Below are 67,431 nucleotides of genomic sequence, written 5' to 3'. Positions count from 1 at the left end.
GTCTGCGATTTCGGTTGTCTGAGTGTTTGGTGTTGCTGCCAGTTGTCGGTAGTTGGTTGTTGCTGGTTGCTGGTTGCTTTTGCACTTTGGCTGCTGGGTTTATCGAGTGCGGAGTTCAAGTACACCCGCAGTTGAGTCGTTTCTCGGTCCTGACAAATATTTGGCAATTGTGTAATCAACTTACCGGATCAAATCGTTCTTTTTGTCTTACTGTCTCTCGCTTTTCTGGGAAAATTATTAAAGTTTAAGGATACTTATTTCGGTTTCATTGGGCAACAAAGGGAAGTAAATTCCCCTCTTACTGTAATTCAAGTATTTTAACTGTCTTTAATTTATGAAACATTTTATTCAAACCTTTTGTAGATTTGTTCCTTTTCGTATAAACATTTTATAGTCGTAATCTTGCCCCAAATGCCAGCAGATTTATCTACGCTCTTGTTATATTAGCTTTGTGTTTATTATACAGATATGCTCAAATTCAGGACCAGTTAATTATTTATGACCCCGAGGCGAAAATAAACTTGCCTGGCAAGCCCTTTTTGGAGCTCCTTGGCCAGATCTGTAAGCCTCGTGGCTCTCGGCCCATCGGCAACATATTTCTGCAGCTCTTGGCCCGTTTTGCATAATTACGACTTGGCTGGCTTAATAAACAAGAAAAGTTCACCATTTCCATTGGGCCACGCAGGCGTTGCTCTAACAAGCATAAAAACGCATTTGCATATGCATTTGTGCGTGCGTGGGCGTTGCATTTGCAGCATTTGCTGTTGCCCCAATGCGGCCGATGAATCACGCGTGATATTCCGCAGTTGCAGTTGCAGTTGCAGTCTGTGAACTATTGTCTACCTTTGCTGCCGTATTGTTCTCTTGCCCCCCTCGAAAATAAAGCGGACTTTGCACTCCGCCAACGGTTGACATTTTCATTATGGAAACTCTTTTATTTGCTGTATTTTTCCCTGTAGTGTGGACATGTTTTCGCGCTCTCCCTCGATTGCCACCGGCGTCGACAAGCCACACGGCACTGAAAATATTTATCCTCACTTTTTATTCAAAATGTGTTGGGGTCTTACCCCAATAATAATTGGCTTGTTTCGAGGAATGGAAAAATGTTAAAAAAAAAGCTTGTATCACCTTGAGGGGACTACTTTAAAGGGAATGAAATTAATTTATTATAATTTATCCTTTTTTTTCAGTGCCTTCTGGGAGGGAAAGGGGCGTGGCCACCCATGGCAGTCACTCAGGCGATTTTCAATGCGTTGACAGTTCGGGCTGTCAATCGTTTTGTGTTCTGCAGTGTAGGTGTTGCAGTTGTTGACTTGGCTGTTCCCCGCGATTAAGCTGTGAAGTGCAATTGAAGGCATTTCAATGGCTGATTGTCAAGACCCCGAAGCATTAGCATAGGCCCAACAAATTGTCCATGGGAATGCGCACAACTGTCAGGGGCGACTCCAGATTGGCTAGACAAACAAGGGGCCCCTTGTTTATTACTTATTTATTTTATGCTCGAAAACAAATTAATCGAAGTTTGTATGATACAGAGGTCCTTATCAAGATATTTAATTATTTAAATCTCCCAAGCTATTTTAAGGCTTTGTATTTTTCGAGCCCAAAACTAGTTAGTTGCACTAAAACCCCCACGACATCAGCAGAAATGGCACAGAAAGTGTTAAACATCAAATTTCAATTATCGCAATGGAAAAAGGAAGCCGTCGGAGGGCAACATTCGACGACCCCAGGCAAAAAATCATGAACGGCAAGAGCAACTTAAACAAGTGTCTCAAGCGCGGAGGAGCAGCGGGCTGCAACTGAACACCCAAATGGCCAACTCGCACTGATTTTCACATGGGCAATCAATGTTTCAATAAACGCTATTCTAGCAGCAACAAATTTGTAGCAACAGCAACTGTTGCTGCCGCGAGAGCAGCATCTAATGCGGCCGCTGCCGCCGCTTCATGTTGCAACTGGCAACTTGCAAAACACCCGCGGAAAACACTCGCCGCGAATGGGAAATGTTATTGAAATTGGCTTTTTATGTTTATGAAAACGGCCGCCGCAGCTCGGATTCCCATTTCCATGGCGAATCCGATTTCCACTCTCGTTAATTACTGCCATTTTCCATCGTATTTATGCTCACGCCTCGCTCACGTTTTGGCCATCAGCCGATGTGGCGAACATCGCAAACGCGTGCAGTGCGTGAAAATGTTTGCTAATTGCCCGGTTTATGGCCAATTTTCGCCGCATTTTGCGGGGCTGGAGGTGTCGAAATCGAACACAAATTATGTTATTGTTCCAGTAAAATCCTGTTGCCAAGATTCCCCGGCGGAGGCTTGGAATTCAGGGGAATTTCGTATGGCTTTTCAATGGAAGAGGTGGTTCCGCAGTGAGCTAGTGGGTGTAATATGAGTTAAGATGTGGAAAACTGTGTTTTAAAGTGTTTCATTGAAATTCCAAAATGAAAAGCAGGAGAATGGTATGCAAAATGTATCTGCCTCCGCTCTGCCACCACACACACAGTGGGCCTCATGAGCACTGATTCATTTTTGACCAACTGATAACAACCAACATATGATTTATTTTGGTGCTTCTTTAAATATTCTTAAGCTCTATATATTTTTTATTGGACTTTAAAAACACCAGTCTGTTTGTTAAAAATTAAGCAATTCTTATAAGTCATCAACCAAATTATAATCAATCCATTTTCTGAAGAGTCATGTACTCCATTGTTCCATACTTCATTATAATATATAATTCGACTTAGATTTTTTCCTCTTTTTACCTCCCTTAGATTTTCCCACCTTGCATGTCAAACCTCATATGAAAATGTCAGGTCTTGTGGCCCTGGGAAGCTCACACACTCCGCTGGCAACCCAAATTCCCAATTTCCCTGCTGCACCGGCAGCAGCTTGGCGCTGGATCACAATTAAGTTGTCTGCCCTTCGGAAGGCAACCTGTGTGATGCCGGCAAGGCTGCCGAAAAAGCGCAGCGATCTATAACTATTTATGTGGCTCGCCGCATTCCAAGAGCTGCCAGCTCTCGGCTGCGAGCCCCAGCAGCCTGCCACATGCAAATCCGCAGCGCAATCCCTTTGTGGGCCACAAACCGGCACTTAGCCCGGCTTTGATTTGAAGTTCGTGTCCCTATGCGAACTCTGGCAGACTGACAAACTGACTGGCTAACACCTTGGACCGCTCGAGTCGGTTCCACCAGTTGCAGTTGCACTCAGAGAAAAATAAGCTCTTGGATAATATTAAGCTAATCTTAGAAGAATTCGCGGTTTTTGGGAACTTTTAGATTAGATTAGGTTTTTTTTATGAATATTTTATAATCTTTTAAAGAATTCGCTTTTATATTTTCTTCATGATTATGTATATTAATTTTCAAACGCGAATTCTTTAGAACCATATGAACTTCTTCTCAGTGCATTAAAGCTCTGAACAATTCGCGTTTCCTTTTTTGCAAATTCATATATGATATGTATCTATAGATATTTTCCCGTGCAGATCCCTCGGATTGAGTGAGTGATTACAGTTGCTCGCCGGACGGTCGCTCCAACAGGTTACCCATGGGAAATCTTGCAAGAGTCGGGGAGAGGAGCCCAATTACCTGGCTACAGGTCCAGGTTTTCTGCTGCCGCCGCCGCCGCTGCTGCTGCTGATTTTGATTTTGAAATTTGAACTTGGGGCTAAAGGTAAAAATTGTTTGTCGAGTAATTGCCGCATAACGAGCTGCAGTCGAAGGCAGCTCTGGAGCTTTTTGCAAATGTCGAGAGACGAGCCCGCGGGCGAAAGCAGAGAATCGGGTTGGCGTTGCACTTTGCTCTGGCTCCGGTTGTTGCACTGGCACTGCGATTAAATTGGGGCTAAGAATTCTGAAAGTTAACTTTCTAAAATAAAGGATATGTTAGCTACAAAAAAATATATATTTATATATAAATTATTGGTTTTAATAAAGCTTAATTAAAACAAAAAACCATTTTCCACAAGAAAGGAATATAAATGATTAGATTTTATATTAATATAACAAAATTCCTAGTGGCTATAATAGTTTACAAAATATATACTGATAAATTACAATACTAATAATTAGTTTAACCATAGAAAATTATATTATTATATTATATATTATTATATAATTATTTATAATGTATTCTTATGGTATTCTTTGTACGTTATAAGAATGGATTATGGATTCCCTAATGGTTCATATTTTATTTTAATTTTTAACAGCTTTTTCGAATTAGACGAAATAAAGTTAAAATAATGATGGTGCCCTTCGGATATAACAACAAATATTAAATGTACATTTTTTTCGAGTGCCACTGCTGTGGCAATTGCTGCTGCCCACCACCTTACGTGGCCGCCAGTGCGTTAGAATGGACCGGGTTTCTCGTCCAGGTCGAACTCCGATTCGGTTCGGTTTCGCTTGGTGGCAACCAACGCCCCAGCCGAAGTCGTGCAAATACCACAAGCCGCGGCAAAGAGCCGTGATAGCCAGCGTCAGGTGCATTTCCATCAGCGATAATGGCATGTTGCAGTTGTTGCTGCTGCATCGATTGCGGAAAACTTGCAACAGGCTGCAGCGGCAACAGCAACAACGGCAGCGGCAGATATCGCAGTTGCAAGATCACCAAGACTCGGCTCGGCTGGCCCAACAATTGTCTGAAATTTTCGTTTTCGACTTCAACTGTGTGAGGCATATTATTTGCACTTTATTATCACGTTAGCCAAATGAGCGAAACGTGCAGATCACCAGGGATTGTCGGTTGGGGGACTTGTTTGGGGGCGGGCTCAGGGGAAACCCCCAACTCTGACCTTTCCAGGTGGGTGATAGATAAGCCGGGGCTGCCTCCCCGAGAACTCTCCGCCATCGAATCTCTAATAAAGAGAATGGAGGCGGAGGTGCTGCCACGTGGGCGTGGCCGCTGCGAGGGCGTGTGCCACAATATCCCCACAAAAAATAAATATCAAAAGAAAAACAACTGCATTTGGCAACTGGAAAACGGAATCTGGTTATCTGGCCAAATCTCTTCGAGGCATTTCACATTAGTCTCAGCTCCGTTTCCACCGGCCAGCAGCGCACTCGGACTTTTGGTTTTCATTAATGCCGGTCAGTCGTTTACTATGGTTTCGATTTTATTTCGGCATTTGGCATATAAATTACAATTATGTGGGTCGCTTGGGTCATGTGGGGGCCACTAATCGGTTTCAGATGGCGGGTAGCCAACCGCCCCTGGACAGGGGTTACCTAATCACCTGGCCCACTTGTCGCTTAGGATTAAATCCAGTTGAGAGCAGGGTTCTATATTCCAAGTTATTTTAGTTAATAGGGTATTTCGAACAGATCAATACTTTATAATATTTTAAATAACATATGAGATCAGAAGTCCATAGATATATAATATAATGTAGATACTACTTTCAGGCATTTGGCTACAAACTTAATTCAGGACATCGCTATTTACATAATAATAATATAACCCTCATCATTAAAACATTTTTATTTCATAAAAATACTTCGATCCTATTATATTTAAAGCACTAAAAAAGATTCTTCCATGCATCTTTACTTTTTAAAAACTGACTATCTAGGGGAAAGTAAAATATCCTAAGCAAAAAGCCCATAAGTTTGTCCTTATGTGGAAAATTCCTTCAAATAAAGTGTTTCAACGTAAGAAAGGTAACAACCTGGTTCCTCCCACCTTCAAGGGGATTCCCTGGCTGTCAGCTGGGACCTCGCCTGCCCACCCCTGAGTTTTCCCACCCACCGGACGGGGGTTTTCCGCCCGCATCAGCTGTGCGCTCAGCAGCTCTCCCACACTCACACAGGGAGACACACGAGCGGCACATTCCCGCACGCAATGGGATTTTCGCCATAGCAACCGGGTCCATCAATCATTATATTTGTCCCTGAAATCAAACGCAAAAAGCATCCTGTGGACGCGGCGAACAGCAAAGGACGAAGGCGACGTTTCCGGTTGCGCATTCCGAAGAGCGAGATGGCGAGAGAGCGCCGAACGAGAGTGAAAGCAAGGTCGCCAAAGGACCTCAACGGGAGAGAGAGAGAGAGGGTGAGAGCGCGCAGCTGCTGTTGTTATGGCAACCCTCTCCCGCTCTCCCGCCGCTCTCTCTTAGCCCGCAAAAGGAACGTGGCGCATCCTGTGTCCGCTGCTCGCCTGGTCGACGAAGGCGCCAAAATTCAACATTTTGGCCTGTGTGCGTGTTTCGCAGGCGTTTCGTCCTCCACTCAATATATACAGAAAAGTTTGGTGCTGGTCTCTGCGGTTTGAAGGACACCCTGGTTGAGTGGTGGATTTGAAGTTGCTCACTTGAGCAGCGGCCCTCCCCCAGCCACCCCCTGCCCGCCGGAAACTGACTCCTTTGGATAATCCTATTTGCCGCCTTTTTTACGCTCCTTTTTTGCTTTGCCTCAAATAAATGTTAGCTGGGATTTAAATTTTATATATTTTTATAGAGAAGATTGGCTCAAGTGCACGACATAGCGTAGATTTTACTTCTCAAATGTAATGGGCGATCAGAAACGGGCCAGGCGACGCGTCCATCCGGCGGCACAGCCCTCATTTTTCCGCCAAAACTTTCCCGCCCACTTTCGCGCCAACCCCCATTTCTCTATCGTCCCGCACACCAGCGCAGCACACACCACATTATCACAGCGACACGCATTTTAGGCTAACAGGCAACCAAAGCGGCCAGCAGCATCACGCATACTAAACTAGCGCAGGAATGCGGGCCTCCCAGCATCCCAGCAGCAGCACCCCAATTGAGGTCCGGTGTCCCCGAAAAAGAACTGGGTACACACTTTCTCTATACGCGCACGCGGGAATATTCAACTAATGCCCGAGTGGGGAGTTGATGCGGCGGGGCGTGGCACTCCAGGAGCGCACACAGACGCGCGACAGGGATTCGAGTTGCGGATGGTGTAGAAGGCGGAACAGCAGCCCAGGATCCCGCAGGAGGTGGATCCGCGCAATCCCGATTTTCGATGATTTAGTGGAGGGGGAGGTAGTCGACCCAGGGTTACCACTCTCTGAGGTTGCTGTTAGGGGAGGTTTGGTTAAGGGATAGGAGATTTAAGAACAAACACCATTTATACTATTTTATTCTATAATAGTGCTCACGATAAGAGAAATTTTTCAGAGGTATAATAGATGTGCTATAAAATACCATTTTATTATCCTATTTAATCAAGGACAAATTTATTTTCTAAAATTATGTTTTTAAAGTTTTTTAACATTAATATTCTAGATAAGAACAACTGCATACTATCCGAATGAAATCACTATCATCATCAATGATGATTCTCCATAAATAAATTATTAATCTACCTTAATCTAATTTATTTTAGTAAATAACTTATTCTCTATAAAATTTAAAAATTCGATTATTTTTGGTTTATTTACTTTGATCAATACTTTTAAATTGTTAGAATTTTGTGTTCAGTTTTAATAGGTTTTAATCTTTATCTAAGCTCTACCGAAAGTGCCATAACACCCCGACTTGCTGGAAAACTCTGCGGTACCACCTGTGAGCTGGAACCTCCTGCTGTCATAATTTCTGCTAGGTGGGTGGACGTGCGACACTTGCTGCCAAGGGGAGAGGGGGATGCAGAGATTTCCCCGTGGCGCAGGAGAGGCTCTGCATCTCCGGCTCCTGCTCCGGCTCCTGCTCCGGCTCCGACTCCGCCGGCCAACTATTGGCTAACGGGCACCCAGGAAGCCCGCGGTTCCTGTGCGTTTCCCATTACGTCACGCATTTTCCGCCGGCCAACATCGATTTCCACACGCCTCTTGGGAAATGATAAGAATGCCAAAAGTTCCAGGCCAACATAAGCGTGCGCAGTGCGCTGCCAGCTCACATATCCTCGGAATGCCCGGCATCCTCGGCACACTTGGAATCCTTGGCATCCCGATGCTGGGGTAGGTCATGGCTGGGCTCCGCTCCTGTTCCCTGCATGCCGAACGCCATCGATCGATGGAATTTTCTTTATACGCCCGCGCTGATAAGAGTGCGTGGGAAAGCTGCCAAGGTTATGAGGCGGTTATGGGTGGGTGGGCTGGTGAAAGCTGATAAAAAACGGAAAGAGATTGGGCTTGATAGGGGGCATTGATTAGGTGGAGTGCCACTTGAGATAGGGCACAGTGAGCGTTCAAGATTGGGGATTATTTAACAAGTGGCATTGGTAATGTTATTGTGGGTCTTTTAACGCAAACATGGTGTTGTTAAATGAATTAATTAACTTTAATCATTTTATATATAAATATTTTGTTCATAAACCCAATATTGTGTATCAGAAATCCTACATTTTATTCATATTCATAAAAATTGTTTCAAGTTTTTTTTTCTTTGAAGAGTATTTAAATTAATTTTATTTTTATAGTATAGTATAGGGTCCCAGCCCTTGTATGCACCTTGTCTAGAGCTAGAAATGGCAGATAAACAAGGCGAAACTACCTTTGAACGGGTAACGCAGCCCCAAATCTAGATAGAAGGAGGCCATCCATCCGCGGCGTGGCACTTTCTAAGGCGATCTCCGGATGCCTGGGTGCCTGGATGAACCTGATATGCCCGCTTATGACATTAAATCCGTTACAAACTCGTGAACCGACTGACTGGGGACTGGCACAGAACGGGAGGAAAGTCGGCAACCTGGCCAGGCAGTTCGTGACGTGGCATCAACAGTTTGTCATTAAACATTTCGACAATAATTTGCTTTGTGCTCGCATTTATATATATAAGTGCTTCGCCTTTGATTCGACTTCCCGGCTGCCCGACTACCCGAACTGTAACAGTAGACGACGACCTGGACCCGGGGAGTCGCAGCCTGAAATTGTTATGGCAGGTAATTTACATAAAAGATAAGTGGATCCATGCAGCACACTGCGCAATTATTATGGGACCTGTCTATTGTGCGGATAGTTGGGGACTGGACTGGGACTCCGACTGGGACTCAGCCACGATCTGGCCTACCCTTTGTTATTGTAAACAGATATGTGTTTTCTGTTTGTTTTTCGGCCGGGAATGCGGCGAGTGACTTCCTAAAGGCATTAAAGGCATCAAGACTTGTCGCTGCCCCGAACGCCTTGTTATGCAAATCCCAGGCGAGGCTGCTCAGGTTGCGTATACGACGTGTGCAGCCATAAGAGTATAGGGAGCGTAGAACCCCCAGCTTCTCGATAGACAATAACCCGGCAGCCCTGACCCGCTTAGTCGGCCTTATCGACATCGTCGCTCCTTCGCTCGTCGTCTGGCTGGCCAATAAAACAAATTAAAGTCAACAATTGACGGCGGTTAGGACCTGAAGCTACTCGCCTTGAAAAAGCGCGGCACTTACAATGGGTTTCTGTTTCGGCCCGATACCGATACCGTTCGCCTGACTCTGACTATGACTCTGCGCTGGAAACCCCGACTTGGCGGCTTATCAGCCGCCCGAAATCGATGGCGCGACCATTTGGCAATAATATTTTCGTACTTAGTACCGCAATTGTCGGCCGCAGTTGCACTTTTCCGCCGCATTTGCTGCATTTTCCAGTCGGCCGTTCAGCATTTGCATTCTGCGTTCGCCTGCCTGACAGTGAATAATTTGCCATTTGCCTTCGATTCTGCGTTCCGTTTCTCCTGCTTTTAATTCGGCCTAATGACTCGGAAAGGCGCAAAGTTGAGCCCTTGGCCAAACAAGGCCCGAAAGGAGTTGGCCTAATGAGGGAATGGGTAAACACAACTGATTTATCGAGCAAGTTGCATAACATGAAGGGGTGCCGAGTGGGGTCGGTGATCTCAGGGAACTCAGATACCAGCGCCTGCTCACAATCCAAATCTTAATTAATACAAAGAACTCAATTTATTAAAATGCTCTGGTTTCAAGTCACCTTCACCTGGGTCGCTCCACTTTCGAGTAAATTCCCAGAAATTGTTTGACAATGCAGAACTCTTTCCCTCTTTCACATATGCAAGTCTTATCACCTGAGCCTTTCCGACGGATTTCAAAGAATTTTGATTTGCATTCCCTCTCACGGAGAGTGTAAGATGGCCACTTTAATGGGGATAAGGTCAGATGGGCTGATGATGGATCACGGATTCTAGATCACGTAGCCCGCGATGGATGCAGTTTTCCAGAAAAAGAAGACGGAGTATCTCCGACAGCTGCGCAGGCCGATGATTTCATCAATTTCATCAGCCGAAAACATGCAAATGGATCGCATAGTAAGCGGTAGTTGAAAATTGAAAGCGATTAATGCAAATGGAGTCGCACAGCCCGTAGATCAGGCCACATGAGAAAGAGTCATTGCCTCGCCAACTATTGCAGTTTGCCAGAAATTCCGAGTCGGGATCTGGGTTGTTGGGATCAGTCGGAAAAAGTGAATACCTCTAATATTTTATTATTAAAAAACAAGTCCAATTATTGCAAAACATAGAGAGTTATCGTATAAAAAATAGATAATGAATTATTACATTAATACATTTTTATTATACTCTGATTTTTAGAGATACATGTTTGTTATTGACTTCATAATAATTTACTGTGTAGCACCGTTGAACCCTGTGAACTCAGCCCCAGCCTTGAGCACAATGTATTCCCCTAACATTGCTTTTTAGGAATTATAAAATTTAAATGCATTGGTTGCCTGCAGACTTGTCCCAGTACCCTCAAATGTGTCACATATGCATGAGATTTCGGCGCCTGAAAAATTAGCATTTCGTTCACTCCAGCGAAATGCAAATCCTCTAATGCAGAGAGCTCGAAAGGTGCCGAGAAGTCGGAAAAATGCCTTTATGCGCCTTGACTGCTGTTCAACTTTTGACATTGACATGTGCCAAGGTTTGCTCAAGATTAGTATGGAACTACACAGAGAAAAGTTTATAAAAATATCACTGATAAGAGAAATTTGGGCTTACTTACAAAAACTTGTCAGTATAGGCAGAGCATCATTCCTTGTCACATAATCCTTATTCTTCCAAAAATCTCTGGCAAATGGCTCGCGTTTAGCGCCATGCGGGCGCAGGATGCGAAAAAATCCTCCATTTGGGTTGATTTCTCGCATTGAGGTGTTTTGTTGGCCAACGCCAAACATGTGCTGGCCACATGCCCCGTTTCGGTCCTGTTTTCATTACCAATCTCAAGCCTGTCCAGGCGAAGGTGTGAACTGTTTGAGGACTGGGCCCAGAGCCCTATCTGCACTGAAATATATTTTAGTACAGTTTTAGTTCCCTTTAAATTAATATTGGTTCCTGAAATATATATAAACCTACGAATTGAAAAATGTTCCTATAGAAAAAATATTTTTATAAAATCTATGTGTATTAAAAATGAAAATGTAGTTAACGTTTTTAACTTTAAAATATTTCTTAAGACATGTTACGATATGGTACAGTGTTATACGATATGATTCTATATGATGCGATGTGATCCCATATTATACGAAATGATACGATATGATACAATTTAATACGATATAATTATTATATTATAAGTTTGTATCTAGTATAATAAGATATGTTAGAATATGATTTCATGGGATTTGATAGGATTTTACCAAATATTATATCAATATATCTTGTTTTCCGAAGGTGGAATTCCAATTCCTAAGACATTGTTCTCCGTGTAAGAATGATAACTGTGGAAACTGTGCCGTTCCTGCGAACTCCCACGTACAGTTCCCTCTCACCTCGGCACTACCTTCGACTTCGCTGGGCTCTCCGTTTTCCCATGAGGGAGTTCTCCGGCCATCTCCCACACATGGCTCGCCATGGAACTCCAACTGCGGAGATGGGAAAACAAACAGTACTGGCCTGGGCCTGGCCTGGCCAGTTGGTCACACATGTGCTAGCACTTTGGACCCGAGCACGTACTACGCGTAGGTGCGAGTCCTTGGATTCCCGGCCACGCAGTTCCCACACATCCTGGCCAGGAACACATGATGAGGATGCTGTGCTTTTCCCGTAGCGCCAGGCGTGTCCAAATGTTTTGTTGCGGAATTCCTCAAGGCAAGCAACCTCGCACACATTACGCGGAGAGTCGGCGCTCGCGAAAAAAAGAAGAAAAACACACGAGCCAAAGTTACATATGTTGGCTAGGGACATCTATTCAAGAAATTTCCATGCCGCCCGCAAAGGGATTTCCCGGTAGGCGGCGTTTTCCCACGATTTTATAACTGGGCTCGACTTTCCGCTTACATGTATTCCCAATTCCCACAGAGTCCTTATTTCTCCATGTGTGAGCTGGGAAATCGCCCGTGCCCTCGGTTTTTTGCCTTGCGGGGGAAAACTCTGATTCGAGAATGCTCGATGTGCTGATTTTCCAACTGCGAGCGGACATGTGGCCGGTAGCCAGTGCCACTCAGCACCGGCTAATGCTAATGGCCAGAACACCGCGGTCATCTCGAGTGGACAGGTTGTAAAGAGGCCACACCCCCGACCCCTGAGCCCGGACACTTGACTTTATGCGCCGGCGCAGCGGCGGCAGGTAGTTCGGATACGTACCACCTCGCTAACAGGTAAACATTTGCCAATATCTCACGCTGACCTTTGACACGTGTCAGGTGTTTTTGTCGTGGATTCAGGCAAGTGTGAAGGAAGCCGCCTACTACCTGTTGAGGAATATGAAAGTGCCACAAACCGTGGCAAATGGGAAACGATCAGTAGGCATCTTAAACAAAGATTGGCCAATTACTTAGGATCCGTTTTCTTTGAGGAACATGAAAGGTGCTTCCTGCATTCAGGATGTAATCATCACGGATACCTTAATTATCATTGAATTGTTATTAAATTATATAAAAAAAAACTCCAAAAATACGTCCCATTTACATATGCGATTTTGAAGACTTTTCCAAATATAACTGGAATTTGGATGTTAATTTATTTACTATTTCTTGAATCCTTTTTATACGCCTGGTTCATGGCTGTAATTAAGCAGCAAGTTAATACTAAACATATTTTTGGCCATACAATATGGCTGCAGTTTGAAAATAAGTAAGTTCATAGAAGAGGCTTCATGATCCTTTAGCCAGAAACAAATGAGATGCACTTAGCTAGTGACATTGGCCTGCTGGTCGCCTTGGAATCCAAAACCAGGTGAAGAGTTGGAATCACCGAAGCCCGGGGAGCCTTCAGAAATGTTTGGGGGAACAGGATTCCGGAACTGATCCGCCGAGATGCGGGTGAACAGGATGCCAATGCCCTCGATCATGGAGAGCAGGACGCCCCCGATGATGGCACTGCCTGCCATGGCGGCCACTCCGTTGCGGGAGGCCAGGACTCCCCCGGTCACAGCCCCACTCACAATCGAGTTCCAGGGATCCTCCTTCTTTCGCACGTGAACTAGACTGCAATCCACTATGCTGAACACGGCTCCCCAGGCCGCGAAACTGCCGCCAACCACCGGGGCCCTGGCCTTCATGGCCGCCACACTCCCGGCGAACCTCCGACCGATGCCCTGTGGGGCGTTCCGGAAGCCCTTGAGGCCCTGGAAGACCCCGCCTCCAATGCAGCCCATGGCAAAGGCTCCGCCGCAATCGTCGACAATGCGAAAGGGACACGGCTCCCGAGAATACTCCTCCATCCTCCCGGGTTCTCCTGTATGTGGCCAAATCGAAACGAACTGAAAACCAAATTTGTAGAATTTATAGAGTTTCGTTTGAGCTATACAATTGAGTTAACTTTGACTTGAGGGTGCTAAAATGTGCGTGAAAAAATCTGGAACTTCTGTCTATCCAAAAAGGCAATGTGAATAGTAAGTCATAGCTTTCTATCTATAAGGAACAACAGCTATGCAATTGCAGGTTGTGCGTAAAAGTACCTGGTTTTGTTTGTGCCCCATCCCAAACCCCATTAGCATACGAACCAGAGTCAGGGCAAACAGAGTCGCACGTGGATCGGTAATCTCTGGCCCGAAGCTCGCCGGCACAGAAAGGTTAAACAGCACAAAAGTCGGACCGTAGTTAACCATAAAATTTACTGCCGCAGCTGGACAACCTCGGAGCGATGGGGATGGGTACTGGGCTTGGTATGGGGGTCTTTCCAAGACGCAATTCCTACCAAGGCGGACGGTGGGAAGCGGAAACAATGAGACCGATTGTCGTCCACCGATAAAACCAAACCCAGCCAGAACCAGACCCCATGCCATCCCATACTGCATACTCCAGCGAGGGAAGCTTACGATTACGATTGCATGCATAATTATCACGCGAGCATAATCGAAATTTTGAAACTGCCGCAACTGTGTTTGCTCAGCCCGATGAGGGGCTGTCCCGGGCCCTCGATGGGTATCTCCGCATAACAAGGTGTCGGACAGCAGTGACAAATGAAAGTGAAACCCCGATCGAAGCCGAAATCGATGGGCAGACTTGCCTATAAGCGAGGGGGTGGAGAAGGGCCACCTGGACACACACGAAGCGCCAGGCCATTGTCTTCGATTGCAGGACGACTCGCGTCAACTTGACATGTAAATCGTTAGAACGTGTTGCACTCGATTGATTGCTCTCGCTCCCGAGGATATTATCGCAGATCATTTGTCAGGAAACGGCCACCAGATAGGGCCTCCCTCAATTTGTAATTGTAAGTACAGGGCACATTGTTTGCCACTGCTGCGGGATTTCCAGTGAAATCTTCATTTCCTCGTTAATTGTTGTCGCTTGTAAATGATTGAGCTGGCCTTAGATTGATTCGGTGCTAATGTGGGCACATTATGCGAGTGCCCTTAAAGGATTGGCCGTTCCGGCGAAGGACGCGACCTGGTCAGGGGTTTCCCACGAATTCGGGAGTTTCTCGCAGGATAATTTCCCCGGAAAATCACAGGCCAACTGGTAACTCCAGTGGGAAAATAGTTGGCAGGGGGACTGAGCTCGTGACTTATGTCCCATGACTTATCCCAATATTCAAAGGTGCCATTTATAAATGTACCTATTATTTAAAGACAACCAATATATCATTTCCTTATCATTACTTTTATTTTTAAAACAAGCTCCTTGGGATTTCCAAAAATTAGCTAATAACCCTTGAATCCATTATGAAAGTCTTTAACGTAGATTATGTATATAACGATCTAGTACTTTATGGATGTTAGGTTAATCCCTTCAAACCCTAACAATAATCATTTAATAAACCGTAAAACGGGGATATTATGCTATAGAGCAGATGGGGAATACCATTTGCATCAAAATTATTCCAACTATCTGAAAAACGGTTCCGCTCTCCATCTTCCGATCTTCAGTTGCTCCGTTAGGAGGCCTGTGTTTGGGCAGCTGTGATGCAACCTATAAGTTATGTATATTCAGGAATATGCATCTGCATAGCCCACGACAAAGGAATCGGGAACGGAACTCATTTGCCCGAATCTCGAGGAGAATCCCTGCACATGCCAAAACGCCAGCCAGAACAAAGGGGCGAAACAATTGCGGTTGCATTACCCCAGAAGTCCAATTCAAATTCCGACAGCCTCCAGCCGGGCAATGAAATCCAGAGTTCGGAATCAAAGGGCAGGCCAGGAGTCGACAAAGGATGTGGCTCAGGTAGGACCCCAGGCCTGCCGCCAAAAATGCTGAAAATCTCGAACGGTGCACTATTGTTGTGTCCTGTGCCCCGACTGTGATTACTCGTACTGCGATGACGATCATGAAAGTGCTTCTGCCAGGCACTCAGAAAAATCTGTAGATACTTAAAGTGAATTTTGAAAATGTAATAAAATGTAAGTTGTAAATTATTTATATGCTTAAGGTGTTTATTTCTTTTCATGACGATTTGAAGTTCTATAAAAAATATTTTACACATATATAAAATGTAATACCATACTTTGCAATCTAAAATATATAATATAAATATAAGCCTGCTGTAAAGATCAGAACAAATTAAGATATTGTTGTAGTAAAAGATACTCGTATAGCTACATTAGATTTTTAAAATACCATGTATCTATACAATCCTGTTAGTTTTTCGAATATTTATTTCAATTTCGTAATTGTTCTATATTTTCCCTGGTGTACTTGATGAATACCCCTCCTCACCACTCGCCATTGTGCGCCCGCAGATGCAAGTCAACGTCCGAATCGAGTCCCGATTCCTTTTTTTGGCTGAGGGCAAACAGATGCACGTCTTGCCAAAAACCTACAACTGAAAACGTAAAATCAGAAAACCCAAGCCGAAGGCCCAAGACGACGACGCGCCAAAGGAGAAGAGTCCGGGGCTGAGCTGCAGCTGTCAATGCCAAGCCACCAACGCGCCACCCTCGAGTTGACATTTAGTATTTCCAGCACCGATTTGTGATTCCTGATTTCCGAGTCCTGGATGCTCCTGCCTGCCTGCCTGCAGGCGCAGATGCGGTGTCCTCTGGGTTTCCTTGGCCGCATTGTTGCTGGCCGTTCACCCGCCCGCCCGGTGCAATGTTTTTTCCTTAGCGGCTCCTTGACTGCTCTTCGTTGTGTGGGTTTTTTGCAGGCTCTGTCTAAGGGGCCTCTAAGGTCCTGCCAAAAGGTGTTGGAAATCCTGTTAATAGGGGAGTTTCTTCGGCCTGACCTCGCATAACTTGGTGTGTGGCTGGTTGGGGAGGGGGCGAAGAGTCCATATATCAAGGATTAAAGGAGGATATTAAATGGACTTCCAAAAGAAAGTTTTCATGGCATAAATGGAGTACAGCTTGATCAGGACTTAAGTCTTTCCTTCTTAAGTCTTAATAAAATGAATAAGTTGGACTTTATAATGTGTATTACTCACTTAAGATGTAAGGAACACAACAAAATAACAAATAACAAAATAACCAAAAGATTAGATTCTAAAATGTATGTTATCTTAATTTTCTACAACCAATTATTTTGGTTGTTTCCTTCCTCTTTCGTTAGGAAGTATTTCCAAGGGGAAATCACTATTATTAAAACGATAATCACATTCAACCCCTGTGGTTTCCCGTACACAAAAAACTCTCCCTTTTTACGAGGCCCTAATCACCGCAACAGAGTTAAATAATATTTACACACTTCATTTAGGAGACACGTGTAATAGGCTAAACAGAGTGTTTAGTGTGGCCAACAAGCAGGACACACGCGATGGTCCCTAATCAGCTTAGTCGTCGCAGGATAATGGAAAGTTGGGGGCGACCTGGCTGACAGGACGCTGACAACAAAGTTGGTAGTGCCGGCACCATCCATTGACAGGATAACGAACCGTGAATAGGCGCGAAACCTGCGCAGGACCTAAAAAAGAAGCGAAATCCAGGGGGGAATCGAGCTGGAAGTCAAGGCAGCTGCCGCAAGTGCAGGACTTGCCACAATAGAGCTTGCTGCTCGGATAGGTTTGGGGGTCTGTCTGGAGGATTTTCAGACCCCTCCAGGGGTCGGGGGTCATTCACGATTTGGCGCAGACAATGGGTCACAGGTAGCTGCTGGCTGGAACCCGCACATTATCGCCGACAGATACGGCCAGGTGATCCAACTTTTTGATTTCTTCTGGCTAAGGGACATTGATACGCCGCCGTCGCCGGAGGATTCCGGGAAGCAATTCCTTTCGCTGGCTTCTCAAAACATTTACTCCATTGTGTCGCGAACCTATTGATTGTGCAATGCACCCGGTCCACGTCCACATCCACAAACACACAGCCCGTGGCAGTGATTTTCCCTGCTTCTCCGATCTTCGATTTATGGATCGCAGCTCCTTTGTTTCGTGCCAAAAAGATGGCAGAGAGAGAGCCTGGCCTGGGGGTAGCATAGTAATCAACAATTCATTGTCAACGAGATCACACATCGTATATCTTGGGCCTCAGTTTGTTTTCCTCGGTGGTATCCTTAATGTTCGTTCCTTTCTCTTCCTTTCTCCTCTTCGTTTTTATTTTTTGCAAAGGTGCACCGGGCCAGGTGAGCTGGGGGTACTGTTAGGCTGCGATGGAACCATTGGACTGTGAAGGAGTGGGGTTGAGGTTGAAGGAACTCGGACTTGAAAGCTGGAAAAACAGTTACAGGGTCCTTGGGGAAGAGATAACCCTAAGATCTTGAGATTGTAAAAAAGTGTGTAAAAGAAATTTACTTCCAATAAATATTCTTTTAGAAAATTAAGCAGCATTCATTTTATTTTTAATTACATTATTATCTTATCTCTGAAGGCAACTGTCCAAAAAAGCCTTGGGACCCAGTGATTAAAATTATAAGTACTATAACTTTTATTTATAAACTAATACTTCAAAATAATGCTTAAGAAGCTACTGCCATAATATAATAATGATTTGGAGTACATCAAATAATGTTTATATATTCCATCAATCTCAGTCAGAGTTCCGAAATTTCCTTTGGCATCTAATTTTCTCCATCATTCCTCCATTACCTCTCGACCCAGTTCCTTTTGCAGACCCATTTGGAACTCCGCCTGGCTCCTCTCCGAACAATGCCAATCCGCATTCTGCAGATCCTTGTGTTGCCCCTGTATTGTGAGCTACAACAAATGAGTTCGGGACAAGGTGCAAAAATGGGACGGGCCCATTGTCAGCGAAAATCGACCAGGAATACAACAGGAAAATCGTAAAGCAGCTGATCACCTGCAGAAATCCCAAGCGAGTCGGGGAGAGAAGCAGAATCCCGAAAGGGTTTTCCCCAAAATGCTCAGTTAATGAATGAAGCGGGAAACACTGGCCGCCAATCACTACCTAATGCTAATGAGCGGACCAACCCAACGCGGGATTTCTGCAGGTCAGGTACTTCGGCGGATGTGCGGACGACAAGTGCGGATTTTCCCGCGGAATGAATGAGGTCCGCGGGTTATCCGCGAGGTCCTGCGGGCCATTCCGCGGCCCAGGATCGCGGAGCGGTGATCATTAGGTAGATATGTGAGTGCCTGGATGTGTCATGGCCGCTGGTTGCGCGGAATAACACACGTAATAACCGAGGTATCCGGGATGACCCACCAGGTAGGACGTGGGATGTGGACGCACAGGAAACCCCACGGCCAGTTTTCCCACTCGCCGCCGTTGTTTTGCTTGAGTTTCGCTGACTGCGTAATTGGATAAGCTGGGAAATTACTTTAAATCCAGCTCTGATCCACATCCGGAGAGTCGGCGGAGGGAAATCCGCGGCAGGGAAATACGAAATGGAAACGCGGCTGGGTTATTGGCTCGACATTTCCCATGTTCCCTCACGCCATTGGTCGCAGGAGCGGAAGATCGCGGGGAATTGGAATTCCGCGCTGGAATTTTTTGTCACCTCTTGGGTTTGTCAAAACTTTTGGGTTTGCTACGGATTTTCTCCAATTTTACCACCGCGCCTGGTTTTTTCTCGACGTCCCTGGGAAATCGGACTTGGCTATGCGGGCTCGTCTGTTTTCCCGGACGCGAAGTCCTCCATGCGGGAGTGGGAGTTGAGTTGGGAAACTTTCCCAGCGATAGTTGGAGGGGTGGCGAGAAGTCTGGAGGTGCTGGGTGGGAAAGATGTGTGTGCGCGATGAGGCAACGAGTCAAAGATCAGGGGAGGTGGCAAATGTCCAGGAGAGCCCGTTGGGTGTTCTGTTTGATATTTGGACTACCCTGGGTTATTTGAAAAGCAAATTGAACTAGTCTATGAAAAATAACAATTAAAATGCCTGACTAAAAGATCAGAATAAAATCTTGTCCCTAATCAAGCCTTTCTTAAGTAAATTTTTATCTAAAATATTCTATCAGCCCATGAAGACTAATCATATATGTTAGGAATATATATTTTACATTGAAAGATCGGTTAAATAAATGATGTTCAAGTTAATTATTCCCAAATTATTTTATATACAAAACTCTTACAAACTCATTTCTTAATTTCTAGGATAAACTATGAAGGGAAAATGCGAACATATGTATTAAGTTTATAATATTTTTAAATATATGCACGATGTCTTAAGATGGATACTAAGATACTTGTATCTCACAAAAGGTGTACATTTGATACCTTTAGCTCAGAGCTAGTAATTGCTTTCCCATGTTGACATAAGGAAATCATCAAAATGTTTATAGCTTCAAAAATCGTGGGAACAGGAAGATCCCTGAGACCAAAGGTAAGCTCGCAGGAGACTGGATATTATCCGTCAGATCCTGTCTGGTTAGGTTTCGATGGTTCCTGTATCCCCGGAAAAGTCCCAACGAGCTCCCATCGATCGCCGTCAATGAGCCGCTGAAGATGGTCCATAAGTCAGCGTAGAGTGCACCCCGGAGTCGACACTTGGTGCTCGGAATTCGGCTCATTATCAGTGTTATTTTTGGAACACCTCTCGGCGAAGGTGTCAGTTTTGTCAGGGTCCGTGCTGCCAGGTTCAACTCCCCCCCAAAACTAGGGAACCAACCGGCAGATGCACGCCAAGCACTGGCACTCGCTCTAAGTGCAGAAACCACCCCGTGCGGCACTTGGAGTCCAATTTGACTCGTGCTTAAAATAGAAAATTACTTAGGGTGATGTGGAGGTAGGGAGGCGGTGGTGTAACTTGCTTTCCCGGCATTCCGGACCTGCAGGAGTTATTACGGGTGGGTTGCGAGCAGGCCGGGAAATTGGAGAGTCAGCAGAGCTGTCATAACTTACAGGGGGATCGGGACTCCGGGATCCTTGTGACCAGGAGGGTGCGCCTGCGCCTGCTCTGCCCGGAGAGAGAAATAGAGAGCGCGCAGGTAGAGGGAAGTGAGGGAAACACGCAATAAGGGTATGGGAAATGCGCTGTTGCTGTTGCTGTTGTTGTTGTTGCTAGGTAGCGCGGCACACGTGTGAGTGTGCCTTGTTGTTGTTTTGAAGAAGAACCACCACCAAATGGTGGCAGCGACGCCGGCGGCGGCAGCGGGCGAGTTCCGGGTATAAAAGAGCGTGCTCGGCAGTCGACCTGTCACAGCCACCTCAGCTCTCGTTGAGAACGCAACCACCGCTCTATAACTCGAAACCGAAGTCTAGCACTCGAACCCCATAGCTCGCATCGCCGATCTTGAATCGATCTCTAATCGCAACCGGAAACTAAACCTAATCGCACACTTTACAAAATGGCCGCCAACTACAAGAGCTGCCCGCTGAAGAAGCGCCCCATCGTGTTCGTGGAGGAGCGTCTGCCACAAACGGAGGCCTTGGCCCTGACCAAGGACTCGCAGTTTGCCCAGGACCAGCCCCAGGATCTCTCGCTGAAGCGGGGACGCGAGGAGGAGTCGCAGGATTACCAACAGCCCGAGCCGAAGCGCGACTATGTGCTGAACCTCTCCAAGACACCGGAGAGGATCTCCAGCCTGAGCTCCAACTCCTGCCTGCTGTCGCCGCCGGCGGAGGACCAGGATTACCAGCCCACCAACATCCACATGCGTGGACTCACAGCTGGAACTACTGGTTACACCACCGCCACACCCTCGGTCAATCCCTTCCAGTCCGCCTTTGTGATGGCCGCCGGATGCAACCCCATCTCCGCCCTGTGGAGCAGCTACCAGCCCCACCTGGCCGCCTTTCCCTCGCCAGCCAGCTCGATGGCCTCGCCCCAGTCGGTGTACAGCTACCAGCAGATGACCCCACCCTCCAGCCCGGGATCGGACCTGGAGACTGGCTCCGAGCCAGAGGATCTGTCCGTGAGGAACGACATCCCGCTGCCGGCTCTGTTCCACCTCTTCGACGAGGCCAAGTCCAGCAGCAGCAGCGGCGCCAGTGTGAGCAGCTCCTCGGGATACTCCTCCTACTCCGCCCCGTCCATGAGTGGCTCCGCCTCGTCCGCCAGCGCGGCCGCCAACCATGCCAAGAACTACCGCTTCAAGTGCGACGAGTGCCAGAAGATGTACTCCACCTCGATGGGTCTGTCCAAGCACCGCCAGTTCCACTGCCCCGCGGCCGAGTGCAACCAGGAGAAGAAGACGCACTCCTGCGAGGAGTGTGGCAAGCTGTACACCACCATCGGAGCCCTGAAGATGCACATCCGCACCCACACGCTGCCCTGCAAGTGCCCCATCTGCGGCAAGGCCTTCTCGCGCCCCTGGCTGCTCCAGGGCCACATCCGCACCCACACCGGCGAGAAGCCCTTCCAGTGCCCCGACTGCCCGCGATCCTTTGCCGACCGCTCGAACCTGCGAGCCCACCAGCAGACCCACGTGGACGTCAAGAAGTACGCCTGCCAGGTGTGCCACAAGTCCTTCTCGAGGATGTCGCTCCTGAACAAGCACTCCAGCTCCAGCTGCACCATCACCATTGCGTAGGACTCTCTGCCACTCGGGAGAGTCCCTCAGCAGTACCAAAAACTCACATTCCGCTGGCGAAGACCAAACAAACAGACAATAACCTAGCTTAGATTGTAAGAAGTCGACTCGGTTTTGGTGCTACTATTACTATATTTATTTCAGTTCTAGTATTCCTAGGATAAGTTCATGTATATTGCTACATTGTCCCACGCAGCATTTGACCAAATCTACTCATTTAACTATTATCCTAATTTATGTATTCTCATTACTTCTAAGCAGACTGTTGTTAAGATTATTTCTAGTTCTAAGAGTTTGGATATTTTTATACAAATAAAATATAAAAATACTGAAAGAAGTTTACATGGTTCTAGTTATTTCGAAATATTTCAGGAATGGGTTTTATAAAAAGATATAAGGATGAACTTGAAATATAGTTCCTATTCTTTGAAGTCGAAAAGGATGATTAAATGGTCTTTAGAAGGTTGACAAAAACTACAGCCACTTATAGAAAGACCAATTTTTAGATTACTTTATTAGAAAACGATTTCCCTAGACCAACTATGAAATACATTTCTGTGTTCTTTCTATGGTTTCTATGGGTCTTCTATGCACAATAATTAACAGGAAACCAAACATCCGCATCTTGGGGACTGCTCCTGCTCATATTTTGTGACAATTTCCGCCAACCCTCTCGAAAATCCGAAATCACAACAATAGCAATACCGAGTTCTCGGAGAGAACACCTTTGGCATGTGCAAACAGGGAACCGATTTGTCATACACTTTCCATTTCGGGGACTTCCTTTCTTCCTTTCAACCCGCCCCCAATATAATATATCAATCCGTATCGGTCGGCGTTTTGCACCTTTCGCCAACGCAAATATTTAATTAGCTGACACCACCGCCGCTCCACGTTTCCTTTTCTGCAATCCTTTGCCGGCGTATTTGCCGAGCGGATCTCGGCGCATGCGTCCCGAGTCCCAAAGGGATAGCATGTGATACCAGAGGAAAGGACACCAGGAGACACCAGGACCCGGGAGTGCAGGTGATAAACGTAGCGACGGCTGCTTATCGAGTCCTGATTGACATGGCAGACGGTAGTTCGGGTCCTGATTGGATTGGATTACCGGTGAAGCATGCCCGAGCCGAAAACTGAACTGAGGTTTATCTGAATCTGACTATTTGATTAGAGCCCTGCGGTGATAAGACTTCGGGTTGGACAGGTATGAGGCATGCCTATATAGTAAATCCTAGATATGGCTGGAAACTTAGGCTTAGGCACGTAGTTAAGATACACTTTACGAAATCCACACGACATCCAAATATTTAGATCTGTCTGTGTCTAGAATACTTAATATTCTAAAAGGTACAACTTCAAGATTACGCTTATTAATTGAAAAGCTCACCATTTAGGCATTTAAGTTCGTTTATTGATACCTACGTAGGTGTTCTTTCATAGTCCCAAACACATTGTCCAAACTATTTTATACTTAATCGGAATCCCTTAAAATGTGTGACTGCAATGTGGGACAAACCATTAGCGACAGTTTGCTGCAACAGCAACACCTTTCGGCCATAAATAAGACGGCCCACAAAAAGAGATTCCCAGAAGGCAGCCAGCCAGACAAAGGGCAATCATTGCAGTTCCTCGGTAATCAGAGCGCGTCTCTTGTGCAATTGCAAAAAACTGCAGTCCAGATGGAATTGGTCACATCAGCCGGAGGGAAGAGAAACACCTTGCGGGCCAGACAATGCCGAGGACAGAGTCCTAGGATCGCAGTACCTGTCGCCCGATTGTCTGCCCGAGATTTCTTCACCCAGTGACCTACTGGGACCTCGCCTCCTGTGATGTCTGCCGCCCTTTGTTGCGGCGGCATCCTTTTTTTGCCATTGTCCTGCGGCTAATCACTGCCTAAAGGGAAGCCAGCCAAATCGTAGACCACAAAAGTCAGCCGCTCTTTGCGCTTGGCTGAATGCAAATCGATCCCAGAGCTCGGATCCCCGATCCCAGAGCCACCTGAGATCGGCGACTTACTCCCCATTAGTCCGGCAACGCGATAACAAATTGCAATTGACAAAGCAAACGAGATGCGATCGATGGAAGCCACATATCGGAGACTCCAACGTGGATGCGATTCCGATTTCGATTCCACGGCCCATTCCATGCCATACAAATCGATGGCGGGCCGAGATACAAGCTGCGGCATTTGTAATTGCCAAGGAATCCGAGGGGCAGAAGAGGATCAGGAGGAGCATGAGGAGCAGGAGGAGCTGGCCTGGCAATCAGCGAGCGGCGCATGTCACAGAGCGCCAACAAAAACGAGAAAATGTAATTTAGTTTTTGAAAGCGAAGAGTGGGGTACCCTTTCCTAAAAATACAAATTATACAAGAAAGATATTATTATCCTGTTTCAAGGCATAAAATATAACAATTCATTTTTGTTATATTGAATCGTGAAGTTTTAAGGTGCAATTTAAACATCTGCTGAAACTCGAAGTACCCCCAGTGAGGGTATCCAAAAAATAAAAAGAAATGCCAGCGGGAAGGCAAGACAAAAAGCTCATGCAAAACAAACATTAGGAAATGCAATCCGAGCTCGGGCATCCAGCATCCAGCGTACAGCATCCAGCACCCAACATTCAGCAGCCAGCAGCCACTTAGGCAGTCAGTCAGTGGAAAAGCCAGCGGTGGAGGAGCCTCAGCCACGGAGGAGCCGAGGAGTCGAGGAGTCGCCAGGTCGAGGAGTGTGGAGCTTGGCTGTGGAGCAGGAATCGTGGACCCAGTCGTCGTTTAGGACGTCTGAGATTACGAGCGATTACGTTTTACTCCAAATTTGTATGCTGCCAGAGTTGTAATTGAAAAAGCATCAACATTAATCTTGGTACTCGCACACACATCGCCGGCCGAGTGGGCCAGCGATTTTCGATTTCGATTGGGAATCGGATTTCGTAAGCGGCCGGGAGATGCCAGATAAGCGGGTGTAAGTGTGGGTTAGTCTGCTCCGAAAAAGCATATTGCTTAATCGCTGCGCTGATGTGGAGCACCAGATATGATCGGCAGATCTCTGCCAGCCCCCCTCCCAGGGGTCCCCCGAAAACCAACTCCGACAAGTGAGCGATGTGCGATCGCATGGCATAAATCAAATCCCGGAGAGAAATTGCGCCGCCGGCTGACAGCCCAGCCACGACAACTGTCCATCGCATCGCATCGGATCCATCCCGCCATCCAGCGGAGCTCAGCTTTATGCTTTATGCCAGGCCACATGCAAATGATCGTGCCCAGCATTCCACACCGGCCTGCGGATCGCGGATGGCAACCTGTCAGCGATCAGCGACCTTAACTGTAAAGCCAGTCGCAGACCGCATAGGTTCTACTCAGCACACTGGAAAAAATTGGGGGAATAGCTCGCACGATCTATCATTGAAATACATACATTTAGCTATTCGAACTTATTCTAAAACCAAAAAATCCGATCTGGAAAAATTATAAACTGTAAAATACAAATAGAAGAACAGTTACGTTTCTAATACTAAAATTTGTTTCTAACAAGTAAAATTTTGATAACATTTTCAGGGTTTCAAAAACTTATTTATTGATTTGTATATAAAAAAGAATCTATCATATAACACAATATATCTTATGTTCAGAATGAGTATTTTTTAAAGTTCTAGACGAAATGCCAGAAATATAGGTAAGATTTTGAAGATCTCGCGAGGGGATTTGATCAATACTTCTTTAAAACTTTTAATCAATTTTTTCCGATCTGTCTGTAATTATCTAACATTGTATTTCCAAGATATTTCTCCCAGTGCATTCTTGAGTTACATGACCGGCGAAGCCTGGCGTTAGTAGTCGCTAAGTGCAGTCAAGAGACTGCGGACTGGAGACTCCTGTGGCCATCAACTTGATGATGAGGCGGGCGATCACCCGGCCCCCTGATCGCCCCCAGCTCACCCAGATCTGCCGTAACCCCGGCTCCAGCACCACCTCCTAACCCCCTCGTGGGCTTCGTGCCTGGACTGCTGTAGATCGGCGAGCGTTGATAAATGTTGTTACTTGTCGTTGGATGTTTGTAGTCTTCTGAGTTGTCGACAAGCCCGATCGATGGGTGGTTATAGTTGACATGTCGCTCTGTGTTTGCCAGGCCCATCATCCCGAGATCGCAATTGGGATTAGGGATCGAGGGCCCAGCGCCACGATTGCCTCCTCGCAGTGACATGTTCGCCGAGGAACGGTTAATTGTGGTTATGATTTGCTCTTGTCTCCGCTTAATTAGCCGCCTTATATGCCCCACCAAAATTACCTTCACTTCCTGCTCGCCATCTGCGCTCATCGGCGGCTCATCTGCAATTTGAATTTCCCAAGAGCCACGATCCAGGTATAAATATTGCATAAAGTACAGTCGAGGGGGTAGAAAGTAGCGCTCCCCCCTTTCTCTCATTCCTGTCATATCCGATTCGTTAATTTGCAGGCAAATCGATTCGATCCCACTCCGAGCCGATCCGATCCCATCCAGAGACCCCATCTCTTCGCCCAGCGATTGCATCTACTTGACACACATCGCACGCAAATCGATGCGGTAGCACTTACAAATATACCATTTATATGGGGGAATACCGCCAGGTCCACCCGCAATTGCCCCTCGGAAATTTACAAGAGATGCGACTCTCGGTGTCCAAAAATAGTGGGCTCCCTTCCTCGAGGGCTTCAAGCCGACGCTCCACAGCCTAGGCCGAAAAATGATTTATGCATGCGACTTTCCTCAGCTTCATTCGGCAGGGCCTACTTTTTATTAGAAACCACCCATATGACCCTTGAAAGTGGGAATAAGTCAGTATTTCACAAGGGAGTTCATTGCCCACGGTCGTGAGTTTGCTTAAGACTGTCATAAAATGTGGGCAATCTCGAGCGGAAAAGAGGGATGCAGCATGAACTCATGTAGAAATAAAAAACATGTAAGATAAAATGGTTAAAAAAATTCATTATGAACCTATACCTTAACAAATGTATCTTTTTAATTCATATATGTATTTCTGTAGCCCGAAAGATCGAAAATATATGCCGGAGCTTCTTCGTCGGACTCACGTGACGGACTTTGGGGCACATGTGGCGATAGACAAACGCTAGCTGGAAATGCAAATGGAGCAAGGGAATGACGTAGGATCTTGTGAAATATGTATGAGGAGAAAGACTTTCTTCCGTTTCCGCCACTGAGAGAATGCTGAAGTGGATTTAACGAGCCGGCGATACAACGATACCTTGCTACAGAAGTGTTGGCAACACTTCATAAACTAACAGATTGTAAACGCCGGGCAATTAACTTTATCTCGGGGCGAGACGCACAACTGTCAGTTGGAACCGTCTGCTTATCGAGGGCCTCCGTTTACCTGTTCTGATTTGAACGCTGAAAGTGAAACCGTAAATTCTGCTCCCGAGGGTCCAATGCTCGGCGTCTTTCCTCCTTTTGGCCATCAAATCGGACATCAGGTGGCAGGACTTCTCCCAGTCAACGGTCCTTATGCCGCAGTAGATATCAGAGCTGTTAGCCTGGCCATTTTTTGGATGAATTTAAGTATTTAAAATGGCCGAATTACCCGAATTTTGTATTGGGATATGTTTTAAAATCAATTTTTTTGTTAATAACTGATCTATAAAATATTTGGTGTAGCTATCGGACTTTTATTAAATTCCTTAACGTTTTTAAAGACACGCTTGTACTAGCATTTGTTAAGATTAAACTAAATTTAAATTTTACCCAAAAAATACGTTAACCTTTGCATTATATGTTTCGATGATTGATAATATAAGTAAATATAAATCCTTAAGATATGTTAGCTATTTTATTGCTACTGCTCACCACTAATTCGAACCCACAATAGTAACAGGCAGTCCGCTGATCACATTTTGGTCAGCTCGTAATTAATTCCAGCACAGCCCAAAATAGATACATCTTCGGGAGGCCCGAGCACCATATGGCCGGCTGGCTGGCTGTCCGCCCCGCAAACAACCTCGATAAGGCTCAGCGCTCCCGCTCACCGCTCCCGACCGACCCGCTTTATATCGTATAGTTAGTGGCAATTAACACGACACGCTCAAGTCCTTCGTGTGCCGTTCGTGTGCTGCGCCGGGCTCAGTCACTTTTCATCAATTTCTCGGGGCCCGAACCCACAACAGTTGGCCAACGAAAGGCCCATGCCCCTTTTGACCAAAGGGTCAGCGGTCGGCCAGCCAGCAGTTTTCCCTAATGAATTCATTCGCTTCACTTTCTGGCCATAATCGGGGGTTCATTATCCTGTGCGCTACACTTCTGATGTTCCGAGTTCTGTGTTCAGATGTTGGGATGTTCCGATGTTTCGATGTGCAGTTGCAACCCCCACGATCGAGTTTCTGGAAATGGTAAAAGGATTGAGCATTCTTCGAAATTTATTGGGTGTGTCCGGTATATTATTCCTTGTTTGGTCCTCGTGCGGCCGCATTTTTCAGAACATTCTGATGGTGTTTTGATAAGCGGTTAGACTCTGAATCCGACCGCGATTAATCAAAAGGGGGAGCCCAATATTTAAAACGAAAGAGAAGGGTTTTTCATATTTTACATTTAGATATGAAAGTTTAATTAATACATACATACTTATACATTTCTAAATAGAAAATTTTTTGACCATATGTTTTCAATGACAAATATACTGATATTTCCTGGCGCCATTAATCCATAGCTATTTTCAGCTCACCCAGCAATATAATTTTATATACATATAATAATAAAATCCCCGTCTTAAGTGCCAGCATAATTTATAATAGGTTGACGATTTTTTAGACTACATAAAACCAGAAAAACAGAGCACTCCATGCTCAACATTTACATATGAAAAGCTTAATTAATTAGCACTCGTTTGTTTAGCCCTGGCAATTTGCATTAACCTGCAGGCAGAACCATGGGTAAACGGAACCAACTGCCGTAAATCAGCTCAAATCGAAGTTATATAGCCACCCACATGAGTCGGCCGACAACTGGCGCCAGTCTTCTGTCTTCTGTTCCGACTCGGATTCGCGTGCTGTTCTTAGCATTTCCAAGACCCGGCGCATTTTCAATTAAAATTCAAATTGATGCAAACAAGTGGCCAAGCCCAGAACCGAGACCCCAATCCCCAGATTCAGCCCCAAGTCCAAGTCCAAGCCTCCTCGCGCATTAGCAAATTGAAATTGAAAATGCTCCACTGCTCCAGTGCTCCAATGCACCAACGCCCCGAGCTCGACGATCTGGGGTCCACCAACTGATTTCTTTATTTCAGCAAGTTTGCATAAAAATTATGAGAATGCAGTGCAGTTTTTTGTTACCAAACCAAGAGAGACGTCGAATCTGTCAGAGATGGCGTCGCTGGTGACGCCCGATAGTATCGCCACTCGAATGGAGTTCCCACTGCCATTGCCCCCGGGCTCTCCAGTTCTCCGGTGGGTGTTGTCCCTATCGAGTCCCCATATAGTTCAATGCCAGAGTTTCGTTATCACTGTCAATAATCAGACGGTGGATTAATTGTCATGTGCGAAAAGTGAATGAAACTGGCGCCAAGGAAAAAAATATCTTATGTATATAGTTCCAGAAAATCATTTATTGTATGGGATTGGCAGGCAAAAATATTTCTTGGCTAAGCAATTGAAAGAGTTTTGAAAAGTAAACTTTATAAGTCTTGATTATTTTTATTAAATTAAACTTAAAAGCTCAGGATCCGCATTTTCCTACTACTGTATAAAGATAACTTCACTGTTATTTTCCTACCCATCCACCTTACACACGTCCCCCTAAAGCCTTCCCCTTTTTGAACTCCCACATGCACTTTCGATTGCCGGATGGACAGCGCCATTGGAACCACACCCAGTTCACCAACTCAACCACCTTACCGCATTACGTATGAACTCCTTTTCGTGGCATGGAGTTGACCACCCTCTGGAGCTTGGGAGTTGGCATTTCCTAGTCGCGCGGTCGGTCAAAGCCTTCCTGGAATTAAGTTACAGCAAGTGCTATTCCCACTCCCCCTTCGCAATCCCCCTGTCCAACGGTCAACCCCCTTTCTGGGGGACAGGGATGTCGAACAGCGACCATGTGGCAACTGGCCGACCATAATGCAACATGACATGCGCCGCATGTGCAGCAACACAGCCACAGAGTCTCGGGCCGAGTTGCAAATATGAGTTCATTATTTAAACGTTGACCAAAAAACAAATTGACAAGTAAATGCGGCACATGGTCGGCTCGTTTTGGACTTTTCTTTGGCCATACACAAAGAGAAATACTTACTCCTTTCAGGCAAAAAGGAAACCTACCGTTTAAGCAACACACTATGTGTAAAGTATATAAAAAAGATGAATTTCTTAAGTCAACGGAATCGTAAATAAATTTGGAATAACCTGCTAATAAAATGGCCCCACAAAATTGAAGTGGGTGGCAAGGCACACTGTCCTTTTTGAAGAACTCTATTGGCACCACCCAAGTGGCTTAAAACTCAAACATTTTTCTCTAGTGCACTCTATCTTGGGTTGGGTTCAGTGGAGTTCGCTGCAGTGGGTTCCTAGGTGGGTTTTACTCCTTCTGCTCCAATAGATGTGGATGATGTTGCGCACATGCGACGCTCTGCTTATTGTTGTTGCTGCACACAGATCAGCGTCATCAACGCGTACACATTCTGCTCATAAACGACTTTGGCCGCTCGCTGGCATCGGACTTCAAAGAGAACTCGCAGGAGGCCGACGAGCGCCACGCACTGCGCCAACTTTGGTGGTGCTGGCTTGATCTTTGCCCGGACCGCACCACACTGCACACTCTGCACCACACTAGATCACAACGCACCGGACCGGACCGGACCTGATCGGGTTGGAGTTGGGGATGTGGCGGAACGGAAAGCACTTCCCACTTGTTGGACCCAAGACACTCAAAAAAATTTGCATCTGAAAATTAAAATTATTACTTTTATTGGAGAAAGATTTCAGTCCATCTTGACTGGGTTCTATAAGGACTGAAGACCATCTGGCACTCACAATTTTTCCCTTAAGCCTACAAATTTCTCCCAGTGCCCCTCCTTTCGAAGTTCGCGTCTCCGCGAGTCGCCTGCAACGTCATAGGCCCGACTTGTTAACGCTTTTGGCCTACACAGTGTTAGCTTGCGCCTCAGAAGATGGTCCTTCAGAGGTGGCGAGCGGTGAAGGACTGGGCCTCGCCCGCTGCGACTTTGTTGTCGTTGTCGTTGTTAATGATGCCTTATAATGCCAGAGCGCCTGATTTGCCACAATTTATTATGAAAAATCGTAATAATCTCGGCGATTTTCTGAACCCACAAGACGCATTTGTCTTTGGCGGCGCTTATCTTCCGCCGGCTGCGACTCCTCGGACTTTTGGCCATCCGTCAGCGTCGTCGATAGCTGGTTAATGCTCTCGGCTTAGACTCTGGCTCTGGCTTTGGCTGTGGCTATGGTTATGGGCTTTGGCTCTTGGGTCTTGGGTCTTGGCTGACTTGTGGTAACATGAGACCTGGCCCCAGTCAGTCAAGTTGCTCCTCCTCCGCTGAGCGTGTCATATTGGCGTTTCCTTTTCGCGGGCGACGCCCACGACTCCTCCGAAATCGTTTCCAAATTGATTTTTGCCGTCAAATTTGCACAGCTTGCCGGGGAGTTCTTCCAAATGGCAGGTCCCCCCACGGCAGTGATGGTAATTATTTAAATAGATTACAACAAAGTAAAGAAAGAAATCACTTCTGAGGGAATCTTAAATTGAATTTTAATAAAAATGGGATTTTGGATTTCTATTTATACTAATAGCTTAGCAATAATAAAATAATAATAATAATATAAAATGTTATAATATTTTAATTTGTTATGTATGATATTTAAAGATCAATTTTTAATGCCTTTTAAAAAATGTTATGGTATTTAGAATTCCGGCGTTAAAATATATTAAGTTCGGCTATAAGCTAGCTGTGCAATCACCACAGTTCATTTCCTTTCAGGGACGGGGCGAAAAATCGTCTGATAAAGAACGACCTCCTATTGCTTTTCGCCCACGCCCCTGATCGCACAGGCCGCGCTTGTTGTCATCGCAAAATGTTACTAATAGTCGGAAATTACAGGCCAATAATCGTTTGTTTGAGCAGCTCGCCAGCCGTCTCGCTCCTTCGGCATCTTGCCTCTCCCTCTGAGTAGGTGTCTTGTGTGCGTCGGGACATTCCTTTGATAAATGATCTCGGGCCAAGTCAAAGCCAATTGGAGCCCGTTAACTCTTGGCCAGGGATCATATTTTATGCTTAAGTTGGCATATAACTAATCAAATTCAAATGCAAGTCGAACAGGAACTGCAGCCTGAGAAAGAGAAACCTAATGGGAAATATTCGCAGGTATCGGAAAAAGTAAAAATTCATTGTCAATGGGTGCATTTCATTTCCCAGGAATTTTGGGAACTCTATAAGGAATAGCTGGGTAATTTAAATAAGATATTTTGTCCTAGAATAGATAGAAGAAGCCTTGATAGTAATCATTAAATTGTTAAGAAAACCTATAAAAATTATAGATAAGATTTTCCATTAACAGAGATTCCCTGCCACTAAACTCAGATCGGCTATCAGCCACAAGTTAATCGATTCAGACAAATTGAAATGCACAGCTCTTAGGGAGAAACACCGCGCACCGGCAGATAAAACTTTGGTCACTTGATAACTGGCTGTGGCAGCCAGCGGAAAATAGAAAAATGTTTATCTGCTAAATGCAACAAAGGTGTTTGCACATGTCCAAGCAAATAAAAGCCGGGCGCCGGCTTCCCAGATAGTGGCCAGCATTTTGGCCGCATAGTCACAGTCGTAGGAACGTGCGACGCGGCCGGCAGGATAATGCAAATAAATTCACTGGCCAACCGTTGGGCAAACAAATTGCCCAGGGACGGAGACGCAGGAGGAGAAGGAGGCCCGGTCTCGCACAGGCCCAGTCCGAATCTCAATCCCATTCACATTGGACCCGGCCTGGCCACATGCAAAATCAAGATAAACGCTTTAATTGAGATTAAATTCATAATTACGATCGCACGGGCGACACTTTTATGGTGTTCTTTAATTAAAGTTTCTGCCGTGTGCCGTTGCAGTTGCCTTGTTTTTTTTTTTATTTTTCTTGGCCTTTTTGCCGCTGCCGAGTGGCGGACAAGAAATTTGAAACGCGCTTAGACGACGACCAGAAACTCGCCCTGCAGCCACAGATCCGTCCAGCTCAGCGCCGATCAGGTGCACTTAGAAAAACAACTAAAGCCTTAGAAATATATTCGGAAATTTAAGAAAGTGAATAGCATTTTTTTCGAATTTATCAATTTTTATATTTAGATCTTTAAAACTTCCTTTAATCTCACAGTCCCAAACCAATATTTGTATAATCCTGAAGAACAATTTTATTTCTAAATATCTTGCTCTAAAACTCTAAAACTTATTGAAAAGATATCTTTGAGTTTTATTCTAATATTGTTCTTCAAAGGAATAAGGAATAAAAATACGGAAATAAAAACAATAGATCTCTCACTTTCAGAATTCGGCATTTCAGGTTTGTAATTATTCAAATCCTAGTTACAAATCTTAGAATTTTCCTATACAATATATCTTAAATACATTTTATAATTTACCCAACCCAAACCCAATGGAAATACATTTTTGCAAGTGTAATTCCCTGGGAAGGTGTTGAGTAATTTTTGTCTTTTTTTAAACTTAACTCTGGGTATCGCCGCGCGCGACTTTTTCGCTGATTGAAATCGCAGCCGCTGATCACATAAATTGCCAGATTTTCGGTTTACATGACTGTGCTGGGTCCCCTGCTCCTCGCTCTTCCCGGACGCATAATTGCATTGTGCGGCGTGTGTAATTGAAATTAATATGAGTGAATTACCACAGCCGGAATGACGTATTTTTATGTAGGTAAATTTAACGCCCAAGCCCGGGCAATAATTAAGCAATTTAAGCGGATTGAATTTTATACTTGGTGATTTATGGTAGCGCTGGCCGGGGTTAAGAGGTGTCACGATATCTTAGGAAAACGTCGTCGGTGCATGGGTGTATCTGGAATAGCCACAAATCCTGGGCTTATATAGGCTTGCGATAAGTTTGGATCGGAATTACCATAAAGGGCTGCCAGCTGTGTGCGTGTGATCCTCACATTTGACCATTACTCATCACGCTGATAAATCTGGGAGGCCCCCTGCGACTCTCAAATGATTTCCCACACACCCAGAAATGATCATCGAATGCGTAAAGGCAAAGCGATCGGGTGATAAGGAAGCTATGCACTGAGGGAAAATTTAATAAATTATTTTAAATATAATCCATTTATTATTTAATCTAGGGAACAACAATACAATATGGTACCTCATTAGTTGATAAAATATTAAAGGACATTTTTATTTACCAATAATAATATCGAATTGGTTGGTTTAAATTCTTTCCCGTGTAACCTTGGCTAGTCCTAAAGCTCCGCTTGCCACAGCAATTCATTTGAGACAATTAAAAGGCCCTCCTAATGATGATGCCATAGCCCCAGAGAGATATGGGGACGGACAGCTAGACAGAGGGACCCATAGACAGACCGGACCGATAGATAAGGCATTAAAAAGCAATTATGACGACAAATCTGTAAACATACGGCACAGGCGTCGATCGTTTAATGGCGGACTTAACGCAACATTTAGAAGGTAATAAAACCGAGGCGGGCGCCGTTCGGTAGGAAAGATCCAGCGGAGCAGCTACCCGAGTCAAAGTTGCATTTACATAAAAATGTCATAGGGTTTACGGCGGAGATGCGCTTAGCCAGATCGATCTGGCAGATACGGCGGAGCGGGGTGGCCAGCTGACGATCGTTTTGCAATTGAAGAAGAGTGGGGCTCCATAATTAGGGCGTTGGTATTTGGAAATGCTTGGCCTGTCCCCAGAATATGTGACATAAATTATGAAAAGCGATCGTAAATCTTGGGTTGATCGCAGATCATTGATCTTGCGGGTGAGCCCGTAGGAAAAGGGCCTATCTCTGGGAAGGGGGTCTCCAAAATAGAATCAGACGATGGATTAAGCTAAATGAATTTTAATATATTGGATAGAAATCGGAATAAAAAATACCTTGGTATATCTGTAGATTTTTGTTCTTTAATAATATATTTTTATTAAGAGAAAGAATATTTTTTAATTCATGCAAAACTACCTCAACTGCTGAACTTTTCCAGTTTTCAGGTTATTAGGAAATCACCCAGACTAGCACCCAATGATCTCATGGATTAGAGCTCCCATAACTTAAAGATTAACGTCATCTATAAACTACAAATCAATTAAATATTTAACAAAGTTTTTAACTTTCTTAGTAATTGACCCATTTGCATACAAGATTCTGCGTTAGGTGGTCTCCAATTTGAATGAATCTGAAGACCGGAAACCGCACAAGCATTAATTATGTCCCTAATTCCCGGAAAGCGAGCTCTATTAAGCCCCACCCTTTTGGGCATGTCGTAAGAAACGAAACTGACCAGGCACATGCTACGAGCAGACATATAGAACTTTATTCCGATCGCGATGACTCGAGTGGACGGGATGGGGATGGGGATCGCGACCAAGTGGATGGGCTACCTCCTAAGAGACGGCAAACATATCGCTCATTGAGCGTAACAAAGGTGCACCTTCAATGAAGCCTAACCAAATAAGGCACGCCACGCAGTCGGATGACAGCTTTGGGGTGCGCTCCACAAACTTGACTTGAGCCCAAGGAGGAGATCTTCCAGGGGTTTCCAAGAGGAGGAGGTTAGGGGAGCAGGGGTTCCCGGGCAAAGGAGCAGCCATTTACCTGCGACGCTCTGTTTGGGTGACTAAACACTTGCTTCGCTTCAATAACGCACCGATCGTCGATCCAAGTCCACCTCCAAGTCGCCGCTGTCATCTTCTGGGCAACGCTTTCGAAATGAACAGAACATACACAGCGCTACAAATGGCAAACAAACAAATGTGTGACGGCACTGGCAGAAAAATCAGCTGAGTTTGCCAACATTTCAAGAATTTGTTTACTTAAAATATATTTAAAGCAAACTATCTAGTCTCAATAGTATAAAATGTTTAAAAATCCAACTATAACTTTGAGAAAAAAATCTGCAAAATCACAATTACTTAAAGAATTTTGTATATTAAAATAAAATTACGAACCACAAAATATGAAAAAGGTAAAGTATTCCCAAACAATTTAAAACAAGCTTGAATCAATTCAAATTTACTTAAAAAGTATATATACTTTTAAAAGATCCTAACTCTTTTCGTTCATTAAGTTTCAAATAAGTAAAGTAGACTTAAGAAAATAAAATAAAATTTTAATTATTATAAAAACCAAATATTTTGTGGTTGATTGCCCTTCAAATGTACCCCTTATTTTTCGCAGTGCCCGCGTGTGCGATCATCGAAAATATATTTTAACAAGTACGCAATGCTGGAACGCTGACAGCGTAGCCACCAAATCCAAATACAATTTTAAGGCGCTGTCCGTTCGATTCGTTGACTCAAGGTGTAGTATGCAGTGTGTTTGGGTATGCGTATGGAGGACCCCGCTCAGATCAGGTCGGTGGTGGAGTGGGCAGAGATTGGGGTGGGGGTGGCACTGAGGCATAACGGTGACCCGTGTTTGTCGTTCGTCGCGGAAGTTCTTTTGGGTTGGCCTCAAGACGTCGTCGCAGGTTAGTCGAGCTTGGCCAGCACTGAGAATATTTATTTTAGATTTTTAAATTTTATGTTAAATAAAGAAAACAAAAGAAGTATTACCTGTACAATTTGCGACTATAAAAAATTAAGAAAGTATTTCATTACTAACGATTTTTATAAAATACTTATCAAATTTATTTCAGTGTAATTTTTATATCCCATTGGGCTTGGGGTTCGGGAAACGGGGTTTCATCATCGATCGTTCTATATATTGCTCGAAACGGACACACTCCCCGCCCGAGAAATTCGCGGCGCGCTGCGGGTCGAAAATTATGGGAAATTAAAAAATGTTTTATTTATGAGTAAGAATTCTTGGCACACACTCGTATTTCGTGTGGCAAGTCAAGTAAATCTGAGGTGTGGTTTTTGGGTGCACAAGCGCAACAGATATGGAAATTATAATTGTGCTTTATGAGCACTTAATGGCCATCAGGGCCAGGGGGTGAGAGGAGAACTTTTGCTTTATGAGCCCGAACTGCGATTGCTCGAAAGTCAATCAAATGTGACACAGGTTCAGTTTATACACGAGTATGTTCTAAGCCTATCCACTCCATCAAAATCATGGCTGACCGCCCCCGATCTCCGCCGATGTGGCGGCGCTATCTTCCGCCCGACGATTGCGAAAACAACTTTCCAACATTAATGACAATTTGTATCGTAATTGAAATCGAAATGCCGTGAATAAATGCCGCTTTGCACTAAAGCACCGCGACGCAGACAGAGACGCACCAACAAGGAACACCTTTTTTCCATGTGCCAGCCTCGCTTAAAACATATTTATATGTTTATACGTTCCGCAAACCAGTCCAGTCCAGTCGGCTGCCACTCCAACTGCAACTGCAACTCCAATCGGGGATCGGTTCCGAAAACACAGGTGCCAATTGGGGAGTGGGCCACGCCGGGCGAAAGCTCAGCTCAGCTCGGTTCAGTTGAGATACTTCGGTTAATTTCAGGCAGCCGCTTTCGGTGTGTAATCCATTTTAATGCCAACACCATTACGAACAGTAGCCTCAGTGTCACATTTAGCAAAAGCAATGGCACAGCAAAGGCGACCAAAAATGCAAGCTGCCATCCAGTTGAGTGAATCCGAGGAATCGCTGTAGAGCATCCAGTTAATCAGTCTTTCAGGTGTTCGACCTAGTTACCTTATTAAAAATGTAACTTATTTCATTTCCTTGAACCATTTAAAAAGATCCTTAATTGATTTCATTCTGAGCTTTCGGTGAACAGCTAAACTAACTTTTTTGAGAATCGCATAGAGAGGCCTTCTCTTAATGCTGAAAGCTATTTACAATAAGATAAAGGGATCTTATGTCCTTTTTTCCTCAAGTATAGCGCATTCCGGTGTCGCCCAGGTCACATCATAAATCTCGTCTCGCACTTTGTTTTATGATTTAAATGAAGCGCCAAAATGGGATGGCAGTGCTGATAGCGAGTAAAAAGGCAGCGGAGTGCGACCTTAATACGGCGACAATTGATTAGCGAGCGACAGAGCAAGGCGCGCAAGGCTAATGAGGATCGGTCCGGTCTGGATCGAATCAGATCGGTCGTATGGGATGGGATCCGATGGGATGGGGTCGCCAGCAGGCGACAGAACTGGGTGTGTGCTGATGAGTGAAGAGTGGAGCGACAGGGAACAGGACGGTAACACTGGAAAATAAATGGTCCTATCCAGATGAACGGATCATAAATGGTGTAATTATAGTATTATTTGTTATTTCATGATTTTTATTATTATTAAGGTATATATTGGTGGATCAAACCAGTAAAATTTTTTGTTAACCAGTTGATTATTATTATAGAAATCATGAAACCATATTGATATTTGTTCCTGTGCAACAGGCGCCAAGTGCAGTGGAAACCTGTTCCCCCGGCATCGTCATCTCCATTCTGGGACTCCGTATTAATCACTGCGATTCAGCGCGATCGCCTTCGATAGCTGCCTGCACTTCGCCGTTCCGATAGCCCTCGATAGCAGGAGCACAATTTATCAAATACCAGAAGGCAGACGGCGGAGGGACTGAGTCAGTGGCCAGGCATGCCATAACGAACCTTAGCCTACTTGGCAAGTACAGCTCGAATGGCCAAAAAACCAAAGCCGAAACCAAACCCGCTGGTTGTTTCCCACAATTATGCAGAGCGAAGGGGGAGCCCAAGCGGGTGGAAAAAGGGGGCAGAAACAAACATGCCCATACCACAAGGTGCATCTCCCGTCCAGCCAATTGCCTGCAAATTATAATGCATTATTTCATAACTCCCGCCAGCAACTTGTTTGAACTGAGTCAGCGGCGGCTGGACCCCAGTCCCGATCCGACCTCCAAGCGGGGGACTCAATCCCAACCCGAATCCTATCCGCAGCCCGACCCCGGGCAATGGCCAGCAATCAAATCACTTGCCGCCCCAAGCGGAGCGCTAAAACGAGTCAATCTTAGAGATCGCGGATTCGAATGGGAGGTTCTCAGCTGGGATGGAAATATTCTGGACGGGAATATGATGATTTCTGAGGGAATTAAAAAAAATATAAATGGTAATCAAAGGTTTAAGCAAAGCTCTTCTTATTACAATCTTATATATATTGTTCAAAAATAAAACCTTTTATCTTATCCTAAAGATATCTCAATGAACTAAGATAATATGAAATCTTAAGATATTTTGATTAGTATTGTTACTAATCCAAAGTAAACTTAAAGATCACTCTGTTTTTGAACAAATACCCTATAACTCTTGATCTCAGGCATCCTCCCCAGGCCCATCACACCCCTGCTACCCTGTTTCCCGGCCCAAGAGATTGCTAGACAACAATCGTCTTGCTCGTTCCGCTGTGGCCTACATTGGCAACATTGTCCTGACTCGGACTTCTCTTCTGGCAGTTAATTTGATTATGTATTTTCCGCTGGGCCGCATTGATTAACTGCCGTCTGACATGACAGCTCAATTCGAGCCCCGCCGATGTCATGATTATCGATTGCGCAATGCTCCCCCGAGAGCACTCTTGTACTATCCCCGGCATCTTCGGATCTGGCGGGCTCAGGTTTATGGACTTCGTCTTCAGCAAACAACGAGGGGTTTTCGGGGTTTCGGCCCTTCAGCCACTTGGTCTATGGCAACTCGGATCGGACAGCGATCGCGTAATCGCCCTTAATCCATCAATAAAACGGGGCCATCACGATATCTGCGAGTCGGAGGTTGCAGTCTCAGTTGCCACCGGTTGGTTGCAGACCGCAAAATATGGCCAATTGCGGGCACCGATCCACCACACCATCAGTCAACACAATCAATCTTTGGCCAGGCTCCTCGGTTGTGAAAATATTTGACTTGTTTTCGTTCGCTAAGTGCATTTATTGGGGCCTAACGAGCCGAACGATCGATCAAGTGCCCTAAAACCTTTCACTAATGATTTGATCATGCGGTGGGTGGCTGCATTTGTATTCGAATCCGAAAATTGAAACTGCAATGTGAACATGTGGCACAACCGGCATTTAGCCTGCCAAATGGATTGTGACAGTCCAATTAGTATTAATTCGGGGTTTCGGTTTGTTTTAGCCGCTCGGTTTGTCTCCTCGCCATTTCGGGGGCCTGCACTCCGCGCAATTTGATCGGATTTTGGGCCATAACTCATTGCCATCTTTCAATCAGGCGGGCCTGGGTCTGACTTTTTACCTTCACTTCTTTTCGACCCGATCGCGGTGGATAAGAGGTGTCCCACTGCCGAAAACAAACGACTCGCATTCACTTTTAGCCATACGGGCAGCAAGGAAACAAATTAACTGATGATCAGTGTCAATGGAATGCAACCATGTAAATTACATTCTCGTCTCCATTCCCATCCGCTCAGCCGGCGAAATCAGAGCCACGGCGAACACAACCTGGCTGTAACTCTGGGCCCCTCGCCACGATCCTGGCCTGAATCGTGTCGTGATTACAGGTTGTTTGGAGGATTGGCCCGAACTATGCGATGTGTTGTCGTTTTGAAGCGATGAATTAAGCGATATTTGCAATTAATAACTGTCATGCTTCGGAAATCTGTTCAATAATAAAATTTGTTTAACGAATCAAAGACGGGCACTGGCACTGGGGCCTGCGGATGGGAATGGGGCTGGGTCTCCCGTCCACCTGGGATTCTCTGGAGGCGGTGTGCTCCTCACCACTCCCCTCGCGATGGCCTCAAGCGATTTCGCAATCGAGGCGACTTTCGTGTTAATGGCATGCAGGCTCTGCCATTGATTTCACTTCGATTGCCCATAAAATACGGCCAAGTGGAAATCCAAGTTCGAGGCAGTGTCGGAGGACTCACACTGGAGAAAAAGGATACGTAATCTTGAAAAGAATGAAACATATGCAATACAGCAAATAATTATACTGAAACCGAAGAAAAGAAATGCATTTACAAGTGTTCTTATAAAGGAAGAACACTTCATTAAAAGGAAAGTAAGGGTTTTTTAGTTTATGGCGTATCCAAACTATTTCTAAAAATTGTTTCTTAATTTGAACTTTTAAGCTTAGTAACATAGGAGCATGTTTTCTCTCGGAATTCTCTTCTTTCTATTTTATTTAGAAGCTTTGTATATATTTTAATAACATTTTCACAGGTACTCTCTTTATTAAGAAGGGTAACCATCTTTTTTTCAAGTGCAGGGCCACGTGCTTGAAGGCGGCAAAAGTTATTGACTGATTATGAGATTTGGCACGCCATGAGGAGAAGGCGGAATGTCGGCAGATTATGTTTTGAAAGTGCAGTCACTGATTTCTTTATGAATTCATTAAACTTTAAATTGGTTTTAAATTGGCCCCGACTCCCAGCTCCATCTCGATGGTCTTGTCTTCCGTCGTGTGGAATTTGGCACGACCTGCCCGCCGCAATTATCTGGCAGCACACATCTCGGCCGATCCGAGTTGCCAAGTGGCCAACTGGGCGACTGGGCAACCGGTGACTGGTCAACTGGCCCCTGCTCGCCCTGTGTGGCCCATGGCCGGGAGCAGCCTGTGGGCCAATAATATTAATAACACGCACTTTGTAAGCCTGCCAGCCATCCAGCCAGCCAACCTCCTGCCTGCGAGCCAGCTGCCTGCATTCTGGCATTCTGGCCCATGGCCTCCGCATCAGCGTCTCATTGTTTGTTTTCATTAAGAGAAATATTGCAGCGTCAACATGAAATCAATACCGGGTCCAAGGCGAGACACCCGCACCTAAGGCGAGGACCCGGCTAGGGATGGTACTTCGGACATGTGCCTTGAGGTCCTTACACTATCGCATGCTCAAGAAAAACCTATTCGTTTAAAATTATATTATAAGCTATTAATACTTCTTAGCTATAAATAATCTCGATTTTAAGGGTTGTTTTTTAATAGCAATTTTTTTTTGTAGGTTTTTTTTGTATAAAGTTCATAGGATTTGAAGATGCACAAGATGTGCAGATAAATATATGTTCTTACAATGGTAGGTTTTCAGCTCGAATATACTCACTTTAAACAACTAATGATGCTTCTATATAGTGGTATAACATTTTTATAATATTTTTTTCGAATTTCAAAAATTTGTATGATCTGTATTTTCAAATCCGATCCCACACGATGCCATCTCTAGCAAGCACCCATGCTCGCACGCCTTTTGTTTCAGAGGCTGCCTTTCTGATGGGGGTGACTGATTGGGATTGTGATTGTAGCTCCGCAGCATTGTGTCCCAGTGTCCCATTGCCCCGACTCCTTCCCTTCCCCCTCCCGAGTCTTGCAAGTTGCTTCCAGGGCCCAGGACATGGACACGGACATGGACATGGACATGTGCAATGTGCCGTTTGTCAGTGGCGCATAAAAGAAAGGAGTTTTCTGTTTTCGGTACTCGGTACTCAGTTTTCTGCTGGTGGCTCCGTCTTCCCTTCCCCAGAAATCTGATACTTTGGCCCCGCTCGTAATTGTGCAGATGCATTGGTCGAAAGGTGTCACTCGAGAGGCTGTTGTTGTTGGTACCAATGTCGAGTCGTGCCGCCCAGCTATATCCCAGTCGGAGGACCGAATCGGAGACGAGGATGCAGGCACAAGTCGGACACGCGTTTGTGATTCGAGCCACCTACCTCACACCTGTTCCGCCTGCGAAGGAAGTGCGCTATTCTCGGGCTAGGAGAGCATCGGAAGTAAGGTATTCAGAAGCAGGAAGGGTTGTTTGGCACTTAAATCGGAAAAATGGAAAATGCACAGCTGTAGGGGATTTATAAATAGAATTGGGAGTGTGTATACTGTGCGGTTTCGATGGGGACTTAAGTCGGGATCCTAATGGGCCGCGAAGCATCTGTGGGTAGGTTGAGGTGACAATAAATATTTTATTAGATTTTTAAGATAAGAACAGAACTTAAGACATTGATTGAATTTTAGTGCGACTTACATTAAAATGATTTTACTGGCATCTCATTTGTGATAATAGTTAGATAGTATAGTACAATTAAGAAATTGTATGTGGTACTTAGTGTGGTTTCTTTGAGTACTAAAGATTATATTTTGGTAGAAACCAATCAGTGATATTAGTTTAATTTCATTTTTAGTTGTATCTTAAGCAGAACAAGGTGAATTGTAGGCTATAGTCGTTGCCATTAGTGAGCTATCATAAATTTTCGAGACCTTTGGGCCCCCTAACCAAATAGAACACCATTGTCCATGCTGACCTCAACCCCAATCCGATCGAACCACCCACCCACCAATAAAATGTGGATCGCCCCAGGATGCGTGGCAACCTTGGCGTCCCATCATCGATCGGTCGAGCCGCCTCGCTGGGCTACTTTTTAATTTCGGAACCTTGAACTTTTTGTGGCCGGCCGCAAATTGCACTCCGCTAAATGTAATAAAAATAAAGCTTGCTGCAGATCTCAGTAATCAGTTGGCGAAATCGCAGCTGGCTGGCTGGCCAAAAAGCGAAGCAGGCAGAAACGAGCCAACAACTTCATCACAACAATGGCTAATGAGTCAGTGGAGCGCTGGTCTGGCGATCTGTCGGCGGCAATCGACTAATAAAACCATCAAAGACATTAAGCGTTGTGGGTGCCATTCATTTGATTGAACTCTGACACCCAACCCCAGAGCCATTCGGGCATCAGATGCGGCGGATGCAGATGCAAATGCAAGTCTCTCCGCTTTTGACCACCTCTAATACTTTGGTTTAAAAAAGCGCAAAAACAACACAGACACAAACGGCGCAAAGGAGGCCCCATCAAAATAATAATAATAATAAGCGCAATAATAATGCAAGATGCTGCAAAGGAGTTGCAGATAGGAAAAGCGTTCGCGAAATTACCCAAACCGATGATTGTGCATCTACCGGTTGCGATAATGATACTCTTTACTAAAATGGTATTCAAATTTTTGAAGATCTGATTGGCAAAGAATAATGAAAATTATTTGAAATATATGTAACAAATCAATATAAATTTTAAATTATAATTTTAAAGCTTTATTAAGATCGATTTTGCAATCTTTAGGATTCAGTGGAATGAAGTAAAATGTATCTTAATATATCTAAGAGTCAGTAGAATTATATCTTTTAGGATCTGGAGAACCTTTTGGAAAAACATGAATATGATTTTAGTTCTATTATTACCAGTAATACGCTGTTTAAAAATAATAAAAAAAAGTTATAATTCTTTTTCTAAAAACATATTTTTAAGGGCATTATGAATTCAACTTTCCAGACCCCCATTTGCCGCCTCGTTGCCAACGTTCAGAGTTAGTGGATTGGTAAATTACGGCAAGGTCTGCACGTGCTCGGTGGCCATTGTTTTGGGCCAGCTTTGTTGCATCATTGGCGGCGGCATCATAATCCGCTAAATGGGCGACAAATCATATTGGCCGGGTTTTTTTTGGGTTGAGGAAGTTCGGAACTGCAAGCCACTTCCTATCATTTTGATCGCTCGATCAGCTGGCGAGTGCTGTAAGCCAATACCTTTCTAGAAGTCGATAGAAAAACGGTTTTTGGAAAAAACATAATTGTGTGGCCATTTCAATTTCATTTAACTGTGAGTCGCCCGCGGGTTAAGTTTCGACTGTCGCAGCGCTTCGATCGAACTGGCATTGTTTCTGTTTTCTGTTTCTGGCTGGCTGTCTGGTGATTTCAGAGCTTTCTGGGGTCCGGAGACTGAGAGATCGTTATAACCTGGCCCCTGGCGCCGCAGTTGCAACTGCCACGTCCTTCGCTTCGAGTGGGTGGATTAAATTGTTTGGCAGTGGGTTATGTTTTTGGCCGGCCTCTGCGCTAGTCGCTGTTTGATTTAAAATATAATTTTATATAATCTGCTACCAGCCACAATTAAATGCACGTTTTGGCTGGGCTAGGTCTGCTAAATGCAATCGATTATTGGTTTATTTTAATTGCTTCGCCTTGGCCAAAAGCAACGTGAGAACTTGCGATTCTGGTTCTGCCGATCCGGTGGAGATAATAAAGCAAACAAGTTTTTGGCAGATTTAATTTGGCGGGTATTTCGGTCTTGCTAACTGCCCCAGCCTCATTCAAAACCATCCTGGAGGGCTAACAGCATTTATGGACACCATACAAATGATGTAAACATCTGTTGTTAACTCATTTATGAACCAGCAGCACCCCTCGCGACCACTCGACGTGTTAAACGTCAATAAAGTTGCTAAAATCAACAAAACACGGACCATCGGCTCATATGGAGGCGACTCGCCAGCCCGCTGGCTGCCAAATGGAAACAATAAACCAAGCGAACCCTTTGTAACATGGGGGTGTACTATGTATCCGTATGCCTAGACGGGTCTGGCAATTAACTGTGTGAAGTGCCGTGGTAATTATGTCGCTGTTTAGGCCGAAAGTGTGCCACCAGACTCCCAGAAGGGGTTACTTAACCGGGCGCCGCCGAAAGCAAACAGAATTAACCAGTCAACCCGCTGGCAATTGGAACTGCGTGGGGTTGATAAGGAAGTGACTCTGATTATAGGGAGTTTTGGAAAATGGTAATTTTTAGAAAGGAATAAAAAGGTAAAATTATTAATAAACTAACTATACTTGTATAACAATCTATACCTATTTAAAAAAAAAAGCCTTAAAAATCAGGAAGGAACAAATAAAAAGCATGGAAAATTGTCCGCCTCCTAACAAAAAATCGTTATCATATCCCCGTGCCCACTCTACTAGATATACGACTAGTATTAGAGCAACTCAATTAATGTCGACTTGGGGGCGCCCAAAAAAATACGAGTACACCCCGAACGCAGCAAGTTGAGTTATTGAATTACGGAAAACCCCAAAAAATGGCCCCGAGCTAAACATTATTGTAATGCCCTGCGGGGGGAGGAGAGCCGTACGCCCCATCGAAAAATCTCACGTGGAAATGGGCCGGGCGGCGTGTGAAAAAGCCGCTTGAAAGGATGCCGACCCGTGGAATCGAGTGCCCGCCCTCCCCTCGATGCCCGGAACACGTGTCGCAGCCTGGGCGGCACTAAATCATAGCCAAATGCTTATGATTAGAGGCAAAAGGCGGCTCCTCCCGCCTCGGTCACATTACACTTCACGGCGAGTTAAGCGCCCGTGGAAGCGAGTTTTCCGGCAGCTGGATATGGGGATATGCTGGCACCGAAAATAGCCCATCAGCATAGTCTGAGGCGATCTTGTACCTTGGCATTGTGTTCCGTCCTCATCTGAGTTGGGCTAGGGGATCGGGAACCAACACTTGTTGGCAGCTATCACTGCCTTGGTCGGGCTAATGAGGCCCGGATTTTGGAGACTACGGCGTAAACTTGGGGAGACAAGGCTCACCAGCAACAAATGAGCCTGTCAGTGGAAGCGAGCAGATGGAAATTTCTATAGGAAAATTTAGGAAAATGCAGGGAAAGTAGCTACAGCGGTGGAGGAAGATTTTTGGGTATCAAAAGGGGAAGACTGGAGCAGATTTAGAAACTTGGAGAGGATAAGGTCGGACGCAAAATGTTTTTTTTAGATTCATTCCTTCGTTTGGGAAATGTCCTCAACAACACTTTAAATATTATTTCTTATAATCAGTAGTTTTAAACACCAATAATAATAGAGATTCATCGTTTTCTTTACTGAATTGGAAAACTTGAAAAATGTTTTAAGTCGCAATACAAAAATTAGAAGCGATTACACGTTCTATCTTTCTATCTTTTATCTGTCTGTCTATCTATCTATCCATCTATCTATCTATCTATCTTTCTATCTATCTATCTATCTATCTATCTATCTATCCATCTATCTATCTATCTATCTATCTATCTATCTATCTATCTATCTATCTATCTATCTATCTATCTATCTATCTATCTATCTATCTATCCATCTATCTATCTATCTATCTATCTATCTATCTACCTATCTATCTATCTATCTACCTATCTTTATCTTTCAATAAATCTACCTATATAGTTATCTATCGATCTAAATATTTATTTTTTAAATTATATATTTAACTTTTACAGTTATTTTTTAAAATGTAATTTTAAGAAGGTAGCTTAGACATACAAATGAAGCCAAATCCTTTTTAGAGCGGAGAAAATCGAATGTCTTGATGTTTGATATTCCTTTGTCAACGGCTTTCTACCCAATGGCATTCTTAAAGTAGAGATCAGCGCGCATAAAGCTCCCATCAGATCGTATTTACAATGTAATTTCCCAGAATGGGCCTCCCATTTCCCATCTTCAGAGGACATAAACGTCATGTTTTCATCGGGGCTTAGCCGTGCCAAGTGATATCTCCCCGAATCGGGCGATGTGTTATGTTTTGTTAGCTGCAAACACACCGATGATGGCCCATAATCGCTGAAATTGGCTTAGTTGCAACACACATAAAGCGGGCCCTCCACACGAGGGGGCCCTCCATAGTCGGTGCAGGGATACTAAAAGAATAAAAACAACTTTTACGACGGCCGCAGATTCACTCTCAAAGTGCAGTAAAACTTGCGCGGGACAATCCGTCAATGGCAGGGAGTTCGAGTTCGAGCTCCCCCCGATTTACCAAATTTTGGGGAGCAGCTAGACGAAAGGTGACAGAGCCCCCGGCGATGGCGGAGATGTGAAATCAAAGTCAAGCGCGGCGATTTGATGGCATTTGCCGGGGAATCAATTTAATCGCATTTAATGCCAGGCCAGACATCGAAATAGACGGCGCAAAGCCCACTGACGATATAAAAATTTCAATAATTTTTCCGAGACGCAGCGCCAAAAATACCCACCCAAGAAAAGGGGGAAAGTTAAGTGCGACATCGCTGGGGAATTGACTCAACATCGCTGTACCACCACCCCGTTCGATTTTCCGATCCGCTTGAGAGATGAGATGGGCGCTGGGACACCTTGCCCGGGACAAACACCCACTAATTAGCTGTAGCCCGGAGATATTTATGCCCAATAAAACTCTTCCAGCAGCTGTGTGCGATAAAAACGCACCCAAAATTAGGCAAAGTGCAGTCGGCTGAGGAACGATTAACGGCCTGCATTAGCCGCCCCTGATTTCTGATTGATGCCAAAAATTAGCAGGGACCTCGGTGTGCTGTGTGTGCCCTGCCAATACGAAAATGGGTCCCTGTCCTGGCCGGGAATCCAGCTCCGCTCTCGGAGAACCCCACCATCCTATCCCCCAGACCGTTTCCCATTCCATCTGGCAGCCTCGAACGACCGACTGGCTCGCCTGATCGCCCCAATGTATCACGATGGATTTATAGTTTAGTATGCACGATCAATCAAAAATCGTGAAGTGCGCAGAGAAAAGAGAGAACTCCAATTCGAACTCAAGCCGAAACTCAGACTCAAACTCTTCTGCGTCTAACAGTAAACGACGGGCCTGGGAGATGGACTCGTGACCATCGTGCTGCAGGTTCTGGGGTAATTAAAGCCCATTCGAGAAGCCATAAACCATATTAGCCATCTTTATGAGTCTCTAAAAAGTAAATCGTCACCTTAAGTTAGGTTAATAGTTTTGATGGGAGCATACGAGCATAATTAACCCACAATGTGAATTATGGGTATTTGATTAAAACGAGGTTAAGAATCGGTATCGTTGAGCTAAAAAATTAATGGTCTATAAAAATACTTAAAATAATTTTATGCGAATTTATAAATCTACAGCTGTACTTAGGGGTCTTTCGCTTTGTTACTTTAGCGGTATGAAAAATTAGAACTCAGCGATAGTGATAAATATTTTAATGTATTTATTATATCTTTTTAAGAACCAAGATCCAAAATTCATAAGAATCTTATAAAAATATGACAACAGGGTTCTTTATTTAAACTAATATTTGATTAATGTATCCCACTAAATGGCATCTTAAGAACTATTTCCTCCCATCCCACCCAATCACGAGCCCATCTCGAGCCAGCTGGCTCTACAGTCTTCAGTCGTCGGGGCATATTAAAAGAAAGTCTTCCCGACGAAGCGTTGCCAATAAGAATTATTACACCTGATTGGAATCTGCTGCCGCAGCATCGGCAGCCCGAACTTGACCACTCTCTACTTGTGGGTGGGTGGGTCGTCTCGAAAATCAGAACCCGCCTTACAGTTACCTGACTGCAGCCCCAGCTGCATTTATTAACATTTTGACTTTGTGACCAATATTGGCCGTTCAGCAAACGTAACGTCTGGCTTCCCAAATCCCAAATCCCGAATCCCAAATCCCGAGCTGCGGCCTGGTAGGCGTACTTAATCGATCGCTTGTTGATAGGCAAATTGGCAACAACAAAGCTGAGGACTGGCCATAACCTGTTTCGGTTTCACTCCTCTTAGCCTGGTGGAAAATTCGTGATGAGCACGGAACCAAGCACAAAAAACAAAAACGAAGCAAACGAGGGAGAAGGAGGCCGCTTTAGTTCTTTTTGGCCAGGTCCACTGTGTGATCTTTATCTTGGCCGCTAGAAATTTTTGCTAGGGCTCCATCGTCCGTCTCGAAGTCATTTACATTTGGCGGAATGGGATTTGGAACGTCTGAGCCGGCCTGAGTCCGCCTGACAGTTTGGAGCATTGCAAAGTGATCGTTAAATCACGAATATTTAATTGTCTTCATCACCTGAGGGTGCTTGAAATTAGTTTGGACTTGCTTTTAACATTTCTTCGTCGTTCGAACTCCTTTTTGTAATGGCCTGTAATGGTCTCGGCTTTCAGATGGGCCATTTAATCTGACGGACTGGCTGGTTGGCTAGCTGGCTGGCTGGCTGGCTAGCTGGATGCTTTGTTGGCCATGGCCCTGGCCCTCCCATGTTTGGGGCTTAGGGTTTAAGACATTAGTCGCAAATTGCATGCATAGATTCGGCCTTTAATGAGCCCGAGCGGCCAGCGATATTTAGTGCTAATTTTATGGATTCAGGCTGGCCAACAAAGGTTTCGGGACCATTAGATGGTCAGGCAAGTCCAGAGAAGCACTTTGATTGATCAATTTTTGATTGGTAGTCATGAGAAACGCCTGAATTTGGCTTACAATTGGCAGCTATGGTTTTTAACTAGTTATTAAAACAATCATATACTTTTTAAATGATTTAAAAAATAAAATATATATTGAATTTCTTTATAGCCATCCCCACTTCTAGTTGGAATACAAGATTTTAACCAACTACAGTTCTAATAAGTTCCCACAAGTCCCTAAACCAATTGGATTGTCTTTGAAAGTTCTCATAGTAATAGAGAAATCATTCGAATCACTCATCTGTACCTACTAACTTCCTTTTTAATATTTCTCTTGTAACTTTCCGTGTAGGCAGTCACACTTTGCCGGTTATGATCACACCTTAAATCAATGAGTAAGTCATAAAAGGTCCCATTAGAGCAGTCCATCGATTTACGATTCCCACGCTTGGACCTCTACGAATTTCCCACTAGCAGTGCACTTCAATCTACGACCTATCCTGGGTAAATATGAGCTCTCAGTTGACCCAAAACAATTATCGGTCTAACGCCGGGCGCCCTTTCCGACCCTTTGGGGTGGGATCGGCGATCAGAAATCAAACAGTGACTAAACAGATATCATTTATTGCAGCCCATCGATGATGTGTGTTCTTCTAATGGTGTTCCCACATAAAACGACCATGCATCAATGCACATGTTTCAACAAAAAGTCGGTGAAATACTCATGGAACATGGAATTTGATGCTACTTGGGGTGGCTGAAATGACAGTTGCCATATTGACGCAACAAAGATTCCCACAATTGTCAAATCACAATCGCTGTGAATTTGGCAAAGTTGCTGCTGCTGCTGCAGTTTCTGGTAGCTACCAGCAAAAATTAAATTAAGCCAAATTAAATGGCAAGTTGCATGGACTCAGGGGTGGTTTGGCACCCCACGTACTCCTCGGCTCTGTTCGATCCATTAATGAGCGACAAACGCTGATGATATTATTTACTTGACGTCATTCCACTGGGAGAAATAAATGCAGTAGAGACTGTCTGAAAAATATTCAATATTTTAAAAAAATGATTAGTTATGTCCCTTAAAAGTAGGCAGTACGTTTCAGTAAAAGGATAAAAATACTGTCATGTCCCATAAAAATATGCAATACAACATTCTCTCCATATAATGCTATACCAAGACTGGAATTAAAATCAATGGCTTATATAGATGTACTGAACTGTGCTTTAAAAAAATTATTAAATATTTTGGATCAAATGTTGTAACTTCAACAATATCTAGGAAAATTAATGATATCTGCCTTAAAGTAGGCAATAAAATATTTTCTCCATGAAATACTGTCCTACAAAAGAATATACAATTATAAAGCTTTGATGTGTTATTTATTTTTTCAGTGTAGATCCACTGTTTCACGTAATTGCTCGCTGGCCACACAGTTGAAAGTCAACGAGTGGGAGGGTGAGTTCGGCGGCCCTAAGGGTGAGGGCTAGGGTTGCAAGTGGGCGTCACGGCTGCCTGAACACCCTCGCCCTGTTGGCTTAACCCCTCGTCCCAGCTCCTGCGCCGGCTTAACCCCGCGCTGCCGATGGCCGGGACATTTGACATACGTTTTGAGCAGCGTTCAGTGCTTAATATGCGACACGTGACCCACACTTTGCACGTTCCGTTTTGTTCCGTTGCGACCTTCTGCAGTTCCACCTTCCTTTCGGGCGGTATGCAGGTCCTGGCCTGGTACTTTTGCTGCTCGTACTCCTTCTCCGGGGATCGTCTGCTTTCCGGTTTGACTTGTTGTTGTGTGACACGCGTTCTGCTATCGCAAACTCCATCGTTCCGTCTAAATTTCCAACTCCATTGTGGGCTGACCAGCGACACGCGTCTTCATTGGACGTGGATATGGATTGGAAGTGGGAATGGGACTGGGATGTGGGTGTGTCATCTGGCGGCCAGAAGACAGGGTTGACATGTGGCCAGCTGGGGGTGGATCGCTGAGCTTTTGTCCAGGGACATCAAATGGGCCGCGCCCCTAGTTGCACAATTGTGTTATCTCGAAAGCTCATTATGCTTAGTTTTTGCTGCCTGTGGTTTACATTGTGGAGTTCATTAGAAGACCTGACATCACCACAAGTGCTCTGTCATAGGTCAAGCTGTGCTTTAGAAAAAGTAATCAAGATAACTGTATTTCAAGTGCAAGTATTTACTTTTACCAATATGATTTTAATAGGCAAAATTTGTTATTTGTTCTTTTTAAGGACGCAGGCGAGCGCCTTTCTATGCGATTCTCAAAAATGCAAAGTAAACTTGTACAAAGACAATTTCCCAACTCTGTTGCGCTTCTAACTCCCACTTCGTTGACCTCATTGACCCTGTCCCGAGAGGTCACGGCGAGTCCCCTGCTTCAGGGCAGTTTAACTGTCGAACGACAAACGATCACAGCTCAGAGACTAAAGAAAGAAACAACACTGGGATAATCCACCATAATGTTTGTACATTATTTGATCGAATTTGCACCATCGTGAGCTCTGGCCACAATTTTCCCCAGCACGTTTTCTTTCTCCTAGCGGTCGAATGGCGAAAATTGCCATACAAATTAAGTGATTTGCTATTGACATTTCCGCCAGGGACCGACATAGAGCCATAGACTCTATGGCCGGGGTCCAGATTCCAGCCAGCCGCGAGCCTTGAACGAAGCACGCGCGTGAATAATGAAGTGCCAAGATCGCTTACACTCAGGGACTCGCGGGCAGCGGTCATTTTCACACAATTCGCATTGACCCCGCGCACACAAACCTGACCCTGGACTCGGCATCGAGTCCCAGGCGCAGTCTATGGCCGAGACTCAAGCTCAGGTTCACTGGAGAGCCTGGTTGGCCGACAATCGATTTTAATTTGTTTAACTTGTGCATCAATTTCTGCGCTTGTTTGTGCAGCATCTTCTCCGTATTGCCGGGGCCATTGTGCATAAATTACTGACACTTGTCTCCATTAAAAATGAAGGTGATTCAACTGTCAGCCCTGACTCTGAATTCGAGTCCGAGTCCGAGTCTGCCTGGCAGTCACGGCATGTTTTTCCCTCGGACATGCCATGGATGTGGTCTTGGCTATTGGATATTGGTATGACGTTCCATGGACATCAATCGTTGGCAATTTTCTTGTAATTGTTTGATGTTGTTGTGCTTTTACAATTGACAAGCGATCTGTCCGGCAGACTGGATGGGTTTTCAGAGGTGGGGTGGGCTATACGAACGTATATGATTTCTCCATTTTCCATAAAATTCTTTTAAAAATTAAATTTGAATTTTCATAACCTCAAAGTAATCTCTCAATCTCAAGCTTTCGAGTATAAAAATCCCATTAGTAACCCACATCTCCAGTCAGAGCAGTGCTCCTATAAGCCCCGTACTCCCACAGAGTCCCACGTTTGGTGGTCTAATCCGCCTAATCAATTCGTCGCTGTTCAATAAAAATTATCTATAAATTAGGTTTGACGCATTTTGAAATATTTTAGCACTTTTACGTTATCGCTGCGACAAAATCTATTACTTAATTTTTTATTTGCGCCACTCTCGCGCCTGTTTTGCAAATACCCAGCGAGATGAAATATGAAATGCAACTGGCCCGAGAGGTCTGGCCAGCATTTAACTGGCCATTTATGTGCGTGATTATTACGTGATATGGCGAGCACTCGGCCCATAAATAATATTAAGCCAGTTTCCCGGCGAATGTGCGGAGTCGAGTTGGACTCGAAGTCAGAGTTCCATTCCCGGGTCCCAAGCCATGGGTAGTGCACCCTCGAGAGAGCTCGGTGCGAATTGATTTCTGTTTGGGCTGCGAGCACTGGCAGACTGTTAAATCATTTAATATACCAATTATAACAAGTCGAGTAGTTAACATAAATCCTGCTATCCGCGCTCAATGCAAAAGTTAAGTGATTTTTCGCGCTGGACCTTTTCGCTTTTTACATTTGGCCAGCAGCGACGTTGCCAAGAAATCAAAACTCATGCATTATGAATGCCAAAATTCTCTGACTTGGTCAATTTCAATTTTTATTTATTTTATTGCCTCTAATACATCGGCGCACTGCCTGGCAAATAAATAAATATTGGAAATAGCAACAAGAGCATGACACTCGCAAAAGGAACCCACTCTGCATATGGGGAGAAAGAGCGATGGCGGAGGCAGCGTGACACGGGGCTGGAAAAATTGCAATACTAGGTTAACCAAGGATTTATTTTTGAAATTATTTTAGCATTGTGGTGTTAATTCATATGCACTTAAACATATATGAAGTACACTCTTTTATACGATCATATAAAAACATTTCCTAAACCTTTTCTTATATTGTAATGGGACTTGATTTATATCATATATCACATACAACATAATATCATAATATTTATTATTATTAATAATAAATATTCGATTTATACTTGATTTCAGATTAATATATTAATAGGATCATAACACAAACAGTATCATATCATATCACATCTTTGTTAAATCACATTACGATCTATTGGTTTCAATACAGGTGATGCTCCCCACAATTTTTATAGATACTCCATATAAACCTATTTAATTACCTATAATATTTACTGAAATCGAACGATTTAATCGCCTTTTATTGAACACCTCACATCTCTAATCGCGGACCTATATCTTCGGCTGACAGGTTGGTTTCCCCACTCGCTCGCTAGGTGGCGTCTAGAGCTGGACGTCTGTCCGGTGGGTCATATATATTCGAGTGTCTCGGCGGACTTCTTTCCTTTGGCTGCTTTTGTACTGAATCATTGCCTGCCCCACGTTTGCAGCGCCGCAAAAGCAAACCGCCGACTGTCTGCCCCACTGTCTCATATTTTATCACAGCAGCCGCCGTCTCGAGTGGCCAAGTGTCTTGGCTAGAGGTTTTCGGCCAGGGTTTTGGCCGCACTTTTTTCGGCTTTGCGGCTGTGGCACATGCTCCAAGACCGCTCGTTGGCTTGCTTTTTTGGGCTTTTCCGCACAGATTTACGACTCCTTGTGCTGTTTTGATTTGTTTTTGCATAAGGGTGTTCACGTGGCCACAGACTGGGGGACTGGGCGACTGGAGTCGCAACTGTTTGGCCGTTTGTCTTGTCAGTGGCGTTGTAATTGGGTTTCAGAATATGACGGAAAGAGTGTTGCTAATCAGCAAATCAGACTCTGGCGTTGAGTAGACGAATTACAGCGCACTTGGGGTATTTGTATTTTCCCTCGCCTGTGTGCGATTGGCAACCTGTTTTCGACTCCCATTCAAAATGGAAAGGCGGTTCTCTCCGGCTCCGCCGACCGACTGACCATCAATCTTCAGTCAAAGTGTCGCCCAGGACTCGGTGTTAGTTTCCCAATTCTTGGCCAGAGTCCAAGGGGAGTGGCGTGCTTTAGTTGCCATATAAACCCAAATATTGTGCACTTTATTCCTCGCATTGCACCCTCTTAACTTTATTCCCCCATAAACCCATATTTTCATATCTACCTGTATCTGCAGCCATATCCATTAATCCTTAAAACACTTTTTAGTGGTACTTTTCTGGGGGAGGCAAGTGGAATACTAGCTTAATCAACGGCAGCCGTAACAAAATTAGCAAGTAGGAGAGTCTGAAGTGAATACATTAATTCTGGGATATTTGCATTTAAATGGGTAACGACCGGTGTGAAGATCAGTAAAAAATCAATTGATTTTTCGGGCTGCAGGCTTTTCTCTTATTGCTTATTTATTTTGCAGGTGATAGTAGTCAAACGTTTGCCTTGGGTAACTCAAGGAGAAACTGTGGTGGTTGAGATTGGTGTTGATTATTCAGATGCATAATTGAAAAACAGTTGTAAGGTTAAAGAAAAATAAGTCTATATAAGTCGAATAATCTTCTGCTAATCCAATGAAACAATAATTAAGGTTTATGCCATTTAAAAGAATGCCTTTTCTTAGACTTGGCTAAAAATACTTCACCTGGTTGTAAGGTTTAGTTACCTTCAAGGGTATATAATATTTCGGAGTCGTTGTGGCTTCTTTCAACACCCAACTTGTTGTAAGGCGTTTAAGGCCCAATAAATAGGTTCTTTCTCGGCCAACAGCCCTGGGCAGGATCGATCGACAGCAGTGGAAATGCCGAGGATGGGATGGGTTAGGGTGGGTAGGGCAGGCAAGGGGAAGCATCGACTGGCAGCTGGGCCGAAAGTCGTAAGTTGGGCAGTTGGCCAGGTGCGGGTGCCCCACACACACACTCGCACACCTCGCCTGTAAACTGGTTGCTGGACATGAGGCGAGGCAAAAGGCTAGTAACTGGCCAGCAAGCGTGTCGGTCTAGCCCGCTTGGCTATCTTTTCAAAAGCAATTGTGGCTATTTTTAAAGACGATATATTTTAAAAGATATTAATACAGAAATAACTTTTTGAAGTAGGCATTATTAATAGGTTACTCATCTGTAAAAAATTTTAAAAATAATATTTGTGTATATTTTAAAGGTTAACCCAGAACTTTCGTTCATACTGAGGTAGGTTTTTTTTGTTTTTTAAATATATGTAAATTAATTATCTACTTTTATGTATCTAAAATGTAAACCTTTTCCGTGTCCGGTAACCTTAAATTGATAAATATCATTTATATGTTTAAAAAACTATAAAAAAATGATAAACTTTAAAACTGTTGTATATCTTAAAAAAATGGTATTTATCGGAAAGTGGTAAATATAATTTATAGGTTTATAGTTTATATAAGAAATGATAAACATTAAAACTGTTGTATATCTTAAAAATTGGTGTCTATTTAGCTTATTTTTAGGCTCCAACGCTGGCACCACTGCCTGGAGTGGCCAGGAAAGACGTGGAACTCTGCGTGGCTCGGAACACACCCGCATCGCGACTGCAGACAGGACCGAGAGCCAAAGTCAGTTTAAAACCAGATTAGCGCCCAAGTCTGCGGCTAATTTTTGTCGGTGGGCCTAAGCAAATTTGAATTTGAATGTTAGCGGGTGATAGTCGCTGTTTTGTGCTATTTTTCCCATTTTTTGCCTCGTTTTTGGGCAACGCAAGACCACTTGGTCAGTTGGCGAGCCGAGTGGTGTGCCACAATCTTGTGCGGCTGGCGGGTTGACAGTCTGGTGCCCGTGCCTCTGCCCTGCCCCCGCGGCTCCTGTGAAATATAGGATGACATGGGGCACGGTTATGGTTACGTGCATACAAAAGCCACTAAGCTGATTACGAAATGCTGACCTTTCTGCCGCACAGCCCAACCACTTGTCAGCGCCTTTGGCGGAGGAGCTGCCGGCGAAAGGTTTATGTCAACTGCTTTTTCGGGGTCCCCTCTGAAGTTCCCCAATACCAGGTGCCCGAACCCCGGTCCCCGAGATAATTGCCCGCGAATTGGGTTCGATTTAATTTGTCCATAATTCAGGTGGCTCCCGCTAATGGCTGAACGGGTGGTATTGTCGTCGTGAGTACTTCCTGCTTATCGCCCCGGCTATAAACTAGACTGAGTGACCCGTAAATCGAGCACCTCCACTTTGGCAAACAGTTTGCGCGAAAGTTTGTATTACTTAATAGCTGTACAGTTTGCGCATGCGTGACTCACTCGATAGGCCGACAAACATTACAGCACTATACCCAGAAAAGGGTTTGCATTTCCTTAGGGTGCAATGATTGATAGGCCAGAAAGTTACTTTATGGATATTTGTCCACAAAGTAGGGGATTGTATCGTTTATGATTCATTGAAGCCTAAAGATTACTGTTAGAAAGAAAATACAAAACAGAGAAAAAATGTACAAGAGGAATATCAAAACTTTTTGAACTAGTAGTTCAATACTTACTTACTTTTGGCCAACAATTTCTAAAAATATGAAGTGGGAAATCGAAATTTTGCCATGAAGTAAGATCCGTATTTTCACTCAAAAAAAAACAGTATTTTGGCGAAAAAAAATTAAAAATTGGTCGCAGAACAGAATGTCATACATTGTTGAACTCGCAATAAAATTCCCCATAAGCTGGCATTCAAATGAAAAAAATTAAATTTTTGACCATTTTTGCAAAAAATTATGATGTTACCCCTTGTAAAAATGTAAAAATTTGAGATTTTTAAATTTTTTTTTAATCATACAGAAAGTGATGGAGATCTATTAGCTGGCTTGTTAGCTGTCCAAAACAGTGCGTCTTTTAGATTTCAGACCAGTTTTGGTCAAGTTACAGCAAAAATACACGAAGGAAATCATCAAAATTTGGTAAAAACTAAGTTTTTTATTTTGCATTATAAGCAGTCAGTATTTTGACAAAATCAAAAAAAATAATGAACTAGAATTGGATTTCTGTACCAAGCTGAACTCGTTTTATAATTTTTTATTTAGAAATCATAACTAAAAGTTTCTATTTTTGTAGCGCTTTTAACCCTAAAATTCCCCTTCAAAATTTTTATTCTATGTTCAAATTCGTGGTACACTACCAACTCGGAAAGTTTCCATCAAAATGAGATTACCTACAGATCGTAGCTTAGGCTTTTGAGGACTCATCTGCATGCCGGCAGCTGGTCCTCGGATGCATACCTGCGCACTATCCGCATCCACTCACCCCGGCCTCGAGTGGGGTGGAAATCAGGGCCGTCGAAATGGTGGGAAAAGTTTTGCAACCCCGAAAGCCGAGCGAGACAAAAGCACCGGCTCTGAAGAGGCGTCGCTGGAGAGCAACCTGGTGTCGGGTACCACTCACCGTTCACCACTCACCATTTGCCGGGCACCGAACACCCAAAACAACCTAAGCACCGGGTGCCTTCAAGGCCAAGCCTACCTAGGGACAACCCACCCCAAGCCACCCAGCAGCAGGCTGTTGCTATCGAAGCCACAATGCTGCGCGGTATATGCCGCATGGTATGTGTTGTCCTGCAGCTGCGCAGTAGAGTAAATCCCGTTTGACGGCAGGGTGGCTTTCGCTTTTTGGTGGGAAAATAAATCAGTCGGGTTCTCAAACATTGCTATGGTGATGATTAATGGCCGGCGATTTTTCGGAAACTGTACCTGATCCACGGCGGAAATGTGCACCGGAATTCGGCGATCTCATGTTGCTCTTTTCAAAATACCTTACCATGCCTTCCTAATGGCTGTGAGAATGTTCATTTGATTTCAAAATACTTCTGGATCGCTGCCTCTGCAGATTTGTTCACTTGAAAGGGGCAATCAAGTAAAATAATTTGATTTGATCGAGCAGGCTTAAAAAGGAGCATTCTTGCAATTAGTCGTAACTTTTGGTAAGTTCTCAAAATGTTCTGGGAAAGCTCTGCATGACACCGGATCAAATGCAACAATCTCGGGCTCCCATCGAAGTGGCACTTATTGAGGTGCAACGGCCTGAAAAAGTTGTGGAAATGAGCCTGGGAAAGTCCTCTAATCTTACACGATAGGAGCAATAATATTTGCTTTACAAAAGATATCGCAAACAATGGAAATGATTGCCTAACTAAGGAGAAAGTGAAGTCAAGAGAAAATGGAAACAGTTCACAAGCGCTTTGATATTGCCCATTAAATTTATAGTTATTCCAATGATTTTCAATTAAGCATGCTTCACCTAATTTTAAATTATTAAATAATACAAATGAAGTGGCAAACACTTTTATTTGATTACACATTGTTTAACAATCTTTTTACAAAATACTTCAAATCATACCAAAACCTTTTCCATAAAAAGACCCACTTTTACCGCCAGTAGTTCTGTGACAAATTTGATCTTGAAAAACAATCAATTTAATCAGCACATCTTTAATTTTCATATTTTTTGCTGCCTTGAATTCTAGCCTCTGGCAACTTGTGGCAACTTTCCATTTCCAAATTGGCGGTCGTCGGGACAAATGGGTGCGCATGTGCGCCCCATCCATAAAACCAACAGCATTAGTCAAGCGGCAATTGGCCAGAAAGCCGGGCCCAAGCCAGGATCCTGGGGCGTTTTTCGGCAGCACTGGCAGCGGTTCCAGCTCCGAGTGGGTGTAACGAGGCCATTCGATTTCCCTCTGACAAATTCGCACCCATTTATCCGCTGGGAGTCATCAGCAGCGTCGACCTCTGCGATTGGGGCGCCACCAGAGCCGTTCCCGGATCATCTCGCAGATGATCCTCCTGACCTGGCAGGGCACAGGAGCACTTCAGGGAGTCTGTGTACTGGATAACGCCGTAATCCCCCGATATCATCCAGTTGTGGTCGGCCCTCAGGAGGGCATCCGCCAGACCCTCAGGGAGACCACAAACCACCTCGCATTTCACGCTGCGCAGGGCACATATGTTGGTGGGTCTAAAGCCCCTCAGGCAGGTGATGAACTCCTCCGCCGAGTCCCAGATATAGTCGCCCATCAGCTTTCTATAGTTGAGATCGCCCTTGAAGATGGCCAGCCTGGAGGTGGTTAGCGTGCGATAGAGCTCCAAATCCGATTCCACCATCACGAAATAGGGCTGTGGGCCTGTCCAGAAATAGGAGGTAGGAGCGATGACGATCTTCTCGGAGCTCATGAGCCTGGCCCACTTCTTCCCCACCGAGGAAAGCAGCTCATCCCTGTTCCCGATCAGATACTCCATGGTCCAGTCGACATCCGCTCGCGTAACATCGGATATGTACCAGGGAATGGCCTTGACGTGGACCCTCACCTGGGTGGCCAGCTTGTTCTCCACCATGTATTCCAACAGAATCATGTCGGTGAAGAACTCGAAGCCACCATTGTCGCAGACGAAGTCCACTATGCGGTCCTCGCTCGTCTTGTTGTTCTTCACCAGGCAGTTCCAGATGAGCGGCGAGTCGTTCACCAGGATGATCTTATCGATGTCGACCACCTTGACCAGGACATTGATATCGTTCTGGTCGTCCTCCTCGTCGAACTCGAAGGCACCCAGTTGCATTTCAAAGTGATTGCCCCAGAGATTGATCGTCAAGAGTTTGCTGAACACATCGTAGCTCCTGGGCAACGATCGAGTGGCTCTGGCCAGGGCTCTCATGGCCGCATCGCTCATCATCAGATCCTCCTGCTTCAGGTGATCGAAGCAGTCGTAGGTGTGCAGGAAGCGGCTGTTCTCGAAGAAGGAGAAGATCCGCCGGTACAGGTAGCACTCGGCGTGCAGCCAGCAGGCGCGAAAGAAGGATCTCTTGGGCCGCGGCATCTCCGTCAGGAAGGCATTCCACTCGGCTTTGTCCGGCTCAGATCCGTGGAACAACAGGAACTGTCGATCCCGGTTCAGCTCCATCTTCAGCCGTTCTATGGCATCCACTATCTGCTTGACGTCCTTGCGCACGTCTTCGCCGTATTTGATCACCAGATCCGGAATGTCGCCCGTTACCCTCATGATCACCTGCTGCATGATTCCCGGCATGCGAGTCCTCAGAGTCAGATAGGCAAAGCTCTGTTTGTATCTGCCGGATAGCAGGGAATGCCGCGGAGTTGGGCCCTCCATGAGGTCCGTGTTGGTGGACCGATCCGAGCGCGTGGATATGCGCCAGCCCATCTTGTTGAGCTTCAGTTGGGGCGGTGGCATGGTTTTTTTAAATTTAACCCAAGAAGAAGGCGGAAAGAAAAAAAGGGCAAATACTGCCTTTGAGAATTTTATCCAAAATGTGACTAAGTATACTAAGCCATTTTATTTTTCAAATACCAATATATTGATATGTTCTATATATTATCTCAGCTTAAGAAAATGAAGAAGAAAGCAAGAATTTCGTGACAGAGTCTAATAGAATCTGTAAATTATAATAAGTAAATAGGGGCATTCTTGCTTGATTTCAATTCAGAAATGCATATATTTCCCATCGCGGATCTGTAATCTCCCCAAGGGAAGATACCTGAAAGTGTCCCCATATAAAGCAGCTAAGTACTGTGGGAACCGTCTCGGCATTAATGAGATCCCAACTTCCCGTTTCCCCCTTCTGGGAGTCGGGAACCTCTTCCTTCCGATGCCCAGGTGTTATCCGGATCGCGGCATGTCCAAGTGTAATTTACACGGTCGGTGGCAAATCAAATTTGCATATTCCTAGAGTTCTTGCCCTTGATCCTTGATTGCATCCGGTTTGGGATGGGTGTGCGCTCTCGAGTTGCAGTCTCGGGTCTCGGAGAAGTGAAAATCATAACAAGCCTAGGGGTTGGGCTAGGGTTAGTGCATTTAGCATAATTGTCACATGTTAATAAACAAGTCCGCGGCACTGTGGGAATCCCAGTCGCGCAGTTGGCGGGGTTAATTCTATGCTAATGGAGCAAGGTGTGCACTTCCTCTTGCAACCCTTCTCATTTGGATCCGATCCGAACCGATCCACTCCGATCCAATTGAATGTTTATGAACTGCGGATGACGCAAGTGTTCGTCCGGATCGTTCGGTTTCTGGCTTATTTGCATAAGCATTTGCCAAAGGAAGCCGAACTGATATGATATTATGTGTTTGCCCATGACACACTCGTACATAGTACACAGGGAAAAATTTAACACGAGTGTCCTTCAAAATGTGTGGATCAAGTAGTCCTCGAAAAAGATATTGCACTAAAATATCAAATAGTACAAATTCGTTGTATTTTATTCAATAAATTAAAGAGAAATGCAGAAAGAAAAACATTTGTATTACTTTTTTATATGACTTTGAAAGGATATAAACGTTACTTTGAATATATTTTATTTATAAACAGGTTTCAAAATTTATTTAGCATGATGATTTTAACAGTGTAGCATTCACCCCTTGTGATTTTCTGTGGCAGACACCGGTGCGTCAAAATAGTGGAAACTTGCTCCTCCTTATCGCTGACCGTGCACCTTAGAGCCCGCCGATTCGCATCCAGGTGTTCTTTCCACAGAAATCGAAAACTTCCCCCGTGACAATCCGGTTCCAAGTTCGGTGGTGATTCCTTTCGTTGCTATCTTTGGATTTGCGACTCAAGGTGCTATATCGCATACCATGTGCGCCATTTTCGATCCGCAGTTGCGTCTATTGTGAGCTCCCGACGTAGACGTTACTTTTAATAGACCCTTTTTCTTAACAAGGGGTATCTTAACATTTTCTTTCAGTTTGAAACTCCTGAAAGGCTAAATAATAAGACACCAAATTTTATTAATTTCAATGTACCCGATATTGGGTGTAAGAGATATTCTACAAAATTATACTTGCAATTGTTATAAATTTTAATTGAATTTTATCTTTTTCTTACTGTATCAAAGAGGGTATTTCTATCTTCGGTCTGCAGGAACCTTTCCTGATTTGAGGAGGGGTTGGGACTGGGTTGCGTTGCCTTGTGAAATCACTAAACCGAAATCGCCGAGCAGCTGCGCAGTTACTGTGGCAAGTTCTCTGGCATGTGCTCATCGCAACGCAATATTGTCAGTCTTTTATTTTTGGGTGTGGGGACCGGAGTCTATGACTGGGCATTGTTCGGTTTCGGGAGCAAATAAAACGGCCAGCCCAGCAAAAGCAGGTCGAATTAAGATCGAACGGATATCGATACCCATGAAATAGCAATCCGGCGATCCTCAGTCTGCGATCCGGGCTATCTCGCAGTACCCAAATTATGTTCTGCCATAAAAGTGCCTCAACTTTCACCCGGACCAAGGAAAAAAGTGACAAAATATGGCTCACCCGGTAATTGCTCCCAGCAGATCAGTGAATATATTTATGTTATTGCTGCCCCCGATCGTGGCGAGTAAAAAATTGCATTATCGGAGTCATAAACAAATTAGGGGCCCAACGAAAAAGCCGAGAACGAAAGCGGAGAGAGCGGCAGCTGCATGTTGCCACATATATCCACATATGTCCACGTATAAGAGGACGGATAATCAAGGCTCAAGTGGCGGGTCCCATTAGCTGACACCGCAGCCAGCGAAGTGCACACAATATTTTAGAAACAATGGCCAGTGGCGCACGAGGAAAAATATATTGGTTGCACGGAGGAAAATTGGGAATGGTAATTATCAATGTTTTTTAGGCAGAATAATGTAATATGTACATAAAAATTATATAATATTGCATAAAAATAATATAAAGGGATTTGAATTGAAGAAATCTTTAGAGATTTACTTTTGAACAAACTGAAATTATGTTTCAAATAAAAAAATGTGAACGGCTTCTAATGGTTTTTAAATAATATAATATTTTTAAATATAACAATACATTTGCTTATGAGGTTTTTAGAAAATATTAGGAATATTTGGTTTGGAAAAATCGAATAATTACTCCCTTGAATTTACATTTATAAATACGAAATCATATATTACCTATGAATTGTATTACTTACTTTCACCAATAAAGAACCACCTTTCATCGCACTTTTTTTGTGTAGTTCTGAAACTTAAGATACTTTCCTAGCATGTTCTAGACTCTGTTCTCACTGCATCCCAGACTCCTAAGCTCGACAAGATTAATAACTCGCCGGCGCACGTTCAATTAATCTTTCGCTGCGCCTGCTCTGGAAGTGCAACTGGAGCTGTGGAGCTGTGGAGCTGGCAGACATGGAAATCGAAGTCCCACCCACTGACAACTTAACGGCACGTCTCCGGAACGGATCCCGCGATCCGATGGGACAGTAGCTGGCGGAGTGGGACGGGAATGGAGCTGGGGATGCAGCAGCATGAGGTGGCATCGTGTACCTGCCGCATTGTCAGTGTCAATTGTGACAGTGGCTGCGACAGACGCTCACTCCCCGAGAACAAACAAACGGACACGTTCGCCCGGGGGAGAGCGAGGATGGTGCCATGATCATGCCAAACATTGCCCATGAACGTGACAAAACTGAAGAACACGCCGAGGAGACTCCGGCTAAATTAGTTGTTTTAGCTGCGTCTAAATTTGGGAGCCACTGCGACCCCGCGGCTCATGCTGGAGATTTGGGCGTGCGGCAATCCATTGGCCGTAAATCAATTATACGGCCCGGCCGTATTTATAGACCGACTTCTGGGCTTCGGTTCAGGTGCACGGGTGAGGGAAATTCCCTGCCTTATAGCGGCAATAATTCCAAACACTTTCATAGCTCAAATTTATGTAAATACAATGCCGACAGCTCGAATGTGCTGTTGCGTCCCGAATTAGCATAAAATATAAATCGAAGATCATTTGTAATAATTAGTGAGACATTTGCAGCCGTTCCTCGACACCGATTTTTTGGCAGCCAAAATATGGCGCGCATCCCAGGAGTTTTCTGCTGCACTTATGTTGTTTAATTACGAATCCCCGGGGCAAACAAATGCCTTCTGACTTCATTATGGCAAGGGAATAAAAATAATAAAAAAGTGGAAAACATGCGAAAGCTGTCAGCCGGATTGATGCACCCCCAAGCATTGGCTTACAAAGGCAGTGAGCCCACAAGAACACGAAAACAAAAGCAAATGAGGCTGAAATTGCAGTGGCACCACCAGCCCAACCAGCCGCACCACAACCACCATCAATCGCACCCAGCCACCAGCACGCAACTTGACTCCTTGCTGCTCGCCACAAAAAAAATGGAAAGGAACCGAGGAAACTGCAGGAGCAGTCGAATTTTATTTGAATTAGCAGCGCGCAATCAAAAACATTCAAACACGCATAAATTGAATCCCGTGGGATGATTTCTGTTTCGGGTTCCCAGTGGCGTGGCAACCCCCTCGACGTCCTGCGCCAGCAACTTGTCACGTGATTCCAATAACAAATAACTGCCGCCCCAGGATCATCCCCTAGTCCTGCAGCGAAATCCGAACGCAGCCCGTACTCCGGCGAGCGTGGGTAAGTTATTTATCGGCCAGAATCCTGCAGGGAGAAGCTGCGGACCCGAACCTGACCACCACCCCGTCCGGACCAGGTCCTCCCCCTCCTCATCCACTTTTCTCACCGTCCCGCAAGTGTAAATTGTTTTTGTCATGGGAACATTCGCACTGCCTAATGGAATAGTTATATTCCGTATTAGGCACTCAATGGGACTTAATTGATTGGCCTGCATATGGTTATTCTTCAGTTCAATAAACTGGTGGGGATGGGTCATCGAATTAGAAACCACATATAAGTTCAATGAGTGACAGAATACATTAAGGTTTCCATTTGAAAATTTATAAAACGAAAAGCAAGGACTTTATGTGCTATAATGAAATGTTCCAATCTTTATGGGGTCTATATTTGGTATAACCTTGTTTATTTTTCAAGAAAATAATAATCTTAAGATATGCAAACAAATGGTTTTGCCGTATTATCTCATTTGAGTGTCTCTTTACCTGCCGACTATCAACCATTCGATAACGAATTTGAACTTCAGCTTGCCCTTCAAATTGCCGGGAAAAAGTGCGCAAAGGATGTTTGCCATTGATAAGCAAATTGAACTAAGCACCCCACCAAATTACCTCGAGATGTTCGGATATGCAAACATACTTGCAAGTGATTCAGCTCTGCCAAATTTGTGCGCTCGGCAACTCAAAAGCGGCAAATATTTCACTTTTATGATGTCTCAACACTGCATTAACATAAGCGCTGATGCTAATCTTTTTTTCCCATGAAGAGCCCAAGAAACATAAACAATTTATTATCGTGATTCATTTATGAAAATAAAATCACAAGCTCGCTGGTGATTATTAGCTGGAGATGAGAGCGCCAAAGCTACCGATCAGCGGATCGATCTATCTTTCCAATGCCAGGCGGGTGGTCCAAAAAACCAACATTATGGATACACCGGGAGAAATGTGGATTGAAATGAATCTAGTCAAATAATAAGTATTAAAGTATCTTTAAGATATATTTTTAATACTTGTTATTTTGAAATGACTGAGATAGAAAATAAATCATCTGACGACCATGTCAGATGTAATGGAAATATTCTGTTTATGATATAAAATCATTTGAGTTAAATAAAAGGTGTAAATGAATCTTTAGAATAGATTTGTAATATATTAAAAGTATTATATGATTGTGTTTTTACATTTAAAATCGTATTATTTAAAAAAACTCTAAGCCATAAAAGAAATCATGTAAGGATCATATCAGATACTATATTTATGACATACAATTATATGGCATAAAATCATTTGAGTTAGATAGTAAGTACAAATGTATCTTTAAGATAAATGCGTAATATATTTTTCTTTTGGAAATCACTATGCCATAGAAGAACTCTGCTTGGGATCCTATCAGATTAAATTAAGATTTAATATCAACGATCCAAACTTTTCTTCTCCGTGTTCCCTAACCACAGCGACTAGCCCCTAAGCTGCTTCCCAGCAGATTAATATCTCAAGAGCGCATTTTAATTAGCGGCGATGAAGT

The 67,431-nt window shown here is 44.5% G+C and overlaps 3 protein-coding genes across 3 annotated transcripts; 1 reads left to right on the top strand and 2 right to left on the bottom strand.

Annotated features, from left to right (window-relative positions):
• Positions 1 to 12,819: 12,819 nt before the first annotated feature.
• Positions 12,820 to 13,761, bottom strand: LOC108028996 (mitochondrial import inner membrane translocase subunit Tim17-B). Its single transcript, XM_044094241.2, has 2 exons — positions 13,669 to 13,761; positions 12,820 to 13,609 (listed from the first exon to the last, which is right to left on the bottom strand). Exon 2 carries the CDS (start codon positions 13,568 to 13,570, stop codon positions 13,037 to 13,039), a length of 534 nt encoding a protein of 177 aa, XP_043950176.1. The 5' UTR covers positions 13,571 to 13,609; positions 13,669 to 13,761; the 3' UTR covers positions 12,820 to 13,036.
• Positions 13,762 to 20,833: 7,072 nt separating this feature from the next.
• On the top strand, positions 20,834 to 22,438 carry LOC108028985 (protein snail). The gene has a single exon (XM_017101026.3). It carries the CDS (start codon positions 20,969 to 20,971, stop codon positions 22,151 to 22,153), a length of 1,185 nt encoding a protein of 394 aa, XP_016956515.1. The 5' UTR covers positions 20,834 to 20,968; the 3' UTR covers positions 22,154 to 22,438.
• Positions 22,439 to 59,798: 37,360 nt separating this feature from the next.
• Positions 59,799 to 61,812, bottom strand: LOC108028986 (damage-control phosphatase ARMT1). The gene has a single exon (XM_017101027.3). It carries the CDS (start codon positions 61,714 to 61,716, stop codon positions 60,229 to 60,231), a length of 1,488 nt encoding a protein of 495 aa, XP_016956516.1. The 5' UTR covers positions 61,717 to 61,812; the 3' UTR covers positions 59,799 to 60,228.
• Between the last annotated feature and the right edge of the window lie 5,619 nt (positions 61,813 to 67,431).

This window comes from Drosophila biarmipes, chromosome 2L, assembly GCF_025231255.1.
Source record: "Drosophila biarmipes strain raj3 chromosome 2L, RU_DBia_V1.1, whole genome shotgun sequence".
NCBI classification, from domain to species: Eukaryota; Metazoa; Arthropoda; class Insecta; order Diptera; family Drosophilidae; genus Drosophila; species Drosophila biarmipes.
The sequence above is the reverse complement of the archived record's forward strand: the minus strand, read 5'-3'. Positions and strand labels throughout refer to the sequence as shown.

Excerpts from the sequence above, each read along its gene's own strand:
- LOC108028986 (XM_017101027.3), bottom strand. The coding sequence starts at position 61,716 with ATGCCACCGCCCCAACTGAAGCTCAACAAGATGGGCTGGCGCATATCC.
- LOC108028996 (XM_044094241.2), bottom strand. The coding sequence starts at position 13,570 with ATGGAGGAGTATTCTCGGGAGCCGTGTCCCTTTCGCATTGTCGACGAT.
- LOC108028985 (XM_017101026.3), top strand. The coding sequence starts at position 20,969 with ATGGCCGCCAACTACAAGAGCTGCCCGCTGAAGAAGCGCCCCATCGTG.